The following is a 72,089-nucleotide window of genomic DNA, read 5'->3' as shown; positions in this document are numbered from 1 at the left end:
TTGCTGAGTATACTATTAGTACTTTTAATATTTTTAATTTAACACTTTTCTTTTAAATGTTTACTCTTCTGTTTCTGTTTGTTTAGTCTCTTTTATGTTTTTCCTACTTTAAAAACACCTATAATTCTCCTGTATACTTAACAGTTAAGATTTTTCCCATGTATGTTCCTTCTATTGAGCTATTTTCTTCCCCCTCCATTGCCATTTAACAATTTCAAGAACTTAAAGTATGATCTTGATTTATCTTCTTAATTTAATGCTATAAATAAAAGGTGTTATTACTACATGGACAATACCATTGTTTTTATTCAGTTGCTCAGTTGTGTCTGACTCTTTACAACCCCATGGACTGCAGCAGGCCAGGCTTCCCTGTCCTTTAACATTTTCCAGAGTCTGCTAAAACTCATGTTCATTGAGTTGGTGATGCCATACAACCATCTCATCCTCTGTTGCCCCCTTCTCTCAATATCATATCCTCCAAAAATTTGAAAATAAAGATTAAGCCTGAGCAAAAATGAATTTAGAATGAGAATAAATGTAAAATTAAACAAAACATACTGAATAGATTTGATTTATGACATAAATTTTATTTTATAAACCTTTGTAATATATGATATTGCTTTTCATCAAATTATATTAATGTATATTATTTTTAATATCTTATCAACAAATGTCTGTATATAGTCCAAGTCATGGTTTATCCAGTAGCACTTTTTCAGTAGGTACTAGTGTGAGAGTTTGACCATAAAGAAGGCTGAGCACCAAAGAACTGATGCTTTGACCTGTGGTGCTGGAGAAGTCTCTTGAGAGTCCCTTGGACAGCAAAGAGATCAAACCAGTCAATCTTCAAGAAAATTAACCCTGAATATTCATTGGAAGAACTGATGCTGAAGTTGAAGCTCCAATACTTTGGCTACTTGATGAGAAGAGCCAACTAATTGGAAAAGACCCTGATGCTGGGAAAGATTGAGGGCAGAAGCAGAAGGGAGTGACAGAGAATGAGATGGTTGGATGGTATCATGGACTCAATGGATATGCCTTTGAGCAAGCTCTGGGAGATAATGAAAAACAGGGAACCCTGGCATGCTTCAGTTCATGGGGTCACAAAAAGTTGGACATGACTGAGCAACTGACTACACAAATCTTATTGTTAGTATTTATTGAGAATATACACATGTAAGACAGCAATTTAAGTGCTTTGGGGTTATTTGTATTATAAATGTGAAAAGATTATGTATTATAACATATTAGAAATTTGAAGGAAAGGAAAATGTGTAGATACAGCTAAGTTAAGGGGAAGACTGTTCTAAGTTTTAACAATTATATAGACAAATAATAATAGAAATAAACTTTTGTGTTTGTGTGTACTTGTGCATATGTGTGTGATATTGCATATTTGTGAAAGCAAATGTTTAGATGATTAACTCAATTATAAGAATAATCTTATATTCTTGATGAAATAATGCCTGCCTTTATTATGTCACATAAAACCCTGTATTTTTATTGTAGGGTTTTAATTCAATCTCTTTTTGCTGTCTTTCTCTAGAGATTGAAAATTTTTTCTTATACCTAAACAAAAACTTTTGTATATTTTACAGGGAATCAATCAATCAGTAAGAAGTGAACAGTAGTAGATATTTATAGAACAATAAACAGTTATATTTATAAGCAATTTTAGTTATTTTTTAGTACTAATTCTATTATAAATAGTAAATTTGTTTAATTTTGAAAAATGTTCAGTATATAAATACTTTAGTTTCATTCTTATTCTGAAGAAACATGCATAAGATAAAGTACAATTGTTAGATTTAAGCTTTAAATGATTTTAGTAATGATTGTTTCATTTTATTTTACTAATTCAATTTGTTAGCTATACATTTAAAATGTAGACAAATTTCACTACACAAGGAATTTAATAACAAATCAGTTTGAAATTTTCATAGGGTAATATTTTTTAAATATGTGATTATGATTTCTCTTCCTTTTTTCTGAGATTTTCCCAGGAAGTGTTACATTTTTGGACATCTTAAGACATCTGTAATGTTGAGGATGTGAAAAGTGGAAAGATAGGTATAGCAGAAGTGGAATTAAGCATTTGTATTTTAAAGACTAATTTTAATTTTTACATTGAGATCAGAGTTTTAACCCATGTTTCCTGAGAAAGATAATTATTTCCTAAATTTTATATTTCCTTGAATGTCAGTGAAAATATAGTGGATAAGTCTGATGTACTTGATCATATCATTTTTAAAATAGCTTATACAATGCCTTTTTTCCTATAGAAAATGTCTTTTCTATAGAAAAATGTCTTTTTCTTCTATGGAAGAATCAACAATAGATATGACATTTAAAAACAGTGCAACTATACAGTTTTAAAGTTCTGATTTGTTAGTGTAACTGTCTTTGTGGCATAATGTTCTATTGCTTATGATGCCATTTTGTCCAATCACTAGAAAATCTTTGGCTTTAACATTAGTTCAGCAGAAATAGACAAAATCACCTAGTGAAAGTTCATATCATAGTCTCTGCCAAGTATCTATCATTTCTGATCCAGCCTATTATGAAATGCTTTAGGAAAACAGAAACAGATGGTACCATGTTCAGATATGGTTTGCAACCCTCTCATTCTATATACTTCCTGGAAAGAAGTGGTTAAAATGTTAAGAGTGATTCTAGGCAAAAAAGTATAAGATCTAAGGAAATGTATAAAAATAAATTTGGGATGAGAATAAATTCAGTAGAAGAGAATATTTATGGTCTGAATTTACCTCTAGCTGGCAACTCTTGGCTTCTGGTTTTGTATCATATACAGCATGGACTTTCCATTGTAGGAAGGAACTTTATTCTACAATTCTATGGCATGAGGCTGTCTTTCTTTATTCTTCTGTTTTCTAACACTGAGACAGGTACAGGGAGTGCCAGTATAATAATTAGCCTTCTTAACAGCCCACCATGTTCATATTATAAAGGAAATCAGAAATCTGGCTATGTCACCTTGTTGCTTAGAACTCATAAGTGGCTCTGCATTACTTTCAAGGATAGATTTCAACTCCCTTTTCCTGGATAGGAAACTCAGAATAGTGGTCTCTTTCCCTTCCCACCATGTCATGGCATCCATTTAATCATTCCAAACATTGAAGTTTGTGGCTCACATGCCTCTTCTAATTGTGCCTTTTATTTTTCAACTTCACTAGTTTTGTTCTGTTCTGGAAAACTTCTCCCCTCCTCTTCACTTGGCTAACTTCCTTTCAACTTTCAGAAAACTCAAGAACCACCTCTTCCAGGAAGCTTTACCTAAGTTCTCAAGTTGATTGCAGAAGGCTTCCCATCATTTTGCTTCCCAAATAAATTCACTTCTGAATAGAACCGAAATTGCTCTTGATGAAAATAGCTTCATTAGAGCCAAGCATATTGACATTTCTTAACATGAGAAGACAACAAGAAAGCTTGGGTTCATATAATAGACAATACTGATGCTACAAAATCCCAGAATAGCCAAATATGTTCTAGTTCACATATGAAAGGAGGGCACACATTTAATTTTTGTTGGTAACAGTCCAGTGGGGTATGTAGCAAACAATTGGAATCCAGAATTGCCATCTGCTTTCAAGGAGGTTATGTGACAGTTAGTTGCTGAGGACCTTTCCAGTGGGTATCAAAGTGGTGAAGTAGTCACAGAATTCAGGGCAAGCCAGAAAAATGAGTAGGAGTAGAAAAATGTGATTTATATTTCCAAGCTGTAGAAACTCCAACAATAGCTCAAGTGTAGTCTCAGGGAAAATCGTTTGACCCAACTGAGTTGAGAGAGAATAGAGCCAACATAAGACCAGCCATCCAGAACTTCTAAACCAGCAGTCCCCAAACATTTTGGCACCAGGGCCTGGGTTTGTGGAAGACAGTTTTTCCACAGACCAGGGGACAGGATGGTTTGGGGATGACTCAGATGTATTACATTTATTGTGTGCTTTATTTTATTATTATTACATTGTGATATATAATGAAATAATTACACAACTCACCACAGTGCAGAATTGGTGGGAGCCCTGAACTTGTTTTCTTGCAACTAGAGAGTCCCATCTGAGAGTGATGGGAGACACTGACACACAAAGTACATTGCTTGGGTCCAGTCTACTCCATAAGTTTGTTTAGGTTGCTGTCACTGCAGAAAACCCTGCTTTACAAAGATAGAATGTTGGAAATGGAAGCGGGCTCTTCAGTGTTTTTGTGACAGTCTCAGGATATTCAGCCTTTATTTTAATCCAGAATGTGTGGAGATTTGGAGCTGTCTCAAATATTCTTTTAAGGCCATCATCACTTGTCATCTCAAGGGATTGTTCCCATTCTATCACAGGTAAAAGTGGATTCACCTAGCTTATTCACAAATGTCTCAAAGATCCCTTGCTTCCCAGTTTGGGTGCCTTTTGTGGTTAGGAAGTTATGCTCAAACTCTTTTGAAAGCTGAGATAGAGATTGCATTGATTCTGTGATTGCTTTGGGGAGTACAGAGCTAGAACAAATAATTTCAAGATTTGTATGGAAATACTAAAAAACTCGAACAGTCAAAGCAATCTTGAGAAAGAAGAATGGAACTGGTGGAATCAACCTGCCTGACTTCAGGATCTACTACAAAGCCACAGTCATCAAGACAGTATGGCATTGGCACAAGGACAGAAATAAAGATCAATGGAATAAAATAGAAAGCCCAGAGATAAATCCACATACCTATGGACACCTTATCTTCGACAAAGGAGGAAAGAATATACAATGGAGAAAAGACAATCTCTTTAACAAGTGGTGCTGGGAAAACTGGTCAGCCACTTGTAAAAGAATGAAACTAGATCACTTCCTAACACCATACACAAAAATAAACTCAAAATGGATTAAAGATCTAAATGTAAGACCGGAAACTATAAAACTCCTAGAGGTGAATGTAGGCAAAACACTCTCCGACATAAATCACAGCAAGATCCTCTATGATCTACATCCCCGAATACTGGAAATAAAAGAAAAAATAAACAAATGGGATCTAATTAAAATTAAAAGCTTCTGCACAACAAAGGAAACTATATACAAGGTGAAATGACAGCCTTCTGAATGGGAGAAAATAATAGCAAATGAAGCAACTGACAAACAACTAATCTCAAAAATATATCAGCAAATTATGCAGCTCAATTCCAGAAAAATAAACGACCCAATCAAAAAATGGGCCAAAGAACTAAATAAACATTTCTCCAAAGAAGACATACAGATGGCTAACAAACACATGAAAAGATGCTCAACATCACTCATTATCAGAGAAATGCAAATCAAGACCATAATGAGATACCATTTCACACCAGTCAGAAGGGCTGTGATCCAAAAGTCTACAACCGATAAATCCTCAGAGGGTGTGGAGAAAAGGGAACCCTCTTACACTGTTGGTGGGAATGCAAACTAGTGCAGCCGCTATGGAGAACAGTGTGGAGATTCCTTAAAAAACTGAAAATTGAACTGCATTATGACCCAGCAATCCCACTTTTGGGCACACACACTGAAGAAATCAGAATTGAAAGAGACATGTGTACCCTAATATTCATCACAGCACTGTTTATAATAGTCAGGACATGGAAGCAACCTAGATGTCCATCAGCAGATGAATGGATAAGAAAGCTGTGGTACATATACACAATGGAGTATTACTCAGCCATTAAAAAGAATACATTTGAATCAGTTCTAATGAGGTGGATGAAACTGGAGCCAATTATACAGAGTGAAGTAAGCCAGAAAGAAAAACACCAATAGAGTATACTAACACATATATATGGAATTTAGAAAGATGGTAATGATAACCCTGTATGCGAGACAGCAAAAGAGACACAGATGTTTAGAATAGACTTTTGGACTCTGAGGGAGAGGGAGAGGGTAGGATGATTTGGGAGAATGGCATTGATACATGTATACTATCATGTAAGAAACAAATTGCCAGTCTAGGTTTGATACAGGATACAGGATGCCTGGGCCTGGTGCATTGGGATGACCCAGAGAGATGATATGGGAAGGGAGGTGGGAGGGGGGCTCAGGATTGGGAACTCATGTATATCCTTGGCAGATTCATGTCAATGTATGGCAAAACCAATACAGTATTGTAAAGTAAAATTTTAAAAAATAAATAATTAATTTAAAAATATTAAAAAAAAAATGAAAGCTGAGATAGATGATTATATATCAGCTAGGAGAAAGTAGGTTCTGGATCAGTCTCTTTCAAACCTCTGCTAATGTTAAAAACATGCCAAAAATCCAAGTGTTCACTCGTCATCCCCATAATTCCAATTTGACTGAAAGAAGGAACTTCATCTGCTGATTTGAACACAGTTGTTATTCTTTCTTGAAGTGACAGATTGAGTTTGTTGCAAGTAAGAAAGTTTTGCAACTCATTCTATGGGTCTGAAATGTGCTGCCAGTGGTGAGTTTTTTTTTTTTTTAAGAAATCTCTGGAGTGTCCTTGTAACTCAAAAGCTCTGTCCAGTGACCTGCATTTAGAAAACCATCTCATTTCCGTGTATAAGAGAACATATGTGTGCTCTGCATCTGTCTCCTCACAAAGCTGCATGAACAGACATAAGTTAAGGGTAGGTACTTTAATGTGGTTGATCATTTTGTTACCAAGTCCAAACTTGCTCTGCTTGCTGCATGACAGGCCAATAAATCTGAGGAATGAGCTGTTGAGGCAAGGAATATAACTTTATCCAGAAAGCCAGCTGACCGAGAAGATGGCAGACAAATGTCTCAAAATAATCATCTTACCTGAGTCTGGATGCCAGGTTCTTTTACAGAACAAAGATGAGGAGAGGTAAGGAAGTAAAGCAAAAATAATAATAATGATAAAATAATAAAATAAAATAGCAAACCTTGGGGAGGGGATGTGCTAATTTCTTCCTTCCAGCCATCCACAGGTGGATAGGGTTCTGAATAAAGGCACTTCAGTTTAATATTCTGACTGAGGGTCAGAGTTCCCTGAGGCAGGCCTTTATATATAAACAGTATTCTTCTAGTGAACAAAAGTAGTGGGAAAGGTTAAAGTTAAATGAACAGACCCAATATTGAGTCAGAACTGACTCTTCCCCTCAACAATTTTAAGCAGTTATATCCTTCAAAATACTGTTAAATTCAGGTGACATTTTTAGGCTAGCCAGCATTTCTCTATGGATGACAATGCATGGACTCACATTCAGAAGCTTCCTTCTTCTACCCAAGCAGTGACACCAGAAAGCCATCCAGTCATGGCAGCTGCTCTGTCTATACATATTCTGACATAAAATGACCAGTTTCATTTTCTTGGTATGTTATCATTCAAAGGCTTGGATGGTTCTGCAGCTGTGGTGTTGGTTAACAAGAGTGCACATAACATACCCTCAAGCACATCTTCCTGAAAAATATATCTTGCAAAAATAAGCATTGTTTCCTTGTTGTCAATATCCGCAGACTTCTCAACCTGGAATGCAAACCACAGTAACTCATTAATCCTCTCTAATAATTGTGGCTTAGTATCCTCTGCTATTTAATCAATTTGTTTAATTATGGTGCTAGTCAAAAGAGGGAATCATGTTACCTTTTCAACTGCAGCCTCTCCTAAAAGTTTATGATGAATGTCATTAGCAGAGTCAGCTATACATCACTGACAGTAAAGGGATTCTTAGCTTTCACACTGAGGTTAGCCACTAAGAATGATGCTCTTAGTACAGACACATCTGATAAATTTGGTTCCGTTCAGTTCAGTTCAGTCACTCAGTCGTGTCTGACTCATTGCTACCCCATAGACTGCAACATGCCAGGCTTCCTGTCCATCACCAACTCCAGGAGCTTACTCAAACTCATGTCCATTTAGTCGGTGATGCCATCCAGTCATCTCATCCTCTGTCATCCCATTCTCCTCCTGATTTCAGTCTTTCCCAATGACTCAGTTCTTAATATCAGGTGGCCAAAATATTGTAGTTTCAGCTTCGACATCAGTCCTTCCAATGAATATTCAGGACTGATTTCCTTTAGGACTGACTGGCCCAATCAATCCAAGGGACTCTCAGGAGTCTTCTCCAACACCACAGTTCAAAAGCATCAATTCTTTGGTGCTCAGCTTTCTATATGGTCCACACTCACACCCATAAATGACGACTAGAAAAAACATAGCTTTGACTAGACGGATCTTTGTCAGCAAAGTAATGTCTCTGCTTTTTAATATATTGCCTAGGTTGGTCATAACTTTTCTTCCAAGGAGCATGTGTCTTTTAATTTCATGGCTGTGGTCACCATCTGCAGTGATTTTGGAGACCCAAAATTTCTTCTGTTCTCCTTGTTCACATTCATTTTTCTGGAAAATTCCAAAGGCTTCTCTTTTAATGCAGGGTGCTTTGTCTTCATATGGCAAACAGTTTTGAAGCTTACATGGCTTTGTTGGATACCCAGTTGCCACATATTATACAAAGCAGGCTTGGAGAATGTGACTCACTTATTGCAATGAACCCATAATTTAGGAAGGACTTTGGTATTTTCTTTTAAATGCAACTTTTTTTTCCCCAATGTCTTATCCTTGAGTCTTTCCCCTTTTTCAAAGAAGCTCTCTAATGATATTTATTGTTTACTCACTTTAGCTAGGGTTAGCTTGAGGGCCTACCAAAACTGTGACTGCAATAAGTGCATAGTTTGGGAATGAGCCATGTATGAAAGTGGTAAATAAAATAATGTATGGGCCACTCACAGGCTAAATTAAGTGCTAGATTCTGATTTAAAACCTGCCAGCAGATGCAGCTTAATTGTCACGTGTCACTCACTGATAAAGTTTTAAGATGAGTATACAAGCAATTGATTCATTATGGTTTCTGTGCAGTCAAACCTCTTTGCTAATGATAATCTGTATTTGCAGAAGGGTCCTAGTGCTAACATCACCATCTCAGCTTCATCTAAGATCAGCAGGCATTAGATTCTCATAAGGACCAAGCAACCTAGATTCCTCGCATGTGCAGTTCATAGTAGGGTTCATGCTCCTCTGAAAATCTAACACCACATTGATCTGTCAGGAGAAGTTCAAGTGGTAATGAGAGCAATGGGGAGCAGCTGCAAATACAGATGAAGATTTGATCACTTGCCTGCCTCTAACCTCCTGCTGTGTAGCCTGGCTCTGAACAGGCATAGACCAGCGCCTGTCCATGGCCCAGCATTTGGCCCCTGTTCTAAACCATCAATTTCAAGAGAATGAGCAGTAGCAGGTGAAAATACTATTGCTACAGATACCATAGGAATTGAAAGACAATGCTAACATCCAATATAAATCTAAAATGATAGGTCACTTCTTTCCACCACCCTGCCTTGGAGGTTGTACAAGCTTTCCTTCCACATATATCATTGTTAGGAAGAAAGAGAAAGGGGAGGATGTCGGAAAGCCTGGAGATTTAAATAAATGAAGCTGTATTACTCAAGGAAAAGAGATTATTAAAACTGAAATGTGATAACTGGATTGATCTCAATTTAGCATTTTAGTTCAATACTATCAGATAAGATGAGAACCTCAAAAGGACTACAGTTGATTATGGAAAAAAAATATGTTACATTTTCTTTATATCTCTGGATGGAGAATCAGTGGATGTAGATTCTGGTGTATAGTAAACCTTTAATTGATGTGTGTGTATTTATCTTATGAATTTATATCACTTGGAAAGGATTGAACATTTCATATGTAGTGTGAATGTCTCTTGTTAGATTAAAATAACTAGAATTAAAAACCTATATATGTCTAAATTAAAAAACTGAAAACAGGAACAGTCTTAATTTGTATTTATATATTGAAAATCTCTTTAATTTTAGTGAAAACATGCTCACACTCCATCCCTCAAAATTATCAGCTCTGTTATTCTTAAATGATGCCATTATTAACAAAGTAATACATTTTATAATTTAAGACATAAATCACAATAACTTAGTTTTTAATAATGTATGATTATCTCACAAAAATCATGATTACTCTTTTTATTCTTCTCTACCTTTGAAGAAAATATTTAATATTATGCATAAAATAAACTGAAGACTATATAAATATAATGTTCCAGACAAAATCATTGCAGTATATTTTTAGGTTTTATATTACTTTGGGGCATAAATTATTTATATTACCCTTATTATTCATTATCTCTTGTAGCTTTCCATATTTTACTTAAGATAGTGTTTCAGAATTTGATATTTAGTGAAAACAAATAATTTTTGTGGTTTCTCCACTTTCTCTTTATTCTTATAAACTAAAAGGTAAAAATGTCTCATGTTACTATGAAATAATTAATCAATAATAAAAAGGCATTTTTAAAAGTTTCATTTTTTAGAATAAACTGTTCATATCTTATCTTAATAACCCTTTTTTTAAAATTATAGAGACAATAGGCATTGAAGTGTTAATTACCTATTAGATTATAATAGGAATTGAAAATTATTATTTTTATAATTAAACCTTATATTTGTATTTGCTATGTGAGAGTTTTAAATGATGATGCTTTAAAACTCTAAGATATAAAATGAAGAAATTTAATGAATTTATTAGAATATAATCCTAATTAATTATTTTTTAAATAGGGCATGGAAATTAATATCAACAGATTTTACTTTGAAGGAATGTATGAAATTACAAGAACTTCCAAAAATAGTAAGGCATATCTCATCTAAGAGTGAATTTAATTTAAGAAGTGCTCATTATATTTTAAGTGTAGAAATATAATATTTCCTTTATCAAAGGCAATGACACCTAGAGAGACCGAGGTGTTAGCAGGGTATGATACTATGATGGGCATCAATATGCAATAATATTGCCTTGTCTATCACTAATTCTTATCCTCAGATGACACAGACATGCTTGGAGAAATGCAATTCCTTGTACAAAGTCCCACATATAAAACCAGCGGGAACAAGAGGTAAAGCAGATGGTCTGGTTCCGAAAACTATACTCCTCACTTCTATACTGACAACTTCTCTTTGATGTATAAAACTTCCTCTTATGGAAATGAATGATAGGGATCTACAAGTCATAATTTCCTCAGGAAAGGAGGACCCAAACATTACAATAACTGATCAATGAGGAGATAGCCAATTAACCAAAGGCATTATTTCAGCAATAATTGGCATTACTGAGGTTGTAAAGACACAGTCTGACAAAGAGCTTCCAATTTTGTGGAGTATAAATTAGAAGCATAGAAGAATACATAGATCCAAACGTAAAGAATAGTATTCAACACATGCAAGTATACAGATTATCAACCCTGATGTAATAGGCTGTAAGGAAGTTACAGCCACCAAGACCTAGGGTCAGACAGAAGGAAAATAAAAGTTAAAAATCTGGAAAAGGTTCATGACAGAAATAAACCTTAAAATTGGATTTTATCTTTTCATAAAATGAAATCATTGGTCACTCTTATTATAAGTATTTTCATTTGCTTTTTTAAAAAGTTATTTTATGCCCATTGACCATTTCTTTCTAGAAAACAAGCTTGATTTGCTACTTGTTTTATTTGTATACATTTTATTTTTAAAATTTAATGAAAAACTAAGAAGAGAGTACACAAAGTTCCCATATGCCTCATCTCCAATTTTCACATCTTGTTTCCCCAATTATTAATATCTAGAAGTAATATAATTTGTTCTGGAGAAGGAAATGGCAACCCACTCCAGTTTTCTTGCCTGGAGAGTCGCATGGATGGAGGAGCCTGGTAGTCTACAGTCCATGGTGTTGCAAAGAGTCGGACGCGACTGAGCGACTTCACTCACTCACTTCACTCAATATAATACGTTACATTGAATTAATGAATGTTGGAAATTAAGAGTAACTAAAATATGTGATTTACATTGTTTCACTCTGTTTTATAAATCTCTATAGGTCTTGATCAGTGTGTAATGTTATATATACATCACTACAGTGTGATACAGAATAGTTTTACAATTCTGTATAATCTAAACATTTCCTCTTTATCTATTCTCTCTCCTTCCTCCTTCAACCCAACCCCTTAGTAATCACGAATATTTGCACTGTCTTCACAGTTTTGTCCTTTGCAGAATGTGATACATACAGCTGGAATCACACATTTGATGGCCTTGTCAGACTAGCTTGTTTCAGTTAGCAATGTGCACATGAGTGTTTGGGCTTCCCAGGTGGCGCTACTGGTAAAGAACCCGCCTGCCAATGCAGGAGACACAAGAGACATGGGTTCAACCCCTCGGTCAGGGAGATCCCCTGGAGAAGGAAATGACACCCTGCTCCAGCATTTTTGCCTGGAAAACTCCATGGACAGAAGAGCCTGGCAGACTACAATCAATGGGATTGGAAGAGTCGGGCGTGACTGTGGGACTGAGCATTTGAGTGTTTAATTCTGCTTTTCATGGCTTTTCATGGTTTATTTCTTTTTATTGCTGAATAATATTTCATTTTTCATATATACAAATATACCAGAGTTTATCTATTTACCTATTGGTGAGCAGCTTAGTTGCTTCTAGTTGGCAATTATAAATAAAACTGCTGTAAAGGTCTGTGTGTAAGTATTTGTATTACGTTGTATGTTGTGGTTGTTTAGTTGCTAAGTCATATCCTACTCTTTGTGACCCACCTATGTGTGAGATTTTCCAGGTGAGAATATTGTAGTGGGTTGTCAATTTCTTCTCCGGGGGTCTTCCTGACCCAGGAATTGAACCTGTATCTCTTGCATTGGCAAGTTGATTTTTTACTACTGAACCACCTAGTAAGCCTGAGACTTTTGTGTAGAAAAAAGTTATGAACACAATTGGGTAAATACCTAAGAGGAGATTTGCTAGATCATATGATAAGACTCTGTCTAGATTTTTAGAAACTGTTGAACACTTGCAAAACAACTGCATGTTGCTGCATGAATTTCTACCAGCATCAAAGGTATAATGGAATTCCATGATATACTCTCCAGCACTTGATATTGTCAGTTTTTCCTATATAAGATGTTCAAATAGGTGTACAATGTTATCTAATTTTTTGCAACTTCCTAATGCTATGGAGTCAACTGGGCCTTAGAAAGCATCACTACGAACAAAGCTAGTGGAGGTGATGGAATTCCAGTTGAGCTATTTCAAATCCTGAAAGATGATGCTGAGAAAGTGCTGCACTCAATATGCCAGCAAATTTGGAAAACTCAGCAGTGGCCACAGGACTGGAAAAGGTCAGTTTTCATTCTAATCTCAAAGAAAGGCAATGCCAAAGAATGCTCAAACTACCGCACATTTGCACTCATCTCATACGCTAGTAAAGTAATGCTCAAAATTCTAGGTTTCAGCAATATGTGAACCGTGAACTTCCTGACGTTCAAGCTGGTTTTAGAAAAGGCAGAGGAACCAGAGATCAAATTGCCAACATCCACTGGATCATGGAAAAAGCAAGAGAGTTCCAGAAAAAAAAAACAAACAAACATGTATTTCTGCTTTATTGACTATGCCAAAGCCTTTGACTATGTGGATCACAATAAACTGGAAAATTCTGAAAGAGATGGGAGTACCAGACCACCTAACCTGCCTCTTGAAAAACCTGTATGCAGGCTGGGAAGAAACAGTTAGAACTGGACATGGAACAACAGACTGGTTCCAAATAGGAAAAGGAGTACGTCAAGGCTGTATATTGTCACCCTGCTTATTTAACTTCTATGCAGAGTACATCATGAGAAACGCTGGACTGGAAGAAACACAAGCTGGAATCAAGATTGCCGGGAGAAATATCCATAACCTGAGATATGCAGATGACACCACCCTTATGGCAGAAAGTGAAGAGGAACTAAAAAGCCTCTTGATGAAAGTGAAAGAGGAGAGTGAAAAAGTTAATTTAAAGCTCAACATTCAGAAAATGAAAATCATGGCATCCGGTCCATCACTCCATGGGAAATAGATGGAGAAACAGTGGAAACAGTGTCAGATTTTATTTTGGGGGCTCCAAAATCACTGCAGATGGTGACTACAGCCATGAAATTAAAAGGTGCTTACTCCTTGGAAGAAAAGTTATGACCAACCTAGATAGTATATTCAAAAGCAGAGACATTACTTTGCCGAATAAGGTCTGTCTAGTCAAGGCTATGGTTTTTCCTGTGGTCATGTATGGATGTGCGAGTTGGACTGTGAAGAAGGCTCAACACCAAAGAATTGATGCTTTTGAACTGTGGTGTTGGAGAAGACTCTTGAGAGTCCCTTGGACTGCAAGGAGATCCAACCAGTCCATTCTGAAGGAGATCAACCCTGGGATTTCTTTGGAAGGAATGATGCTTAAGCTGAAACTCCAGTACTTTGGCCACCTCATGTGAAGAGTTGACTGATTGGAAAAGATTCTGATGCTGGGAGGGATTGGGGTCAGGAGAAGAAGGGGACAACAGAGGATGAGATGGCTGGATGGCATCACTGACTCGATGGACGCAACTCTGTGTAAACTCCGGGAGTTGGTGATGGACAGGGAGGCCTGGCATGCTGCGATTCATGGAGTAGCAAAGTCGGACACGATTTAGCGACTGAACTGAACTGAAATGAACTGAATGCTCTGAAGTCGTGCATCATTTTATATGTTATTTTTCACTAATTTATCTTCTTTGATATGAAGTCTCCTTATACATTTTGGTCATTTTTGATTAAATTCTTTTTTTATTTTTCTTTTTAAGGATTATTTGTATATTTTGGATACTAGTCTTTTATCACATCTTTGTTTCATATTTTCTCCCATTAAGTAGTTTATCACTTAATGCTCTTAACATCTTAGTCTTTCACAGAGGAGCTTTTAATTTTAATAAAGACAATATTTTTATTTCATGGGCATTATATATGTTTCCATTTTATCCCCTCTTAGCATGCTAATTTTACTTCCATTTTATTGTCTTTAGTAGTTACCCTAGATTTGCAATAGGCCTTTACAACTAATTTAAATCCACTTTCAAATAACACTCTAACACATTACATGGAGAGTAGAAATAATTTATGACAGTCTATTTCCAATTCCTCCCTTCTATCTCATATAACAAGCGACTTAGCACACACATACATCTTTTGTAACAGTGTTGCCATTTGTTTTATTTAGTATTTATTATTTCTTAATCACTCAGTACATTGTTGCTATTGTTACTTTGAACAATTATTTTTTTTATTAGGTTAATAAAAATGAGAAAAATAATGCTTCATTTCACCTTTGCTTATTCTTTGAGGTACTTCCTCTTTGTGTATAGATCCAATGTGTATGCTATGTAATTATGTTATGCAATTTTCCTTCTCTCTGAAGAATTTCTCTAAACATTTCTTGAAGTTAAGTCTACTGGCCATAAATTCCTTCAATATTTGTCTGTGAAAGTATTTCTCCTCTTTTGAAGTATTTGTTGTTGTTTAGTTGCTCAGTTGTGTCTGGCTCTGCAACCCCATGGACTGCAGCACGCCAAGCCTTCCTATCCGTCAACACCTGCCAGAGGTTATTCAAACTCATATCCATTGAATCGGTGATGCCATCCAACATTGCATCGTCTGTCATCCCCTTCTCCTCCTGCCCTCAATATTTCCCAGCATTAGGGTCTTTTCAAATAAGTCAGTTCTTCACATCAGGTGGTCAAAATATTGGAGTTACAGCTTCAGCATCAGTCTTTCCAATGGACACTCAGGACTGATCTCCTTTAGGATGGACTAGTTGGATCTCCTTGCAGTCCAAGGGCCTCTCAAGAGTCTTCTCCAGCACCACAGTTCAAAAGAATCAATTTTTCAGCACTCAGCTTTCTTCACAGTCCAACTCTCACATTCATACATGACTACTGGAAAAAAGATAGCTTCGACTAGATGGAAGTCACTTCAGTATTCTTGCCTTGAGAACCCCATGAACAGTATGATTACTATCCTAGTTTCTACCTAAAACACACATAAAAAGTTTTTAACTCTGGTTTCACTGAAGATATTTTCCTTTGTCTTTTTGGAGTTTGAATATTGTATGCCTAAGTGTTGGTTTCTTCATATTTTCTTGGTTAGTATTCTCTGAGCTATCTTGATTTATGGTTTGGTGACTGTTACTCATTTTGAAAAGATTTTAGATGTTGTAACTGCAAATGTTTCTGGTGCTTTTCTTTCTCTTCTTCATTTAGTATCCTTACTAAGTATATATTATACCACTTGCAATTGTCTGAAAGTGCTTGGATATCGTTGTTCAATTTTCCCATTATTTTTGTCTCTTTGAATCACAGTTTGGAAAGTCTATATTGCCCAATTTTCAAGCTCACTGATTCACTCCTTGGCTGTGCCCAGGTGACAGAGGAGTCCATCAAAGTCATTTTTAATTTCTGTAACAATGTTGTTGCTGATATTTAAATATCTGGATTTATTTTTGATTAGTTGTAAATACTCCTTTTTGATTTTTAATTTTATTTATTTTGATCCTCTCTTTTTCTTGATGAGTCTAGTTAATGGAATGTCAATTTTGTTTCTTTTTAGAAAACTAGTTCTTTGTCTTATTGATCTTTTGTAGTTTACAGGTCTATTTCATTTTGTCTACTTTGATATTTATCTTATCTTAACTTTTACTAGCTTAGGGCTTTTTATGTTTTTCTAGTTCTTTTCAATGAAAGCTTAGGTGGTTTATTTAAGATTTTTTATTTTTTTTTTAATTTTTTTTAATTTTTACTTTATTTTACTTTACAATACTGTATTGGTTTTGCCATACATTGACATGAATCTGCCAAGGGTGTACATGAGTTCCCAATCCTGAACCCTCCTCCCACCTCCCATCCCATATCATATCTCTGGATCATCCCAGTGCACCAGCCCCAGGCATCCTGTATCCTGTATTGAACATAGACTGGCGAGTCGTTTCTTACAAGATAGTATACATGTTTCAGTGCCATTCTCCCAAATCATCCCACCCTTTACCTCTCCCTCAGAGTCCAAAAGTCCATTCTATACATCTGCGTCTCTTTTGCTGTCTCGCATACAGGGTTATCATTACCATCTTTCTAAATTCCATATATATGTGTTAGTATACCATATTGGTGTTTTTCTTTCTGGCTTACTTCACTCTTTATAATCGGCTCCAGTTTCATCCACCTGATTTGAAATGATTCAAATGTATTCTTTTTAATGGCTGAGTAATACTCCATTGTGTATATGTACCACAGCTTTCTTATCCATTCATCTGCTGATGGACATCTAGATTGTTTCCATGTCCTGGCTATTATAAACAGTGCTGCAATGAACATTGGGGTACATGTGTCTGTTTCAATTCTGGTTTCCTCAGTGTGTATGCCCAGCGGTGGGATTGCTGGGCCATATGTTAGTTCTATTTGCAATTTTTTAAGGAATCTCCACACTGTTCTCCATAGTGGCTGTACTAGTTTGCATTTGCACCAACAGTGTAAGAGGGTTCCCTTTTCTCCACACCCTCTCCAGAATTAGTTGGTTGTAGACTTTTGGATAACAGCCATTCTGATTGGTGTGAAATGGTATCTCATTGTGGTCTTGATTTGCATTTCTCTGATAATTAGTGATGTTGAGCATCTTTTCATGTGTTTTTTAGCCATCCATATGTCTTCTTTGGAGACATGTCTGTTTAGTTCTTTGGCCCATTTTTTGATTGGGTCGTTTATTTTTCTGGAATTGAGCTGCATAAGTTGCTTGTATATTTTTGAGATAAGTTATTTGTCAGTTGCTTCATTTGCTATTATTTTCTCCCATTCTGAAGGCTGTCTTTGCACCTTGCTTATAGTTTCTTTTGTTGTGCAGAAGCTTTTAATTTTAATTAGATCCCATTTGTTTATTTTTTTCTTTTATTTCCAGTATTCTGCGAGGTGGATTATAGAGGATCCTGCTGTGATTTTATGTCAGAGAGTGTTTTGCCTATGTTCACCTCTAGGAGTTTTACAGTTTCTGGTCTTACGTTTAGTCTTTAATCCATTTTGAGTTTATTTTTGTGTGTGGTGTTAGAAAGTCATCTAGTTTCATTCTTTTACAAGTGGTTGACCAGTTTTCCCAGCACCACTTGTTAAAGAGCTTGTCTTTACTCCATTGTATATTCTTGCCTCCTTTGTCAAAGATAAGGTGTCCATAGGTATGTGGATTTATCTCTGGGCTTTCTATTTTATTCCATTGATCTATATTTCTGTCTTTGTGCCAGTACCATACTGTCTTGATGACTGTGGCTTTGTAGTAGAGCCTGAAGCCAGGCAAGTTGATTCCTCCAGTTCCATTCTTCTTTCTCAACATTGCTTTGGCTATTCGAGGTTTTTTTGCATTTCCATACAAATCTTGAAGTTATTTGTTCTAGTTTTGTGAAAAATACTGCTGGTAGCTTGATAGGGATTGCATTGAATCTGTAGATTGCTTTGGGTAGTAGACACATTTTCACTATATTGATTCTTCCAATCCATGAACATGCTATATTTCTCCATCTATTAGTGTCCTCTTTGATTTCTTTCATCAGTGTTTTATAGTTTTCTATATATAGGTCTTTAGTTTCTTTAGGTAGATGTATTTCTAAGTATTTTATTATTTTCATTGCAATGGTGAATGGAATTGTTTCCTTAATTTCTTTTTCTACTTTCTCATTATTAGTGTATAGGAATGCAAGGGATTTCTGTATGTTGATTTTATATTCTGCAACTTTACTATATTCATTGATAAGCTATAGTAATTTTCTGGTGGAGTCTTTAGGGTTTTCTATGTAGAGGATCATGTCATTTGCAAACAGTGAGAGATTTACTTCTTTTCCAATTTGGATTCCTTTTAATTCTTTTTCTGCTCTGACTGCTGTGGCCAAAACTTCCAGAACTATGTTGAATAGTAGTGGTGAAAATGGGCACCCTTGTCTTGTTCCTGACTTTAGGGGAAATGCTTTCAATTTTTCACCATTGAGGATAATGTTTGCTGTGGGTTTGTCATATATAGCTTTTATTATGTTGAGGTATGTTCCTTCTATTCCTGCTTTCTGGAGAGTTTTTATCATAAATGGATGTTGAATTTTGTCAAAGGCCTTCTCTGCATCTATTGAGATAATCATATGGCTTTTATTTTTCAATTTATTAATGTGGAGATTACATTGATTGATTTGCAGATATTGAAGAATCCTTGCATCCCTGGGATAAAGCCCACTTGGTCATGGTGTATGGTCTTTTAAATGTGTTGTTGGATTCTGATTGCTAGTATTTTGTTGAGGATTTTTGTATCTATATTCAGCAGTGATATTGGCCTGTAGTTTTCTTTTTTTGTGACATCTTTGTCAGGTTTTGGTATTAGGATGATGGTGGCTTCATAGAATGAGTTTGGAAGTTTACCTTCCTCTCCAATTTTCTGGAAGAGTTTCAGTAGGATAGGTGTTCTCGAAATTTTTGGTAGAATTCAGCTGTGAAGCCATCTGGACCTGGGCTTTTGTTTGCTGGAAGATTTCTGATTACAGTGTCAATTTCTGTGCTTGTGATAGGTCTGTTAAGATTTTCTGTTTCTTCCTGGTTCAGTTTTGGAAAGTTGTACTTTTCTAAGAATTTGTCCATTTCTTCCATGTTGTCCATTTTATTGGCATATAATTGCTGATAGTAGTCTCTTATGATCCTTTGTATTTCTGTGTTGCCTGTTGTGATCTCTCCATTTTCATTTCTAATTTTATTGATTTGATGCTTCTGTCTTTGTTTCTTGATGAGTCTGGCTAATTGTTTGTCAATTTTATTTATCTTTTCAAAGAACCTCTTCTTTATTGACGTTCACTTTATTGTGATCACCTATTAGAACTGCTTTTGCTATGACAGATTTTGGATCATTGTGTTTTCATTTTCATTTGCTTGTAATCATTTTTAAATTTCCTTTGTTTCCTTCACTACTGACCTATTTGTTTTTAGTATCATATTGTTTAGCCTCCACATTTTTGTGTATTGTTTTGCAGTGTTAAATATATACTTGATTATATATATATGTATATATTATATATATGTGTATATATATATATATATACATATGTATATATACACACTTGATTTCTAGTTTCACAGCTTTGTGGTAGAAAAATATGCTTGAAATGATTTCAAACTTCTTAAATTTACTGAAAGTTACTTTGCATTTTTTTTTCTAAGTGGAGAATGGCCCATAAGCCTTTGAATGTCATGCTATTCTGCTGCTTTTGGATGGAATGTTCTATGTATATCTATTAAACTTATCTAACCTAACATGTCATTTAAGTTCAGGGTTTTTTTTTTTTTTTTTTTTACTGATTTTCTATCTGGATGAACTGTCCATTGATGTAAGTGGGGTATTTGAGTCCCTACTATTATTGTGATACCTTGTGTTTTTTCATGTTTGTTAATATGTAGGTGCTCCTATGTTGGATGTATATATATATATATATATATATATATATATATATATATATATATATATATATATTTGCAACTGTTATATCTTCTTCTTGAATTAATCCTTTTATCATTATGTAATGTTTCTCTTGTCTTTTGTGTTATAGTCTTTGTTTCAAAGTCTACTTTGTATGATATAAATACTACTACTCCAGCTATCTGTTTGCATTTTCGTGAAATGTCTTTTTCCATCCCCTCACCTGCAGCTTATGTTAGTTTTGAGCTAAAGTTAGTTTCTTGCAGGCAGGATATATGTGGGTCCTCAATTTGTGTCCATTCCACCACTTTATGTCTTTTAATTGGAACATTTAAAGTCTATTTACTTTTTAAGCAATTATTTATAGGTATATACTTATTGTCATTTTGTTGATTATTTTCAGGTTGCTTTAGAATTTCTTTTTGTGTCCCTTTAGTTTCTTTTACTCCATTTGTTATTTGATGAAATTATTTAGTGTTCTGTTTGGATTTTTTTTTTTTTTTAAGCATATGTGTTTATTACAGGTTTTTAGTTTGTGGCTGCCACAGGGTTTATATACAGTATCTTATGTATGTATACACATACGTAGATATATACTGCTTTAATTTGTTGATTTCTTAAATTCTGGTAGATCATCTGGTAAAGAATCCACCTGCAATGTAAGAGAGCCCTGGTTTGATTCTTGGGTTTGGAAGATCCCCTGGAGAAAGGATGAGCTACCTACTGCAGTATTCTTGGGGTTCCTTGGCTCAGACTGTAAAGAATCCCCCTGCAGTGCTGGAGACCTGGGTTTGATCCCTGGGTTGGGACGATCCCCTGGAGGAGGGCATGGCAACCCACTCGAGTTTGGTTGCCTGGAGAAACTCCATGGACAGAGGAGCTTGGTGGGCTACAGTCCATGGTGTCACAAAGTGTTGGATACAATGAGCGACTAAGAATACACACTCAAGTTCTAAAATATGCTATCAATCCTGTATTTTTACTCCCCTTCACTATTTTTACTGTTTTATTTTACATTACATTTTACATATTTTTGTATTATTTTAGTCCATAACTACTTATTATGGATATACATTATTTTATTCCTTTTCTCTTTTAATCTTCCTACTGGTTTTATAAGTGATCTACATTTGCTGTGTATTTTCTTTATCAATAAAATTTTTCTTTTTTTTATTTTCATGTTTCCCATTGTTGTCTTTTCTGCTCAGAGAAATCCCTTGGATATTTCTTGCGGAGGCAATTTAGTAGTACTGAACACTTTTAGCTTTTGTTTGTCTGTAGAATTTATTTCTCTTTGAAATCTGAATGATAAGCTTGCTGGGTATTTTTTGTTTGTTCACTTGTTTGTTTTGATTGTAGCCTTTTTCCTTTCATCACTTTAAATACACTTTGCAACTCTCTTTTCATCTGTGAAGTATCTGCTGCAAATCAGCTGGTAATTTTAGGAGTTTCATTGAACATATCTAGTTGCTTCTATCTTTCTGCTTTTAGTGGCCTCTCTATTTTTATTTTATTTTATTATTAATATTACTGTTGTTATTTACTTTATTATGATTTACTTTTGTTTTATTTAATTTTTGCCAGTTTAATTCAAAGGGTCTTTGTTTGGGCCTCTTTGGATTAATCTTATTTGGGACTCTATGTGTATTCTAGGCCTTTCTGTTTTCTTTCCCAGGTTTAGAAAATTTTTGGCTTTTATTTATTTGCATGTTTTCTCTGTCACTTTCTCTCTTTTTGTACTGGGATCCTTATAAAGCAATAGTTTGTACATCTAATGTTGCCTCAGAGGACTCAAACTGTCCTTTTTTAATCCCGGTTTTATTTTGTTGTTGTTGTTGTTCAGCTTGAGTGATTTCTGTTTGTCTGTCTTCCAGTCACTGATCCGTTCTTCATAATGTTTAATCTAATTTTGAATACTTCTTGTGTATTTTTATTTCAGTTATTATTTTCTTCAGTTTTGTTTGAGTCTTCCTTATATTTTCTAATTCTGTTAATCTTTTTATTGTGCTCATCTATTCTTCTACTGAATTTGTTGAGCATCTTTATGATCATTACCTTGAACTCTTTATTGCAATAGATTGTTTACACCACTTCACTTTTTTTTTTCTTCTAGGGCTTTATCTTATTCCTTTGGAACATATTATTTCACCACATAATATTGCCTGATTCTCTTTCTTGTTTGTATGTATTAGATCAGTTGGTTACATTTCCCAGTTTGTAGAAGTAGACGCATATGAAAGGTGTCCTATAAGGCCTAGTAACATACTTCCCTCTGTTCACCAGACTTTATAATCTAAAACTGACCTTGTGTGGGCTGAGTTGGGCCTTCTGTTGTGGTAGTGCTGACTACTGTGGTGTGTTGGTAGCTGGGTCTAGTCCTTGGCCTGGTTGACTTTCATGTTCTACCTTGTGAAGAAACTACCAGTCTCTGGTGACCAAGACTTTACTAAGGAGAAGTTGGTCGCCTTGCCTGAGGAGTCCTGGGGCTGGTGGTAACCTGCTTTGGGGTAAGACCATTTCCAGTGTGGCTGGCTGTAGGGCCCAGGATTTCTGGAGTTAGTTTCTGCCAGTTGGTTGACAGTGTTGAATTCTGGCATGGCTGGGTGCAGGATCTGAGTGATTCTGGGGTTAATGCCAGCCCATCAGTGGCTGGGATGATGGTCTCGGTGGGTGGCTATGGGTCTGGGTTCCTGGGAATAGTGCTGGCTTATTGGTAGATGCAGCCATAGCCTTGAAAGTCCTGGGACTGTTATCCTGCTGGGAGTAGGGCCTATCATGGAAAAACAAAACAAAACAAAACAAAAAATACTGGTTAGGAGACCTGGAGGAAGGGCTGATGCCATTCTCACGGTGGGCAGGATGGGGTCTCCAGAAGACTGACTACTTGTGTCTTGGCGTCCTGGGATTAGCTGGTGTGCAAGGTTATGTCCTGGTGCTAGTAGTGAAGAGGAAAAGAGAAAGTGTTAGTCACTTAGTCTGTCTGACTCTTTGCCACCCTATGGACTGTAGCACACCAGGCTCCTCTGTCCATGGAATTCTCTAGAAAAGAATACTGGAGTGAGTTGCCTGCCATTCTGTCTCCAGGGGATCTTCTCAAGCCAGGAATCGAACCCATGGCTCCCACATTGGAGGCAGATTCTTTACCATCTGAACCACCAGGGAAGTCGGAGGGAGGAGTCCAAATGGCCCTTGCCATGAGCTGCCAGCACCCGCAGGGTAGAACAAGCTCCAAAAATGGTTAGCACCAGCAAGTATGTCCTAAGGGCTTGTCCCAGGGACCTCCTGCCTCTCTGAGACCAAGCAGGTCTTGTTCAGGACCTTTAAAATGGCTGTCTCCATGCTGGGTCTCAGAGTTTGTTAGCACTGCCCTGCCCCTTTTAAGAGTAGAATATCTTTTGTGCTCTGGGTTTTAAAGCAACCCCTGTTGGCCCTCAAAGTCAGGACATTCTGGCATTCTGAGGACTTATTTGATGCAAGACTCATTTGGGGAAGGACTCCAGAGCCACAAGTCAATGTGGGGCTCAAATTCTCATTTCTTGGGGACAACTTTTGCAATTCTGGTTGCCTTCTTGTTTGTGAGTTGCCTACTCTTGAATGTGGGTTTTGAGTACACTATATCTCTGCTGCTCCTACCCATTTTTCTCTGGTTCTTTCTTTATACTTTCAGTTATGGAAAATCTTTTGTGTTAGATATCAGAATAATAATTGCTCTATAACTTTTACTTTTAATGTGACTGAGGGAGAAGATGAGTTCAAGGTCTTCTAATTCTAGAATCTTGACCAAACTTCCTGAATTTTGATCAATCAGTTATTTTAAGTTCTCTGTTTACCAATTCAAAAATATGTGGTTTATTTGAGTCTGGTTTTAATGGTTGCTTTGCTTCTTCGCTCTGAATTTTCCTTTTTTTTTTTTTGTTTAATTTTCAGCATGTTTTGCAATTTTCTGTTGAATGATCAACAAGGTGTATCAGATATTAGGAACTGACATTATTTGACATTCAGTGTGGATTTGCATGTTAATTTGGCTAGGAATCTGGTCTTATTTCCTGTTTTCTATAGCTTTACATGTCAGGAATGTCCTTCTTTGTATGCTTTTGCCTGTTTATTTGTTTACTTGTTTATTTTGATTCTTGTTTTAGGTTTCTTTAAGAAACTCTGCTAGTGGCTGTGTCTTTTACTCTCTTAGTTGCAATTCACTGGAATTATGCTTAAGCTTACTGATGTGGTGATAAATTTTGAGAAAGAGAATAGAACTGTTCTATACTGATTAAATCTCAGTTTTTTAGTGGACTTTCACTATAATCTTTAAACTTGTTTCTTATCTTTTCTTCTCTCCTTAAGTTATATAGAAAGTCCAATTTGGAGTTTACTAATTATCCTTCTCTAGGTCAAAAAAAGTCTTTGGTAATGTTGATATACTTGGAAGTCAAGCTCCAGTTATTAAAAAAAAAAAGAAAAAGGAAAAAAGAATTCATTTGAATCAGTTCTGATGAGATGGATGAAACTGGAGCCGATTATACAGAGTGAAGTAAGCCAGAAAGAAAAACACCAATACAGTATACTAACACATATATATGGAATTTAGGAAGATGGCAATGACGACCCTGTATGCAAGACAGCAAAAAAGACACAGATGTGTATAATGGACTTTTGGACTCAAAGGGAGAGAGAGAGGGTGGGATGATTTGGGAGAATGGCATTCTAACATGTATACTATCATGTAAGAATTAAATCGCCAGTCTATGTCTGACGCAGGATACAGCATGCTTGGGGCTGGTGCATAGGGATGACCCAGAGAGATGTTATGGGGAGGGAGGTTGGAGGGGGGTTCATGTTTGGGAATGCATGTAAGAATTAAAGATTTTAAAATGTAAAAAATAAAAAACTTAAAAAAATAAAATAAAATACATGGATGCTGAAGTCCCTTGTATAAAATGACGTAGTATTTGCATATGACCTATGCATATCTTCCCATATATTTTAAGGTAGATTACTTATAATACCTAAGCAATATAATACCTAAAAAAAAAAGGAAAGAAAGAAAAGAAAAAAATAGTGTATTTCAAAGCGACTTTGTTGCTTTCACTGCTAAACAATAGAAGATTTTCTTGCAACCTATTGCTGGAGAATCTGGTGACCAAATCCAAAATGGTTTAGGGGTTTCTATAAGATTGGTTCTGGTAGTTGTTTTTTGTTTTGTTTTGCATTATATTGTTGTTAGGCATCCCAGGTGGCATTAGTGTTAAATAATCCACTAACTAGTGCAGGAGACAAGAGATACAGGTCCTGGGGCAGGAATATCCCCTGGAGGAGGGCAAGGCAACCCCGTCTGGCTTTCTTCCCTGGAGAATCTTATGGACAGAGGAGCCTAGCAGGCTATGGCCCATAAGGTTGCAAAGAGTCAGACAGGACTGAAAAGACTAGCACATACTCATGAATATTGTTATTAAGACTTTATTTTTTTGAAGCAGCTTTAGGTTAGTAGCAATTTGAAGGGCAGTACAGAGATTTCCTATGCAACCTTACCCCCGACCCCCATTATTAATATGTGCTATCAGTGTGGGACATTTGTTACAGCTGGAAAGCCTAAACAGACATATAATCATCCAATGTCCATATCTATATTACAGTTAACTCCTGTTGCTGTAATTCTAAGAATTTGAACAAAGACATCCAATTTTGTGACATTATACAGAATATTTTTACCCCTAAAAGTCTGTGTTCTGCCTGTTCATTTCTCCCCCAACCCAACCTCTGGCTGTTAGTACTTTTATTCTGTCTCCATACTTTTGTCTTTCCCAAGTTGTCATACCTTGGGGTCATATAGCAAATAGCCTTTTCAGATAAATTCTTTCACTTAGTAATATGCATTTGTTTCCTCCATGTCTTTTCAAGGCTTTTTAGTGCATTTTTCATACCAAATAATATCCAATTGTCCAGATATATCACAGTTTATACATGCATTTACCTACTAATAGACACTTTGATTGTTTCCAAGTTTTAACAATTATAAATTAATTTGTTATAAATACCCTCATACAGAATTTTGTGTGGAAATATTTCAAAGTTTGTATAAATACTAAATAGCATAATTGATGGATGTTATGGAAAGAGTTTGCTCAGTTTTGTAAAAGCCCACCTGTCCCAAAACTGCCTTCCAAAACTGTTTGCACTCTCAGCATAAGTGAATAAGAGTTTCTATTGCCTCATATACTTACCAGCATTTGATATTATCAGTGTTTGGATTTTGTCCATTTCAACGACACTTAGTATTATCTCATTATTATACTAATTTACATTTTCTTCATGATATATAAAATTAAACAATTTTTAATGTGTTTATTTTCTATCTGTAAATATTCCCTGGTGAGATGTCTGTAATGTCTTCAGTCTTTTAAAAAATAAGGTTGTTTGCTTTCTTATTGTTCAATTCTAAGAATTCTTTGCATATTTTGGGTTACATTCCTTTATTAGATATGTCTTTTGCAAATATTTTCTCCCAGTATGTGACTCTCTTCTCAGTTTCTTGAGCATAATTTTTCAATTTTAATAAAAAACAATCTACAAAATATTTATTTCCTAGATCATATCTTTTCTTTTGCATCTAAAAAGCTATTGCCATATCCAGTCTTCTATTATCTTGAAATAGATTTATAGACTTTCATTTTACTTTAGGTCTGTTATCTATTTTGAGTTAAAGCTTGTGAAAGATAAGGTTTGTGTTTAGATTATCATTATTGTTATTATTTGTAGTGTGGATGTCCACTTGCTCTGATACCATTTTGAGAAGACTACTAACTATTGTATTGCCTTTGCTTCTTTTTCAAAAATTATTTGACTATATTTTTGTGGTCTTTTTTTCAAGGCTCTCTGCTCTACTATGTTGATCTCTTTGTCTCTTCTTTTATACACTACACTTTCTTGCTCACAGTAGCTTAGTAGTAAGTCTAGAAATCATTATTGGTCGGGGCATAGACTTGGATAACCATTATATTGAATGGTTTGCCTTGGAAACAGAGATCATTCTGTCATTTTGAGATCGCATCCAAGTACTGCATTTCAGATTCTTCTGTTGACTATGATGGCTATTCCATTTTTCCTAAAGGATTTTTGCCCACAGTAGTAGATATAATGGCCATCTGAGTTAAATTCACCCATTCTAGTCCATTTTAGTTCACTGATTCCTAAAATGTCGATGTTCACTCTTGCCATCTCCTGGTTGACCACCCTCAATTTAACTTGATTCATGGACCTAACATTCCATATTCCTATGCAATATTGCTTTTTTTTTTTTTTCAGGGACTCCAGGGAAAGATTTATTTTTAGATTTGTAATATGAAGGCATATATGTATACAAAGAGGAAATGTAAAATAGTTTATAATCTTATGATTTCACTTCTGTTTGGTGTCTTTCACTTCTGTTTTGGTCATGAGAACTGAATGAATTTCACCTGTGGCAATATTGCTCTTTATAGTATCAGATTTAAGTTCCATCACTAGTCACAGCCACAAATGAGTGCTGTTTGTGTTTTGACTCTGCCTCTTCATTATTTCTGGAGTTGTTTCTCCTTTGATCTCCAGTAGCATATTGGGCACCTATTGACCTGGGGAGTTAATCTTTCAGTGTCCTGTCTTTTTGCTTTTCATACTGTTCATGGAGTTCTCAACGCAAAAATACTAAAGTGGTTTGCCATTCCCTTCTCTAGAGGACCACGTTTTTTCAGAACTCTCTACCATGACCCATCCATCTTGGGTGGCCCTACTCGGCATGGCTCATAGTTTCATTGTGTTAGACAAGACTGTGGTCCGTGTGATCAGATTGGTTAGTTTTCTGTGATTGTGATTTTCAATCTGTCTGCCCTCTGATGGAGAAAGATAAGAGGTTATGAAAGATTCCTGATGGGAGAAACTGACTGACAGGGAAACTGGGTCTGTTCTGATGGGCGGCGCCATGTTCAGTAATTCTTTATTCCAATTTTCTGTTGATGAGCTGGGCTGTGTTCCCTCCCTGTTATTTGACCTGAGGCAAATCTATGGTGGAGGTAACAAAGATACTGCTGGCCTCCTTCAAAGGTCCCACACACACAGTGGTATACTCAGTGCCCTCAAACGTGCAGCAGGCATGACCAACCCACTTTTACCAGAGACTACTAGAAACTCATGGGAAAGTCTAGGTCAGTCTCTTTTGGGGTCACTGTTCCTTTTCCTGGGTCCTGGTATGCACAAGGTTCTGTTTGTGCCCTCCAAGGGTCTGTTTCCCAGTCCCGTGTAAGTTCTGGCACCTCTATGGTGGGGATAATGGTGACCTCCTCCAAGAGAGCTTATGCCATAACCAGGTCTACTGCATCGAGAGCCCCCGCCCCTTTAGTAGTCCACTGCTGACCTGCACCTCCTCAGGAGACACTCAAATGCAATCTATCTCAGTCTCTGTGGGGTCGCTGGGTCCTGGAGCACACAAGGTATGTTTGAGTGCACTGAGCATGTCTGGAAGGTATCAAGTTTGATTCAAAATGTGATTTTATCCCTTCTACAACCCTGCTGGGGCTTCTACTTTGCTTTAGGATGTGGGGTATCTCCTCACAGTCATTCCAGAGCCGTGCAACCACCACTTAAGCACCATGCAGCCACCACTTACATAGGTTCTATGAAAACTTACAAGACCTTCTAGAACTAATACTCAAAAAAAGATGTTCTTTTTATTATACAGGACCAGAATGAAGTAGGAAGTCAAGAGATACCTAGAATAACAGGCAAATTTGGCCTTGGAGTACAGAATGATTTAGAGCAAAGACTAATAGAGTTTTGTCAAGAAAACACACTGGTCATAGCAAACACCCTCTTACAACACAAGAGATGACTCTACACTTGGACATCACCAGATGGTCAATACCGAAATCGTGCTGATTATATCCTTTGCAACCAAAGATGGAGAAAAGTGAAGTCGCTCAGTCGTGTTTGACTCTTTGCGACCCCATGGACTGTAGCCTATCAGGGTCCTCCATCCATGGGATTTTCCAGGCAAGAGTGCTGGAAAATTGCTGGAAATTGCCATTTCCTTCTCCAGGGGACCTTCCCAACCCAGGAATTGAACCCAGGTCTCCCATATTGCAGGAAGACGCTTTACCATGGGAGCCGTCAGGGAAGCCCAGCTAAAGATGGAGAAGCTGCATACAATCAGCAAAAACAAGACAGGGAGCTGATTTTGGCTCAGACCATGAACTCCTTACTACCAAATTCAGTCTTAAATTGAGGAAAGTAGGGAAAACCACTAGACCATTCAGGTATGACCTAAATCAAATCCCTTATGAATATAGAGTGGAAATGATGAATAGATTCAAGCAATTAGATTTGATGGACAGAGTGCATGAAGAACTATGAACAGAGGCCCATGATGTTGTACAGGAAACAGTGATCAAGGACATCCTTAAGGTAAAGAAAGCAAAAGGTAAAATGGTTGTCTGAGGAGGCCATAAAAATATCTCTGTAAAGAAAAGAAGTGAAAGACAAAAGAGAAAAGGAAAGATATACCCATTTGAATGCAGAGTTCCAAAGAATAGCAAGGAGAGATAAGAAAGTCTTCCTCAGTGATCAATGCAAAGAAAGTGAAAAAAAAAAAAAAAAAAAAAAAAAACAATAGAATGGGAAAGACTAGAGATCTCGTCAAGAAAATTAGAGATACCAAGGGAAATTTCATGCAAAGTTGGGCACAATAAGGGACAGAAATAGTATGGAGTAACAGAAACAGACGATATTAAGATGTGGCTAGAATACACAGAGTGAAGTGAATGAAGTTGCTCAATCGTGTCCGACTCTCTGAGACCCCATGTACTGTAGCCTACCTACCAGGCACCTCCCTTCGTGGGATTCTCCAGGCAAGAGTACTGGAGTGGGTTGCCATTTCCTTCTCCAGGGGATCTTCCCTACCCAGGGAACAAACCTGGGTCTCCCACATTCCAGGCAGATGCTTTAACCTTTGACCCACCAGGGAAGCCCTAGAATACACAGAAGCCCTCTATAAAAAAGATCTTCAAAACCCAGATAATCACAATGGTGTGATCACTTGTCTAGAGCTAGACATCCTGGAATGTGAAGTCAGGTGGGCCTTATTTAGGAAGCATCACTATGAACAAAGCTAGTGGAGGTGATGGAATTCCAGTTGTGCTATTTCAAACGCTAAATGATGATGCTGTGAAAGTGCTGCACTCTATACGCCAGCAAATTTGGAAAACTCAGCAGTGGCCACAGTAATGGAAAACGTCAGTTTTCATCCCAATCTCAAAGAAAAGCAATGCCAAAGAAAGCTCAGATTACCACACAATTGCACTTATCTCACACACTAGCAAAGTGATGCTCAAAATTCTTCATACTAGGCTTCAACAGTACATGAACCGTGAACTTCCAGATGTTCAAGCTGGATATAGAAAAGGAAGAGGAACCAGAAATCACATTGCCAACATCCGCTGGATCATCAAAAAAGCAAGAGAGTTCCAGAAAAAAATCTACTTCTGCTTTATTGACTATGACAAAGCCTTTGACTGTATGGATCACAACCAACTGTGGAAAATTCTACAAGAGATGGGGATACCAGACCACCTGACCTGCCTCCTAAGAAATATGTATGCAGCTCAGGAAGCAACAGTTAGAGCCGGACAAGAAACACAGACTGGTTCTTTATTTTTTTTTTTTAATTTTTTTTAATTTTTTAATTTTTTTTTATTTTTTAAATTTTAAAATCGTTAATTCTTACATGCATTCCCAAACATGAACCCCGCTCCCACCTCCCTCCCCATAACATCTTTCTGGGTCATCCCCATGCACCAGCCCCAAGCATGCTGCATCCTGCGTCAGACATAGACTGGCGATTCAATTCACTTGATAGTATACATGTTAGAATGTCATTCTCCCAAATCATCCCACCCTCTCCCTCTCCCTCTGAGTCCAAAAGTCCGTTATACACATCTGTGTCTCTTTCCCTGTCTTGCATACAGGGTCGTCATTGCCATCTTCCTAAATTCCATATATATGTGTTAGTATACTGTATTGGTGTTTTTCTTTCTGGCTTACTTCACTCTGTATAATCGGCTCCAGTTTCATCCATCTCATCAGAACTGATTCAAATGAATTCTTTTTAACTGCTGAGTAATACTCCATTGTGTATATGTACCAAAGCTTTCTTATCCATTCATCTGCTGATGGACATCTAGGTTGTTTCCATGTCCTGGCTATTATAAACAGTGCTGCGATGAACATTGGGGTACATGTGTCTCTTTCAATTCTGGTTTCCTCGGTGTGTATGCCCAGAAGTGGGATTGCTGGGTCATAAGGTAGTTCTATTTGCAATTTTTAAGGAATCTCCACACTGTTCTCCATAGTGGCTGTACTAGTTTGCATTCCCACCAACAGTGTAGGAGGGTTCCCTTTTCTCCACACCCTCTCCAGCATTTATTGCTTGCAGATTTTTGGATCGCAGCCATTCTGACTGGTGTGAAGTGGTACCTCATTGTGGTTTTGATTTGCATTTCTCTAATAATGAGTGATGTTGAGCATCTTTTCATGTGTTTGTTAGCCATCCGTATGTCTTCTTTGGAGAAATGTCTATTTAGTTCTTTGGCCCATTTTTTGATTGGGTCGTTTATTTTTCTGGAGTTGAGCTGCAGAAGTTGCTTGTATATTTTTGAGATTAGTTGTTTGTCAGTTGCTTCATTTGCTATTATTTTCTCCCATTCAGAAGGCTGTCTTTTCACCTTGCTTATATTTTCCTTTGTTGTGCAGAAGCTTTTAATTTTAATTAGATCCCATTTGTTTATTTTTGCTTTTATTTCCAGCATTCTGGGAGGTGGATCATAGAGGATCCTGCTGTGATTTATGTCTGAGAGTGTTTTGCCTATGTTCTCCTCTAGAAGTTTTATAGTTTCTGATCTTACATTTAGATCTTTAATCCATTTTGAGTTTATTTTTGTGTGCGGTGTTAGAAAGTGATCTAGTTTCATTCTTTTACAAGTGGTCGACCAGTTTTCCCAGCACCACTTGTTAAAGAGATTGTCTTTACTCCATTGTATATTCTTGCCTCCTTTGTCAAAGATAAGGTGTCCATATGTGTGTGGATTTATCTCTGGGCTTTCTATTTTGTTCCATTGATCTATATGTCTGTCTTTGTGCCAGTACCATACTGTCTTGATGACTGTGGCTTTGTAGTAGAGCCTGAAGTCAGGCAAGTTGATTCCTCTAGTTCCATTCTTCTTTCTCAAGATTGCTTTGGCTCTTCGAGGTTTTTTGTATTTCCATACAAATCTTGAAATTATTTGCTCTAGTTCTGTGAAAAATATGGCTGGTAGCTTGATAGGGATTGCATTGAATTTGTAAATTGCTTTGGGTAGTATACTCATTTTCACTATATTGATTCTTCCAATCCATGAACATGGTATATTTCTCCATCTATTAGTGTCCTCTTTGATTTCTTTCATCAGTGTTTTATAGTTTTCTATATATAGGTCTTTAGTTTCTTTAGGTAGATATATTCCTAAGTATTTTATTCTTTTCGTTGCAATGGTGAATGGAATTGTTTCCTTAATTTCTTTTCTACTTTCTCATTATTCGTGTATAGGAATGCAAGGGATTTCTGTGTGTTGATTTTATATCCTGCAACTTTACTATATTCATTGATTAGTTCCAGTAATTTTCTGGTGGAGTCTTTAGGGTTTTCCATGTAGAGGATCATGTCATCTGCAAACAGTGAGAGTTTTACTTCTTCTTTTCCAATTTGGATTCCTTTTATTTCTTTTTCTGCTCTGATTGCTGTGGCCAAAACTTCCAGAACTATGTTGAATAGTAGCGGTGAAAGTGGACACCCTTGTCTTGTTCCTGACTTTAGGGGAAATGCTTTCAATTTTTCACCATTGAGGATAATGTTTGCTGTGGGTTTGTCATAGATAGCTTTTATTATGTTGAGATATGTTCCTTCTATTCCTGCTTTCTGGAGAGTTTTTATCATAAATGGATGTTGAATTTTGTCAAAGGCCTTCTCTGCATCTATTGAGATAATCATATGGTTTTTATTTTTCAATTTGTTAATGTGGTGAATTACATTGATTGATTTGCGGATATTGAAGAATCCTTGCATCCCTGGGATAAAGCCCACTTGGTCATGGTGTATGATCTTTTTAATGTGTTGTTGGATTCTGATTGCTAGAATTTTGTTGAGGATTTTTGCATCTATGTTCATCAGAGATATTGGCCTGTAGTTTTCTTTTTTTGTGACATCTTTGTCAGGTTTTGGTATTAGGGTGATGGTGGCCTCATAGAATGAGTTTGGAAGTTTACCTTCCTCTGCAATTTTCTGGAAGAGTTTGAGGAGGATAGGTGTTAGCTCTTCTCGAAATTTTTGGTAGAATTCAGCTGTGAAGCCATCTGGACCTGGGCTTTTGTTTGCTGGAAGATTTCTGATACAGCATCAATTTCCGTGCTTGTGATGTTAAGATCTGTTAAGATTTTCGATTTCTTCCTGGTTCAGTTTTGGAAAATTGTACTTTTCTAAGAATTTGTCCATTTCTTCCACGTTGTCCATTTTATTGGCATACAACTGCTGATAGTAGTCTCTTATGATCCTTTGTATTTCTGTGTTGTCTGTTGTGATCTCTCCATTTTCATTTCTAATTTTATTGATTTGATTTTTCTCTCTTTGCTTCTTGATGAGTCTGGCTAATGGTTTGTCAATTTTATTTATCCTTTCAAAGAACCAGCTTTTGGCTTTGTTGATTTTTGCTATGGTCTCTTTTGTTTCTTTTGCATTTATTTCTGCCCTAATTTTTAAGATTTCTTTCCTTCTACTCACTCTGGGGTTCTCCAACTCTTCCTTTTCTAGTTGCTTTAGTTGTAGAGTTAGGTTATTTATTTGACTTTTTTCTTGTTTCTTGAGGTATGCCTGTATTGTTATGAACTTTCCTCTTAGCACTGCTTTTATAGTGTCCCACAGGTTTTGGGTTGTTGTGTTTTCATTTTCATTCGTTTCTATGCATATTTTGATTTCTTTTTGATTTCTTCTGTGATGTGTTGGTTATTCAGAAGTGTGTTGTTCAACCTCCATATGTTGGAATTTTTAATAGTTTTTCTCCTGTAATTGAGATCTAATCTTAATGCATTATGGTCAGAAAAGATGCTTGGAATGATTTCGATTTTTTGAATTTATCAAGTTTAGATTTATGGCCCAGGATGTGATCTATCCTGGAGAAGGTTCCATGAGCACTTGAAAAAAGGTGAAATTCGTTGTTTTGGGGTGAAATGTCCTATAGATATCAATTAGGTCTAACTGATCTAATGTATCATTTAAAGTTTGCGTTTCTTTGTTAATTTTCTGTTTAGTTGATCTGTCCATAGGTGTGAGTGGGGTATTAAAGTCTCCCACTATTATTGTGTTATTGTTGATTTCCCCTTTCATACTTGTTAGCATTTGTCTTACATATTGTGGTGCTCCTATATTGGGTGCATATATATTTATAATTGTTATATCTTCTTCTTGGATTGTTCCTTTGATCATTATGTAGTGGCCTTCTTTGTCTCTTTTCACAGCCTTTGTTTTAAAGTCTATTTTATCGGATATGAGTATTGCCACTCCTGCTTTCTTTTGGTCTCTATTTGCGTGGTATATCTTTTCCAGCCCTTCACTTTCAGTCTGTATGTGTCCCCTGTTTTGAGGTGGGTCTCTTGTAAGCAGCAGATAGAGGGTCTTGTTTTGTATCCATTCGGCCAGTCTTTGTCTTTTTGGTTGGGGCGTTCAACCCATTTACGTTTATGGTAATTATTGATAAGTATGATCCCGTTACCATTTACTTTATTGTTTTGGGTTCGGTTTTATACACCCTTTCGTGTTTCCTGTCTAGAGGATATCCTTTAGAATTTGTTGGAGAGCTGGTTTGGTGGTGCTGAATTCTCTCAGCTTTTGCTTGTCTGTAAAGCTTTTGATTTCTCCTTCGTATTTGAATGAGATCCTTGCTGGGTACAGTAATCTGGGCTGTAGGTTATTGTCTTTCATCACTTTAAGTATGTCTTGCCATTCCCTCCTGGCCTGAAGAGTTTCTATTGACAGATCAGCTGTTATCCTTATGGGAATCCCCTTGTGTGTTATTTGTTGTTTTTCCCTTGCTGCTTTTAATATTTGTTCTTTGTGTTTGATCTTTGTTAATTTGATTAATATGTGTCTTGGGGTGTTTCGCCTTGGGTTTATCCTATTTGGGACTCTCTGTGTTTCTTGGACTTGGGTGATTATTTCCTTCCCCATTTTAGGGAAGTTTTCAACTATTATCTCCTCAAGGATTTTCTCATGATCTTTCTTTCTGTCTTCTTCTTCTGGGACTCCTATAATTCGAATGTTGGAGCGTTTCATATTGTCCTGGAGGTCTCTGAGATTGTCCTCGTTTCTTTTAATTCGTTTTTCTTGTTTCCTCTCTGATTCATTTATTTCTACCATTCTATCTTCTATTTCACTAATCCTATCTTCTGCCTCCGTTATTCTACTATTTGTTGCCTCCAGAGTGTTTCTGATCTCATTTATTGTGTTATTCGTTATATTTTGACTCTTTTTTATTTCTTCTAGGTCCTTGTTAAACCTTTCTTGCATCTTCTCAATCCTTGTCTCTAGGCTGTTTATCTGTGTTTCCATTTTGATTTCAAGATTTTGGATCATTTTCACTATCAATATTTGGAATTCCTTCTCCGGTAGATTCCCTACTTCTTCCTCTTTTGTTTGGTTTGGTGGGTAACTCTCCTGTTCCTTTACCTGCTGAGTATTCCTCTGTCTCTTCATCTTGGTTATATTGCTGCGTTTGGGGTGGCCTTTTTATATTCTGATAATTTGTGGAGTTCTCTTTATTATGGAGCTTCCTCACTTTGGGTGGGGTTCTATCAGTGGCTTGTCAAGGTTTCCTGGTTAGGGAGGCTTGTGTTGGAGTTTTGGTGGGTGGAGCTGGGTTTCTTCTCTCTGGAGTGCAGTGGAGTGACCCGTAATGGGTTATGAGACATCAAAGGTTTTGGGATAATTTTGAGCTGCCTGTATATTGAGGCTCAGGGGAGTGTTCCTGTGTTGCTGGAGAATTTGCGTGGTATGTCTTGTTTTGGAACTTGTTGGCCCTTGGGTGGAGCTTGGTTTCAGTGTAGGTATGAAGGCTTTTGATGAGCTCCTATTGCTTAATGTTCCCTGAATTCAAGAGTTCTCTAATGTTTTCAGGCTTTGGGTTTAAGCTTCCTGCTTCTGGTTTTCAGTTTTATTTTCACAGTAGCCTCTAGACTTCTCCATCTATACAGCACCGATGATAAAACATCTAGGTTAAAGATGAAAAGTTTCTCCACCTTGAGGGACACTCAGAGAGGTTCACTAAGTTACAAGGAGAAGAGAAGATGGAGGGGTAGTTAGAGGTAACTGGAATGAGATGCGGTGAGATCAAGAGAGGAGAGAGCAAGCTAGCCAGTAGTCACTTCCTTATGTGCGCTCTATAGTCTGGACCGCTCAGAGGTATTTACAGAGTTATACGGGGAAGAGGAGAGGGAGGAAGTAGACAGAGGTGACCAGGAGGATAAGAGAGAGGAATGAGTAGGAGAGAGACAAATCCTGCCAGTAACCAGTTCCTTAGGTGTTCTCTACCGTCTGGAACACACAGAGATTCACAGAGTTGGATAGAGAAGAGATGGGGGAGAAAAGAGACAGAGGCCACCTGGTGGAGAAAAAGGAGAGGCCAGAGGAGGAGAGAGTGGACAAGCCAATAATCTCGCTCTCAGGTAAACTTGGGTAGTGAAGTTTGGGTTTTTAAATGTACAAAATTAACAACAAAGATTAAAAATCTGGAGTAGAGGTTGGATTTTCAAAGATACAATATTAAAGAAAAGCAGAAGGAAAAAGGAAGAAAGAAAAAAAAGAGTTATTAAAAAACAAACAAACAAAAAAAAATACAAAACAAAACACCAACAACCATCCAAAGAGTATATATGGTGTTTGCCTTAAAAAAAAAAAAAAAAAGTCTTTTTTTTTTTTAAAATAGTAATACTAGGTTATAGAAATAAAAATTAGAGGAGAAATAGAAGACTTAACAATTAAAAAAAAGCTCGGAAAAAAAAAGAAAAAAAAAGCAAAAGGCAAAAAAAAAAAAGAATGATTTTAAAAATATTAAAAAATTAAAAATATATCTTGCTTTTCTCTGATGTTATGGGCCGTGTGGGCTCACTTCCAAGGTGGTTCCCTCTGTTTAACTTCTTCTGTTTGCTGGTTTTTAGGCTCACTAGTTCAGTCGCGCTGTGGGGAGGGGGGATGCTGCAAACAAATAGCACTGTCGTGTGCACACAGTATCTCTGCCCCGCTTGACCTGTCCTTCCTCGCGGCGCACAAACCGCTCCAGCTCTACGATGCTCAGCCGGGAACTGTCTGGGGCCGGCCCTAGGCTGCGTGCACTTCCCCGGTCCAAGCCGCTCAGGTTCGGCCCTCAGGCAGCCCTCAGAGGCACAAATGCGGCTAGGACTGCGCTTTGTGCCCTTCCCAGGTCCGAGTAGCTCAGGAGTTTGGCGAGCGCAACCGCCGTGGCTTGTCACCTTTTCCGCCGCTGCCGCTCAGCTCTCTGGGTGGACCGCTGGCGCACCCCGTGAGGCAGACTGTGACTGTCCAGCACCCCCAGAAGTCTTAGCAAAGGAGCCTGCTTGCAGTTAGGTAAGTAAAGTCTCTCCGGGTCTGCAATTGCCCCTTTCCAGACCTTACGGCTCTGGCTGCCTGTCCCCGGCGGGCAATGGTCTGCAGCCGGCTTTTCCGTTCCGTCCTTTGTTCTGTGCTGGGTCCTGGCGGTGTCTTATGTTCGAGCTTTTCGCGTGGTAGCTATCCCACAGTCTGGTTTGCTAGCCCAAGTTAGATCATTCTGGTGGAGCGTGGGGCGTTCCTGCCCGATTCTTACAAAGCTCTGCAGCCTGCGCCTCCCGCGCGTCCCTGCCCTGCCCCCACTTCCCAATGGCGGATGCAGGCGTCTGTGCTGCTTTTCCGCTGGGGGAGTTACTGGTGGGCTTGTAATCTCTTGGTTTTAATTATTTATCTATTTTTCCTTCCTGTTATGTTGCCTCTGTGTTTCCAAGGCTCGCCACAGACTCGGCAGGGAGAGTGTTTCCTGGTGTTTGGAAACCTCTCTTCTTAAAATTCCCTTCCCGGGACGGGCTTCCCTTCCCGGGACGGAGCTCCCTCCCCACCTCCTTTGTCTCCTTTTCCGTCTTTTATATTTTTTCCTACCTGTTTTTGAAGACAATGGTCTGCTTTTTTGGTTGCCTGATGTCCTCTGCCAGCCTACAGAAGTTGTTTCGTGGATTTTGCTCGGCATTGAAATGTTCTTTTGAGGAATTTGTGAGGGAGAACGTGATCTTCCCGTCCTATTCCTCCGCCATCTTTCCCTCCCTCCCCTGGTTCTTTATTTTTTGAGGGCTCCAAAATCACTGAAGATGGTGACTGCAGCCATGAAATTAAAAGACCTTTGCTCCTTGGAAGAAAAGTCATGACCAACCTAGACAGCATATTAAAAAGCAGAGACATTACTTTGCCAACAAAGGTCCATCTAGTCAAAGCTATGCTTTTTCCAGTAGTTATGTAAGGATGTGAGAGTTGGACTATAATGAAAGCTGAGTGCCAAAGAGTTGATGCTTTTGAACTGTGGTGTTGGAGAATCCCTTGTGTTGCTTGAGAGTCCCTTGGGCTGCAAGGAGATCCAACCAGTCCATCCTGAAGAAAATCAATCCTGAATGTTACTGGAAGGACTGATACTAAAGCTGCAACTCCAATACTTTGGCCACATGATGTGAAGAACTGACTCATTTGAAAAGATCCTGATGCTGGGAAAGATTGAAGGAGGGAGGAAAAATGGATGCCATAAAATGAGATGGTTAGATGGCATCACCGACTCAATGGATATGAGTTTGAGTAAACTCCAGGAGTTGGTGATGGACAGGGAGGCCTGGTGTGCTGAAGTCCATAGGTGACAAAGTTTCAGGCATGACTGAGAGACTGAACTGAACTGAAGTCTATACATCAGGAAGTATCAGTCCTTCAACTTTCTTCGTCTTCAATATTTTTATTGGTATTCTGCATCTTTCTCCTTATCATATGTAAATTTAGGGTCCCTTTGTCAATATTCATATAACAGCATGCTACATTACTGTGAATTTCCACATTTGCAAGCTGAATTTAGAAAATGCAGAGGAACCAAGGATCAAATTGGCAACATCTGTTAGATCACAGAAAAAGCAAGATAATTCAAGAAAAATAAAAATATGCTTCATTGACTATGGTATATCCTTTCACTGTGTAAATCACAACAAACTGTGGAAAATACTTAAAGAGAAGGGAATACCAAACCATCTTACCTGCCTCCTGAGAAACCTGTACGTAGGTCAAGAAGCAAGAGTTAGAACCAGATATGGAACAACGGACTGATTCTAGCTTTGGAAACTAATTTGTCATGCTGCTTGTTTTTCACCCTGCTTATTTAACTTATATGCATAGTACATCAGGCAAAATGCTGGGCTGGATGAAGCACAAGCTGGAATCAACATTAGTAGGGGAAACATCAACAGTCTCAGATATACAGATGATACCACCTTTATGGCAAAAAGTGAAGAGGAATTAGTGAGCCTCTTGTTGAAGGTGAAAGAGGAGAGTGAAAAAAACTGGCTTAAAACTCAATATGCAAAAACTGAAGGTCATGGCATCCTGTCCCAGTGTATCATGGCAAATAGATGGGGAAACAATGGAAACAGTAACAGACTTTATTTTATCGGGCTCCCAAATCACTGTGGAAGGTGAATGCAGTCATGAAATTAAAAGGCACTACTCCTTGAAAGAAAACCTATGGTAAATATAGACAGTATATTAAAAAGCAGAGACACTGCTCTGCCAACAAAGATTCGTCTAGTCAAAGCTATGGTTTATCCAGTAGTCATGTACAGATGTGAGATTTGGACCATAAAGAAAACTGAGCATTGACAAATTGGTGCTTTCAAAATGTGGTATTTGAGAAGACTCTTGATAGTCCCTTGGACTGCAAAGAGATCACATAGTCAACTCTTAAGGAAATCAACCCTGAATATTTATTGAAAGACTGATGCTGAGGCTGAAGCTCCAATATTTTGATGTGAAGAGACAACTCATTAGAAAAGACTCTGATGCTGTGAAAGATTGAGAGCAGGAGGAGAAGGTGATGACAGAGGATGAAATGGTTGATATGCATCACTGACTCAGTGGACATGAATTTGAACAAACTCCAGGAGATGGTGAAGGGAGCCTGGCATGCTGCAGTCCATGGGGTCGCACATAGTCAGACATGACAGCAACTGGACAACAACAATGACTGCTGGGATTAGAGTGAAGTGCAATTGAATCTATACAAAAAATGGAAGTACTGCCACTTTGAGAATATTTAATTTTTATTCATGAACATGGAATATATTTTCATTAATTTAGTTTTTTTTATTTATTGATATTCAGTAATTTTTTCACATGTATTGTGTGCCTATTTTGTACCTATATTCATGCCTGAGTATTTTTAGATGGTGTTAATGCAAACAGCATTGTACTTTTTGTTTTAAAATTATTTGCTCATTTTTTTAAGCATTTTTATCCAATACTCTTTTTATAAGCATTTATCAGTTCCAGGACTTGATTGTTGTTTTTATATATTCTACATTGATGATCTTGTTGTCTGTGAACAAGAAAAGTCTATTTTTTTCACCAATTTGTATACTCTTGATTTCCCTCCCTTTACTTATTGTATTATCTAGAAATTCTATTGAAATTCTGAAAAAAAAATTATGAGAAAGTACATCCTTTTCTTGCATCTGGTTCTAGTGGGAAAGATTTGATGTCTTACCAGTAAGTTTGATGTTAGCTGTACTTTTTTTTCTTTTTTATATCTATTCTTTATCAAGTTGAGGAAGCTCCCCTCTATTTCTACATTATTAAGAGTTTTTATCAGGAATGAATGATGTGTTTCTGTCAACTGCTTTTGCTATATATTTGTGCGTGTGTGTGTGCTCAATTATGTCTGGTTCTTTGGGACCCTGTGGACTCTAGCACTCCAGGCTTCTGTATCCATGGGGTTTTCCAGGTAAGAATACTGGAGTGGGATATACATTAATATGCATATGTTTGTTTTTATTTTTTAAGCTTCTTTATGTGTTGGATTACAGGAGTTGATCTTCAAATATTGAAATAACCTTGTATTCCTGGAATAATCTACTTGGTTTTGGATGTTTTCTTTTCACATTATTGAATTTTAACTACTAGTATTTTCTGAAGGAGTTTTGCATCTATGTTGATGAGATATATTGGTCTGTAGTTTTCTTATAATATATTTGGGCAATTTGGGTGTTTCTCCATTTTTAATAATTTCGCAGAGTACAGAATTCCAGGTTGGTAGTGGGTTTTATTTATTTATTTTTTTCCTCTCAACACTTCAATTATTTCACTCCACTCTCCTATTGTTTGCAAGGATTCTGAGAAATTTGATGTGATTCTTATCATTGTTCTCATCTTGTTGAAATGAGCACCCTACCACCACTCTATGGCTGCTAACTGGATTATTTTATTTTTGATATTCTGTAATTTGATAAAGATATTCCTAGGTGTGGGGTTTTAAGATTTTGTTTGGCATGGTGTTCTTCCCTGGTTCTGTGGTTTGGAATCTGACAGAAAAGTGAGGATATTCTCAACCATTGCTATTCACGCATTTCTTGTTTTCTGTTCACTCTTCTCTTTGTAGTAGTCCTAGTTATGAGTAAGTTACACTTTATTTATTTATTTTTTCACTGCCACAATGCTGCTCCTTTTATATTCTGTTCTATCAGTCTTTGTTCTTTTAGGTTTTTGGTTTAAAAGATTCTGTTGACATGTGTTCTAGCTCAGATATTCTTTCCTTAGCTGTGTCCAGCTTTCTAGTAAGCCCATCAAAGGCATTCTTCAATTCTGTTTTTAATCTCTAACATTTTTTGTTTGTTTGCTTTTAATCTCTCTGCTTACACTGATCGGCTATTCTTCTATGCTATTTGTTTTATCAATTAAAGACTGTGGTAATATCACAGCAGGTTAGGCTCTGGTAGCTAATTTTACCAGAGGGCAGGCTTTATTGAGAACTGTTTCCTGATTTATATATATATTTAAATGCTTTCTTTCCTCCTCTCTCTGATAGAGTCAAAAGGGATTTTTCTGTGATATTGAATTTAAGAAAATGTTCAAGGTCTTAGTGAAAATTTTCATAATATTCCGGGGGTCTCCCTCTTTGACAAGGTCCCTCTGGAGTTTTTAATTCTCAGTATTGTCTACACTGAGCTTCCAGCAACTTTTCAACTTCAGTTCAAGTTTTCCTTTCCTGGTATTGGTTCCTGTGGGTTTTGAGTTCTGTATCCACCTGTCTTTCTCTCCAGTATTGCAGGCAGCAGTTTGACCTCCATTCTTCCCTCTCTTACAGATTTAAGAAGTCTGCTTAGCTTTTTCACTTGTTATTAGGTGGAGTGGCAACTTATAAGTACCTTAAATGTGGAACTGGAAGCCTCCCTGGCAGTTTTTAAATCAAGATCGCCCACACTAAGTCTTCAACAGTTCTTCAAAGCTTTACTTTAAGTATTCCTACTGGCTCTAGTGTCATCTGTTTCAGTTAATGTGATCTTGGCTGTAATTTCCTTTATTCATCTATCTCTCAAGATTTTGAGGTGGCAGTTTGTCCTGCTATCTCAGTTCTCTGATGAATCTGAGAATAGATAAGTGCCTGGGTATGTAACGTAAATAAGCATTGCTTAAGTTGTTCTTTGACTCTGTTGATGAAGAGCCACTTAGGGAGCTCTTAAAAATTACTCAAGGTGCATGCCAGACCAATTCAACCAGCATTTCTGAGAGTGAGACCCAGGAATTCATATATGTATAACCTTACTGGTGATTCCTGTGCCAAGTCAGGATTGAGATCCTGGCAGGTGGCTGAGTTGGAATCATGCCTCTTGAGCTTACTATCAATATGCAGCTAGACAAACGAGTGAATCTCTTCTCTGGAATAAAGGAATCATATGTGTCTCATAGTTTTGTTCTTAGAGTGTAGTAAGTGTTATATACGTGTTCACTATTTTTTTTGTTTTTAATATTATTCCAGCTGTGGACAGTAAATTGAACCTTAGCAGTGATCCAGGAATTTTTTGTGTTCCACCCTAGTGATACACAGTTCTTCCCCATTTCTAAAAGGGATAATTAGCTTGAATATTTTATTTACTATTGGGTTTTTTTAAGTTTTAGAATCTTCTAAATCTTCAAAATCTACTTTTCTCAAAAGATGGCGGAGGAATAGGACGGGAAGACCACTTTCTCTCTCACAAATTCCTCAAAAGAACATTTCAACGCTGAGCAAACTTCACAAAACAACTTCTGTAGGCTGGCAGAGGACATCAGGCAACCAGAAAAGCAGACCATTGTCTTCAAAAACAGGTAGGAAAAAATATCAAAGACGAAAAAGCAGACAAAGGAGGTGGGGAGGGAGCTCCATCCTGGGAAGGGAAGCCCGTCCCGGGAAGGGAATTTTAAGAAGAGAGGTTTCCAAACACCAGGAAACACTCTCCCTGCCGAGTCTGTGGCGAGCCTTGGAAACACAGAGGGCAACATAACAGGAAGGAAAAATAGATAAATAATTAAAACCAAGAGATTACAAGCCCACCAGTAACTCCCCCAGCGGAAAAGCAGCACAGACGCCTGCATCCGCCATTGGGAAGTGGGGGCAGGGCAGGGACGCGCGGGAGGCGCAGGCTGCAGAGCTTTGTAAGAATCAGGCAGGAACGCCCTACGCGCAACCAGAACGATCTAACTTGGGCTAGCAAACCAGACTGTGGGATAGCTACCACGCGAAAAGCTCAAACATAAGACACCGCCAGGACCCAGCACAGAACAAAGGACGGAACGGAAAAAGCCGACTGCAGACCATCCCCCGCCGGGGACAGGCAGCCAGAGCCGTAAGGTCTGGAAAGGGGCAATTGCAGACCTGGAGAGACTTCACTTACCTAACTGCAAGCAGGCTCCTTTGCTAAGACTTCTGGGGGAGCTGGACAGTCACAATCTGCCTCACGGGGTGCGCCAGCGGTCCACCCAGAAAGCTGAGCAGCAGCGGCAGAAAAGGTGACAAACCACGGCGATCGCGCTCGCCAAACTCCTGAGATACTCGGACCTGGGAAGGGCACAAAGCGCAGTCCCAGCCGAATCTGTGCCTCTGAGGGCTGCCTGAGCGCCGAACCTGAGCGGCTTGGACCGGGGAAGTGCACGCAGCCTAGGGCCGGCCCCAGACGGTTCCTGGCTGAGCATCCTAGAACCGGAGCGGTTTGTGCGCCGCGAGAAAGGACAGGCCAAGCAGGGCAGAGATACTGTGTGCACACGACAGTGCTATTTGTTTGCAGCATCCCCACTCCCCACAGCGCGACTGAACTAGTGAGCCTAAAAAACCAGCAAACAGAAGAAGTTAAACACAGGGAACCACCTTGGAAGTGATCCCACACGGCCCATAACACCAGAAAGGGACAGATATATATTTTTAATATTTTTAAAATCATTCCTTTTTTTTTTTTTTGCTTTTTTTTCTAACTTTTTTTTTAATTGTTAAGTCTTCTATTTCTCCTCTAATTTTTATTTCTATAACCTATTATTACTATTTTTTTTAAGACTTTTTTTTTTTTTTAAGGCAAACACCATATATAGTCTTTGGATGGTTGCTGATGGTTTTTTTTTATTGTTTGTCTGTCTGTTTGTTTGTTTTTTTAATAATTATTTTTCTTTCTTTTTTTTTCTTTCTTCCTTTTTCCTTCTGCTTCTCTTTAATATTGTATCTTTGAAAATCCAACCTCTACTCTAGATTTTTAATCTTTGCTCTTAGGTGTTTATTGCCAATTTTGTACATTTAAAAACCCAAACTTCACTACCCCAGTTTACCTGAGAGCGAGATTACTGGCTTGACCACTCTCTCCTCCTCTGGACTCTCCTTTTTCTCCACCAGGTGGCCTCTGTCTCTTTTCTCCCCCATCTCTCCTCTATCCAACTCTGTGAATCTCTGTGTGTTCCAGACGGTGGGGAACACCTAAGGAACAGGTTACTGGCAGGATTTGTCTCTCTCCTACTCATTTCTCTCTCTGATCCTCCTGGTCAGCTCTGTCTACTTCCTCCCTCTCCTCTTCCCCGTATAAATCTGTAAATACCTCTGAGCGGTCCAGACTATAGAGCGCACATAAGGAAGTGACTACTGGCTAGCTTGCTCTCTTCTCTTTTGATCTCACCGCGTCTCATTCCAGTTACCTCTAACTACCTCCTCCATCTTCTCTTCTCCTTATAACCCAGTGAACCTCTCTGAGTGTCCCTCAATGTGGAGAAACTTTTCATCTTTAACCTAGATATTTTATCATTGGTGCTGTATAGATGGAGAAGTCTAGAGGCTACTGTAAAAATAAAACTGAAAACCAGAAGCAGGAGGCTTAAATACAAAGCCTGAAAACATTAGAGAACTCTTGAATTCAGGGAACATTAAGCAATAGGAGCCCATCTAATGCCTTCATACCTACACCGAAACCAAGCTCCACCCAAGGGCCAACAAGTTCCAAAACAAGACATACCACGCAAATTCTCCAGCAACACAGGAACACTCCCCTGAGCTTCAATATACAGGCAGCTCAAAATTATCCCAAAACCTTTGATGTCTCGTAACCCATTACGGGTCACTCCACTGCACTCCAGAGAGAAGAAACCCAGCTCCACCCACCAAAACTCCAACACAAGCCTCCCTAACCAGGAAACCTTGACAAGCCACTGATAGAACCCCACCCAAAGTGAGGAAGCTCCATAATAAAGAGAACTCCACAAATTACCAGAATATAAAACGGCCACCCCAAACGCAGCAATATAACCAAGATGAAGAGACAGAGGAATACTCAGCAGGCAAAGGAACAGGAGAGTTGCCCACCAAACCAAACAAAAGAGGAAGAAGTAGGGAATCTACCGGAGAAGGAATTCCAAATATTGATAGTGAAAATGATCCAAAATCTTGAAATCAAAATGGAATCACAGATAAATAGGCTAGAGACAAAGATTGAGAAGATGCAAGAAAGGTTTAACAAGGACCTAGAAGAAATAAAAAAGAGTCAAAATATAATGAATAACACAATAAATGAGATCAGAAACACTCTGGAGGCAACAATTAGTAGAATAACGGAGGCAGAAGATAGGATTAGTGAAATAGAAGATACAATGGTAGAAATAAATGAATCAGAGAGGAAACAAGAAAAACGAATTAAAAGAAATGAGGACAATCTCAGAGACCTCCAGGACAATATGAAACACTCCGCCATTCGAATTATAGGAGTCCCAGAAGAAGAAGACAGAAAGAAAGATCATGAGAAAATCCTTGAGGAGATAATAGTTGAAAACTTCCCTAAAATGGGGAAGGAAATAATCACCCAAGTCCAAGAAACACAGAGAGTTCCAAATAGGATAAACCCAAGGCGAAACACCCCAAGACACATATTAATCAAATTAACAAAGATCAAACACAAAGAACAAATATTAAAAGCAGCAAGGGGAAAACAACAAATAACACACAAGGGCATTCCCATAAGGATAATAGCTGATCTTTCAATAGAAACTCTTCAGGCCAGGAGGGAATGGCAAGACATACTTAAAGTGATGAAAGACAATAACCTACAGCCCAGATTACTGTACCCAGCAAGGATCTCATTCAAATACGAAGGAGAAATCAAAAGCTTTACAGACAAGCAAAAGCAGAGAGAATTCAGCACCACCAAACTAGCTCTCCAACAAATTCTAAAGGATATTCTTTAGACAGGAAACACGAAAAGGGTGTATAAACCCGAACCCAAAACAATAAAGTAAATGGTAACGGGATCATACTTATCAATAATTACCTTAAATGTAAATGGGTTGAATGCCCCAACCAAAAGACAAAGACTGACCGAATGGATACAAAAACAAGACCCCTCTATCTGCTGCTTACAAGAGACCCACCTCAAAACAAGGGACACATACAGACTGAAAGTGAAGGGCTGGAAAAAGATATACCACGCAAATCGAGAGCAAAAGAAAGCAGGAGTGGCAATACTCATATCCGATAAAATAGACTTTAAAACAAAGGCTGTGAAAAGAGACAAAGAAGGCCACTACATAATGATCAAAGGAACAATCCAAGAAGAAGATATAACAATTATAAATATATATGCACCCAATATAGGAGCACCACAATATGTAAGACAAATGCTAACAAGTATGAAAGGGGAAATCAACAATAACACAATAATAGTGGGAGACTTTAATACCCCACTCACACCTATGGACAGATCAACTAAACAGAAAATTAACAAAGAAACGCAAACTTTAAATGATACATTAGATCAGTTAGACCTAATTGATATCTACAGGACATTTCACCCCAAAACAATGAATTTCACCTTTTTTCAAGTGCTCATGGAACCTTCTCCAGGATAGATCACATCCTGGGCCATAAATCTAAACTTGATAAATTCAAAAAAATCAAAATCATTCCAAGCATCTTTTCTGACCATAATGCATTAAGATTAGATCTCAATTACAGGAGAAAAACTATTAAAAATTCCAACATATGTAGGTTGAACAACACACTTCTGAATAACCAACACATCACAGAAGAAATCAAAAAAGAAATCAAAATATGCATAGAAACGAATGAAAATGAAAACACAACAACCCAAAACCTGTGGGACACTATAAAAGCAGTGCTAAGAGGAAAGTTCATAGCAATACAGGCATACCTCAAGAAACAAGAAAAAAGTCAAATAAATAACCAACTCTGCAACTAAAGCAACTAGAAAAGGAAGAGTTGGAGAACCCCAGAGTTAGTAGAAGGAAAGAAATCTTAAAAATTAGGGCAGAAATAAATGCAAAAGAAACAAAAGAGACCATAGCAAAAATCAACAAAGCCAAAAGCTGGTTCTTTGAAAGGATAAATAAAATTGACAAACCATTAGCCAGACTCATCAAGAAGCAAAGAGAGAAAAATCAAATCAATAAAATTAGAAATGAAAATGGAGCGATCACAACAGACAACACAGAAATACAAAGGATCATAAGAGACTACTATCAGCAGTTGTATGCCAATAAAATGGACAACGTGGAAGAAATGGACAAATTCTTAGAAAAGTACAATTTTCCAAAACTGAACCAGGAAGAAATAGAAAATCTTAACAGACCAATCACAAGCACGGAAATTGAAACGGTAATCAGAAATCTTCCAGCAAACAAAAGCCCAGGTCCAGACGGCTTCACAGCTGAATTCTACCAAAAATTTCAAGAAGAGCTAACACCTATCCTCCTCAAACTCTTCCAGAAATTGCAGAGGAAGGTAAACTTCCAAACTCATTCTATGAGGCCACCATCACCCTAATACCAAAACCTGACAAAGATGTCACAAAAAAAGAAAACTACAGGCCAATATCACTGATGAACATAGATGCAAAAATCCTCAACAAAATTCTAACAATCAGAATCCAACAACACATTAAAAAGATCATACACCATGACCAAGTGGGCTTTATCCCAGGGATGCAAGGATTCTTCAATATCTGCAAATCAATCAATGTAATTCACCATATTAACAAATTGAAAAATAAAAACCATATGATTATCGCAATAGATGCAGAGAAGGCCTTTGACAAAATTCAACATCCATTTATGATAAAAACTCTCCAGAAAGCAGGAATAGAAGGAACATACCTCAACATATTAAAAGCTATATATGACAAACACACAGCAAACATTATCCTCAATGGTGAAAAATTGAAAGCATTTCCCTAAAGTCAGGAACAAGACAAGGGTGTACACTTTCACCGCTACTATTCAACATAGTTCTGGAAGTTTTGGCCACAGCAATCAGAACAGAAAAAGAAATAAAAGGAATCCAGATTGGAAAAGAAGAAGTAAACTCTCACTGTTTGCAGATGACATGATCCTCTACATAGAAAACCCTAAAGACTCCACCAGAAAATTACTAGAGCTAATCAATGAATATAGTAAAGTTGCAGGATATAAAATCAACACACAGAAATCCCTTGCATTCCTATACACGAATAATGAGAAAGTAGAAAAAGAAATTAAGGAAACAATTCCATTCACCATTGCAACGAAAATAATAAAATACTTAGGAATATATCTACCTAAAGAAACTAAAGACCTATATATAGAAAACTATAAAACACTGATGAAAGAAATCAAAGAGGACACTAATAGATGGAGAAATATGCCATGTTCATGGATCGGAAGAATCAATATAGTGAAAACGAGTATACTACCCAAAGCAATTTACAAATTCAATGCAATCCCTATCAAGCTACCAGCCACATTTTTCACAGAACTAGAACAAATCATTTCAAGATTTGTATGGAAATACAAAAAACCTCGAATAGCCAAAGCAATCTTGAGAAAGAAGAATGGAACTGGAGGAATCAACTTGCCTGACTTCAGGCTCTACTACAAAGCCACAGTCATCAAGACAGTATGGTACTGGCACAAAGACAGACACATAGATCAATGGAACAAAATAGAAAGCCCAGAGGTAAATCCACACACATATGGACACCTTATCTTTGACAAAGGAGGCAAGAATATACAATGGAGTAAAGACAATCTCTTTAACAAGTGGTGCTGGGAAAACTGGTCGACCACTTGTAAAAGAATGAAACTAGATCACTTTCTAACACCGCACACAAAAATAAACTCAAAATGGATTAAAGATCTAAATGCAAGACCAGAAACTATAAAACTCCTAGAGGAGAATATAGGCAAAACACTCTCAGAAATAAATCACAGCAGGATCCTCTATGATCCACCTCCCAGAATGCTGGAAATAAAAGCAAAAATAAACAAGTGGGATCTAATTAAAATTAAAAGCTTCTGCACAACAAAGGAAAATATAAGCAAGGTGAAAAGACAGCCTTCTGAATGGGAGAAAATAATAGCAAATGAAGCAACTGACAAACAACTAATCTCAAAAGTATACAAGCAACTTATGCAGCTCAATTCCAGAAAAATAAACGACCCAATCAAAAAATGGGCCAAAGAACTAAATAGACATTTCTCCAAAGAAGACATACGGATGGCTAACAAACACATGAAAAGATGCTCAACATCACTCATTATTAGAGAAATGCAAATCAAAACCACAATGAGGTACCACTTCACACCAGTCAGAATGGCTGAGATCCAAAAATCTGCAAGCAATAAATGCTGGCGAGGGTGTGGAGAAAAGGGAACCCTCCTACACTGTTGGTGGGAATGCAAACTAGTACAGCCAGTATGGAGAACAGTGTGGAGATTCCTTAAAAAATTGCAAATAGAACTACTTTATGACCCAGCAATCCCACTGCTGGGCATACACACCGAGGAAACCAGAATTGAAAGAGACACATGTACCCCAATGTTCATCGCAGCACTGTTTATAATAGCCAGGACATGGAAACAACCTAGATGTCCATCAGCAGATGAATGGATAAGAAAGCTGTGGTACATATACACAATGGAGTATTACTCAGCCATTGAAAAGAATTCATTTGAATCAGTTCTGATGAGATGGATGAAACTGGAGCCAATTATACAGAGCGAAGTAAGCCAGAAAGAAAAATACCAATACAGTATACTAACACATATATATGGAATTTAGGAAGATGGCAATGACGACCCTGTATGCAAGACAGGAAAAAAGACACATATGTGTATAACGGACTTTTGGACTCAGAGGGAGAGGGAGAGGGTGGGATGATTTGGGAGAATGGGAATTCTAACATGTATACTATCATGTAAGAGTTGAATCGCCAGTCCATGTCTGACGTAGGGTGCAGCATGCTTGGGGCTGGTGCATTGGGATGACCCACAGAGATGTTGTGGGGAGGGAGGTGGGAGGGGGGGTCATGTTTGGGAACGCATGTAAGAATTAAAGATTTTAAAATTAAAAAAAATAATAATAAATGAATTAAAAAAAATCTACTTTTCTTTATAGTAGCATTATATTTGCATACCTAAGCAATAAATTGCATTGTTTTCATGTCTAAAAATTTCTGAAGATACAATCATACTATAGTATAATCATACTATAATCTTTTGTAGTATATTTGTTTAATCTGCTTGTATTTTTTCTATTGACTAATGCATCACTGATTCGATGTATGTGAGTTTGAGTGAACTCCAGGAGATGGTGATGGACAGGGAGGCCTGGCGTGCTGCGATTCATGGAGTCGCAAAGAGTCAGACACGACTGAGCGACTGAACTGAACTGAACCACAAGTACCTGAAGTTCATTTATTTATTTAAAGCATTCAATAGTGGTACATTTTATGAACATGTTACAATTAGTGTATCCATTTTATTATTATTGAGCATTTATTTTCTTTCTAGTTATTTTGTTGTTGTTATTGAAAACAATCATCTTAAAATGTTTTGAACATATAATAATACATGTTCAAAGGAAATTTCTTTAGAGGACATACCTAAGAGTGAAATTCTTGAGTTATAAATTGTGCATAGAGTTGAGCTTCAATCCTTGGTGTGGGAAGGTCCCATGGAGAAGGGAATGGGTACCCACTCCATTATTCCTGCCTGGAGAATTCCATGGACAGAGGGGCCTGGCGAGCTATAGTTCCTGGGGTTTGCAAAGAGTTGAACATGACTGAGAGACTAGTACAAACAATACAAAATTGTTTAGCATATTGATTTTACAAATTTGCTATTCAGTGTGGATGAATGTAAACATTCCTCCACATTCATATTGTCATTTGACACAATTTAAAAATGTGTGTCACACTGATGGATATGAATTATTATATTCATTCTTTTTAAAGTACCTATTGAAGTCATTTGACCTTTTACTATTGAAGGATTCTTCTTTATCTTTACTTTAGAAGGTCTTTTGAAATAAATATTGAATATCGTCTCTCCCAGTTATATCCATAGTAAGTAACTTCTAGTTTATGGATTGCTGTTTCATTTTCTACAGGGTCTATTTGTTAAAAAAGAAGTTCTTTATTTCCTTAGATCAGTCTCCAAATGCAAAAGAACAAAAATAAACAAATGAGATCTAATGGAACTTAAGAGCTTTTGCAAAACAACAGAGGGAAAGTTGCTCAGTCATGTCCAACTTTTTGAGGTCCCTTGGACATATCTTTGAGGTCCTTGGTCGTGGAATCCTCCAGGCCAGAATACTGGAGTAAGTAGCCTTTCCCTCTACCAAGTGATCTTCCCAACCAAGGGATTGAACCCAGGTCTTCTGCAATGCAGGAAGACACTACCATCTGAGCCACAAGATAAGGCCAAGAATACTGGAGTGTATAGCCTATCCCTTCCCCAAGGGATCTTCCTGACCCAGGAATCAAACCAAGGTCTCCTGGATTACAGGTGGATTCTTTACTAACTGAACTATCAGAGAAGCTACAGAAACCATCAACAAAACAAAAATACAGCCTACAGAATGGGAGAAAATACTTGCAAACAATAAGATTGACTAGGGGTTAATTTCCAAGATATGCAAACAGTTCATACAACTCAATATCAAAAAAGGAAACAACCTCATCAAAAGATGAGCAGAAGATTTAAGTAGATGTTTTTCCTAAGAAGATATACAAATGGCGGACAAGCACAGAAAAAGATTCTCAACGTCTCTGATAGAGATATACAAATCCAAATGTCCATGAGATATCATCTTACACTGGTCAGAATGACCATCATTTAAAAGTCTATAAATAAATGCTGGAGAGCATGTGGAGAAAAGAAAAATTTCCTCCACTGTTCAAGGAGATATAAATTGGTGTGGCTGTTATGGAAAAACAGAATGGAGATTTCTTTAAAAACTAAAAATGGAACTATCATATGATCTAGCAATCCCACTCCTGGGATTCTAATCCCATATCTGGAAAAGATGAAAACTGTATTTCAGAAAGATATGTGTATCCCAATATTCGCAGCAGCACCATTTAAATAGCCAAGACCTTGAAGTAACCTAATTATTCATGAACAGCTGCTTAAGGAAGAGGTAGAATATATATAAGTATAAATATTAAAAATATATAATGGAATACTACTCTGCCATATAAAAGAATGAGATATGGACATTTGTAGCAAAATGAGTGGACATAGAGAATATCATACTAAGTTTAGTAAGTCAGACAGAGAATGATAAATTGTACATAATACCTCTTATTTGTGAAACCTAAAAGACAATGTAAATGAGATTATATACAAAAAAGTGATAGACTCACAGGCATAGGAAACAAACATATAGTTACCAAAGGGAAAAGAAAAGGAGGGATATATTAAGAGAATGTGATTAACAGATGCATACTGCTATGTATGAAATAGATAAGCAAGAAGAATTTCCTGCATAACACAGGAAACAATATTCAAAATCTTGTAGTAACATATAATGGAATATAATCTGAAAAGTTGCATATATGTGTGCATATATATATACATACATATATATATATCTGACTCATTTTGCTGTACGCCTGAAACTAACACAATGTTGTAAACCAAATATACTTCAATAAAAATGTTCCTAAATCTTAATTTAATACAATTTGTCAAACCTTTCTCCATATTTTATATTTCCTGAATACATCTTATTCAAAAATTAAGACATTTTTAAAACAAAGCCTGACGTTATTCCCTTAAAACTACACTGTGAAGTTTTTCCTCTGTAATGCTTTTTAAAATATTTGGTAAGTTTTCTTTTTTACATTTCAATCTTTAAGTTACCTTAAATGATTATTTTTTTGTATTTGGTATAAAATAGGAGTCCAATTACATGTATTGTTTATATAACTAAATACTGTATTATTTTAATAGCTCATCAATTTTTTTACCAATCTGTATACTCAGTTTGAGATAAATCAAGTTTTCTTATATGTATTTCCTCTAGTGAATATTGTGTTTCATTGATCTATGCTTGCACCAACACCAGTTGCCTTTACTACTAACATTTTATGTCTTGATATCTAGTGAAGATATATCCCCCACCTCCTGCTTGCTTTTTGTTTAAACTGTACTTTGGTGAAGTGTGGTACATCTTTTCAAAGAGGTGTTCACATTAATGAAGGTCCTTACATATTTTTTCATATGGAAAGGAGAAACAGTCTTCTAGAATTTTTATGATCATTCTAAAATAACAGGAAACTTGTTCCATATTTATTCCTGTCTCAAAATTTGCCTCTAGCTTTGCTTCCTCAGGGTAAATTTAAATTAGTTTCCTAACTTGTTCACTCTTGTCTGATGCTTAGTTTGTCAGTATAGTTTACTTCTGCTTTTTCACATCTTTGCTATTCTAGAAATAATGTACATATATCCTCAAGGTTCTTCCTGTCATTTATATAAAAAAGAAGTTTAAATTGACTGAGTAATATATATTTAGTTACACTTCCTGAAGCAGTATTTAGATGACTGCAGCTTACTTTGCACATTAAAAGGTGCATTTTGTAATTTGTCACTAGAGTAGACACATTTTAAAATAAGGATGCAGTCAACATTTTTCTTAAAATAATGCATATTTGTTTGAGAGGGATGAATATACTGCCTGAGTAAAAAACAATGGCTATGTTACGTTTTGCTGTATTCTGTTATTTAATTTGTTCTGTGTGTGCTCAGTCATGTCCAACTATTTGCAATCCCATGGACTGTAGCCCACCAGGCTCCTCTGCCCATGGGATTATCCAGGCAAAAATACTGGAGCAGGTTGTCATTTCCTTCCCCAGGGAATCTTCCTGAGCCAGGGATTGAACCCTCATCTCCTGTATCTCTTGCATTGGCAGACAGGCTCTTTACCAGTTGAGCCACCAGATAATTTGAGTAATATATAATTTATTTAACATTAAATTAAAACTAATTTTGTAAATTAAAAACAAATTTATAAACTATAGACAGAAAAACAGTGAGTAAACATTTTATATTTCTAATACCTATGTTTATAGAACTATAACAATAGACATGACTTCATGTCATGTCTATATATTAGTGTTGGGCACAACACTAATATAGATTAAGTGTATGTATGTGATGTGATATCTATAATGTATGACAGTAAAAACCTCATTCAACATGTATTTGCTGAACATGTAATATGTACCAAGACATGAGTTTGCCTTCATTTAGTGTAAAATATGTACCTGACAAACTTAGATATTCCCAAGTTGTTGTTATTTAGTTGCTAAGCCATGTCTGACTCTTGTGATGTCATGGACTATAGCCCACCAGGCTCCACTGTCCATGCGATTTCCTAGGCAACAATACTGAAGCAGTTTGCCATTTCTTTCTCCAGCGGACCTTCCAACCCAGGGATCATTGGCAGGCAGATTCTTTACTACTGAGCCACCTGGGAAGCTCACCACCAAGTTAATGAAGGATAATAGATCCAATATAATGAACATCCCGTAGACTGATCCATGGTGAAGTAAAGGTAAAAGCAAAATATTATATGAGTATAAAGAACAGAGTAATAATACATAAATTCAGAAGATTCTTCCCCAAATTTGTGCAGTTTATGTCAAAAAACTCTTTTTGCAATAGCTAAAAATTTAGGAATTTTTCAGCTAGTGACAGATAACTGTTTATGTACATTGAATATTCCACTCTCATATGCTCCAGAATGCTTGTGCAGTTTTAGTTCTAGTCAGGAATAAAAATGGAAATTTCATACATGTTACTCAGAAATTTTAATTTAAAATTTAAGCTCAGAATAGGTTTTGTGGATTTCCAATTTTTCTGCATTGAACACATTTGTTCTGAATATCATATTATAAATACATTCCTTTGTAGTTCAGTTAGCGTAGGAAATTTGTTTTATAAAACACACATATATACACATATATATATATTTTTAATATCATATACATATATAATATACACATATACATGCAATTATACATAATATCCTTATATCTTTTCTGCACCATGCATGATTATGAAATATTCCTTAAGAGAATACAGGGGTCTAGAGATGGTTTGAAAGTACTCAACTTGAAAAATATGCTTAAATAATAATATATTTGCTAATCTAGGAACTGTGATGGATATAAACATAGGCTTACTTACTAGAACTATAAAATTATGATTGTGTATGTGTTATCTGTGGATGTGAACAGAAAGCAGTTAATACTAGAGAAAATATGTAAATGATAACAGCAAAAAATCATAAGAGGTTACTGGATACCAGGCATTTTGTATAAATTATTTCATCTGAGTTTCATAATAATGCTATTATTATCATTCACGTTTTATAAAGAATTTTGAAAAACAGACCAATTAGTATGTCCAAAATAAAGTCCTGTGGCTAGCAAATGCCTGAATCTAAGCTCAAACACAGACAATGTGACTCCAAAGTCAGTGTGCTTAACTAAAAAGAGAGATAAAAAGAAGGAAAGACACACACACACACACACTCACACACAGAATATAATATATTCTCAGGCTGAGTATGTATAGAACTTTATGGCTGATATTGTAACAAAAAATCAGCGGAAAATGGATAAGGTTTGTCAATTTGTCTTAAGGTTTCAAGGTGGATGACAAATAATGATGATATTAACAGAAATTGAATTATTCGAAAACAAAGTTTCTGGACAGAAGGTTTGATTATGCATCATCTTGGCATGGAAATAAGTAAAATTAGAAATATAAAAGGAAAATTGAGGTCATTGTACCAGTCTGGAAGTTTCATCAGATACACATTTCTAGTTTTGTGTGCTGACACTTCAGTTCTGTACTACTCTTTGCGAGCCCATGGACTGTAGTACACCAGGCTCCTCTGTCCATGGAATTTTCCAGGCAAGAATACTGGAGTGGGTTAAGACAATAAATAACATGAATAGTGCTGCATTCAGTCCCAGAAAGTTGACTAAAGCTATTATGTTCAAAAGCAAAAGGATAATAGCTTCCTCCAATACAAAAGTACCATCCACTATTATTCTGTGTGCTTTGATGACTCTTAGTTATTGCCTTCCATGTTCCTTTCAGAATTCTCATGCCAGCATTACTCGGTTCATCATATATCTTAATAGACAAGCAATAATATACTTTGGTTTTAACTTGAATACCTGCTCTTTATACCTTAGGTAGTATATATCACAACTTTTAGAAGCTTCGTTCATCAACATAAACACTTTTTCTCTTACATGCTCATATTGCCTATTAACAGAGATATTTAACACCTTGGATGTCGTGCAACGATAAAGGGATAATAGTTCTGATTTTTATCCATCCACCACCATGAAATAGCTTCCCAGGAGGCTCTAGTGGTAAAGAATCTGCCTGCCAATGCAGGAGATGCAGGTTTCATCCCTGGGTTGGGAAGGTCCCCTGGAGAGGGCATGGCAACCCACTCCAGTGGAGCATGGTGGGCTACAATTTATAGGGTTTCGCAAAGTTTAACACAGCTGAAGTGACTTAGCACACATGCATCATCAAATATTCTTAACAACACCCAGATTTTCTCATTCAATAAATAAATGGCATTTGGTGCCTCTGTAGTTGGAAAGATATTTGTTTTTCAGTCACTCAGTCATGTCTGACTCTTTGTGACCCCATGGACTGCAGCACACCAGGCTTTCCTGTCCCTCACTATCTCCCAGAGTTTGCTCAAACTCATGCCCTTTGAGTTGGTGATGACATATAACTATCTTATCCTCTGTCATCTACTTCTCCTCCTGCCCTCAATCTTTCCCAGAATCAGTGTTCTTTCCAACGAGTCAGCTCTTAGCATGTGGTGGCCAAAGTATTTGGCCAAAGTATTGGCCAAAGTATCAGTCCTTCCAGTGAATATTCAGGATTGGTTTTCTTTAAAATTTATTGGTTTGATCTCCTTGATACCCAAAGGACTCTCAAGAGTTCTTCAGCACCACAGTTCAAAGGCATCATTTTTTCACTGCTCAATCTTTTTATTGTCCAGATCTCACATCATACATGACTACTGGAAAAATCATAGCATTAACTATACAGACATTTGTAGGCAAAGTAATGTCTCTGCTTTTTAATATGCTGTCTACTTTTGTCATTGCTTTTCTTCCAAGGAGCAAGCATCTTTTAATTTCATGGCTGCATTCACCATTCACAGTGATTTTGGAGCCCCAAAAAATAAAAAAGTCTTGTTGTTTCCATTGTTTCCCCATATATTTGCCACAAAATGATGGTACCAGATGTCATGATCTTAGCTTTCTGAATGTTGAGTTTTAAGCCAGCTCTTTCATGCTCCTCTTTCACCTTCAACAAGAGGCTTTTTAATTCTTTTTTGCTTTCTGTCATAATGGTGGTGTCATCTGCATATCTGAGATTATTGATCTTTCTCCTGGTAATCTTGATTCCAGCTGTGTTTCAATCAGCCTGGCATTTCACATATAAGTCACATATAAGTCTACATATAAGTCAAATAAGCAGGGTGAAAATATATAACCTTGATGTACTCCTTTCCAAATTTTGGACCAGTCTGTTGTTTCACTTCTGGTTCTAACTGTTGCTCCTTGACCTGCATACAGGTTTCTCAGGATGCAGGTAAGGTGGTCTGGTATTCCCATCACTTTAAGCATTTTCCACAGTTTGTTGTGAAACCCACTGTCAAAGGCTTTAGCATAGTCAATGGAGCAGAAGTAGATGGAAAAATATAGCTGATTATAAATGATACTTGGGTGTTTGGATAGAATTTTGTTTAATATCCTTTATTAGTTTTGAAAGCAAATACAGTTTACACAATATGGGTTTACTAAGGGGAGAATTGAATTTTCTCTGAATACTCAAGCTGGGACACTAACAGTTTAAGACAAGTATAGATTCTTGTAAACTGTATATTTAATACAATAAATCCAAGCTGATACACATTATGGCATAATTTTTAATCATATAGCAGTAGTCCCCAACCTTTTTGGCACCAAGAATTAGTTTTGTGGAAGACGACTTTTTGCATGAATGGTGTGGTGGGGGATTGTTGGGGCTGATTCAAGTGCACTACATTTATCGCCTATGCTTCACTTCGTGCTGCATGGCCTGGTTCCTGGCTGTGGCTCAGAAGCTGGTGAGCACTGTCATACAGGATGAGGAAGAGAACTTTTTCTGAATGTTAAGAATTTAGCGAAGCTATCCCATGGCATTGCATCCATTTTGTAGTGACCTTAAACTGGCACTAATCCATGCAGGTGAATGGCTGAGATGGCAGCCCACAGAATCATAAGAAAATTTAAATTTCTGCTATTACTTCCCCAATTGCCCTTGTGATCAACAGTCTCTCCTGCCTCCCAACAATCACATGACTAATGCATTTTTTAGATAAGAACCCAATGGGGGTTAGCAAACCTCAATCTTTGGTTTAAATAGCCCAATCTGTCCTTATTCTGGAAACCTAAAAACACTCCACTAATGAACCCTAATAAACTTTTTCTGCACTCTGCCTGGAATACCTCCTGTGGCCCCTCAAAATATGCCAGTCACTTCCTCTGGGACCTGTGAGTAATAGAATTCTCTATTTTAGTTTCTCTTGTGGTCTGTTGTTGAACGAAAGACCCTCACCAGGCAACCTGGGTTCTAGTTGATGTGCTAATTTAACAGATTGATAACACTGAGTCTCAGGGGTAAGTCAGTAAAAGAAGAAAACTACAGATTAGGACTGATTGCTCTTGATGATTTGCTCATGTTAAAAGTTCAGAAGTCCAGTGAGAAGAAAGTAGAAATACTCACCTTAGCTTGGAAGACTCTGACCACATTGTTTGTGATACTTTCTTCCACCACGAACACTAAGGATGCTATCAACCTCTGTAATCAGTGCATTGGCCAGGGAGCAACAAGAGAGAAGCAAGTGAAAGTTTTTGAACTTGAAAAAAGGTGTGAGTGATGAGATGAATTTAAAGGGTTTTGTGTAGATAAATTTATAAACTTTATGATGTAAATAATAAGAATCAGTTGAAATCCACATGCCTAGTCATCTTTTGATCTGTTTTACTTTTTATACAAACCTTTCAAGCTGCTATAAAAATAAACTATGTTGAGGTAAGAATGGAGATTGAGAGGCAAATGAGAGACTCGTTACTAGTCCATAGTAATGGTTCATTTTAGTGATGAGGGTGGATTTGACCATGGTTGAAAAATAAAATATAAATATTAAGAAACATGAACTATATGAGAGAAAAAATTGAAAAGACAATGCAAAGGTTGTGGGCTATAAACAGAAGGGTGATCAACAAGTCAAAGTTTTAAGTCAAAGGATGTGAGTGTGTGGTGTTGAAATGTGTTGAGATGAATTCATAAATCTGCCAGACTTTATGCTACTAAATATCTAACTCCAATAACTAAATTCCTTTACTGTTTTATTTTTATGCCCATTCAGTTTCTTCCCATGTAAGTTGTCTATAGGGAAAACCAATTAGTGCTTAAGCAAACACAAAAGCCTGACCTACCTTCTGTAATATATCTTGCTGTAAATTAATTAATTGCCTCTCTGGGTTATAGACTTTGTGTTTTGTGAGTTTCAATCAGTGGAAGTCATCCTTTAAATTTCCAGTCAACAATGAACTGACAAGTCTTATATTTTGGTGGCCTTAGGTAGCATCACACATTCAGTAAAGTAAAAGGTACCTTGCAGAAACAACTATTTGGAGTAACCACTGTTCTATTTCCATTCATATTTCTATATGTATCTGCCTGTGCTACCCTATGCAAAAAACATGAAATGCATATTCTGGTCAAGAACAACCTCTAACATCCTTCCGTGGAAACTAATGCAGCGTGCAGTCAACTGCCGCAACAAATAAAGCATTTGCAAACTAATATCACAGTCAATTTGAATCCTCCTAACTACCCTAAATTCCTGAGGCATTATTTCAGTATCTATTTCAGAAAATTGATTGTCTTACATCTCAATCACAGTGGCTTCCTCTCTCTCTCACTATCCTCCACTGTGCTGTGTTGCTGGAACAATTTTGGAATAAGCCACTTTGCCAGCAAGTTGTCTTCTTTTAATCCCTGAAGGCACTGAAGTTCTTCTGGAGATGATTGTTAGTTCAAACATATAAAAATGTTGGCTTTTCAAAAGATTCCCATTATTTATTAGTTTGAAAAATCTATGAAAGCCCCACTGCTCCAGTAAAGCAGAAAACATTTGTCAGCCATCCATGGCAATCCCTTATCTGCAGTTCCCTGTCTAGAGTTAAAAAAAAGAAAAAAAACTAGGTTCAAACCTAATCCAGTGAAACAACTCTTTAAGCAACCTTACTGAGCCTACCTCAATTTTTGACAGTAAACTCAATGTAAAGAGAGGAAAAAGCATTTTCCCTTTAAGGTATGCTATCCTCAAGGAAATATATTAGAGACTGAAAAGGGTATTACAATTTATTTAAAATCGCTTTGTCCTGCCCATTGTTATATATATATATATATATATATATATATATGGTGTTTGTTTGTGTTTTTTTGCTTTGGTTTTAATACACTGTGTCTACACTCAAGTTATAATTTGAGGTACTCTAATTAGCATCACTTATCTCAGAAATGGTTTTCTTGATATTTGAGAGACTAATCAGGAATGTATGTCCCCAGGCTGCATAAAATAGCTATAGAATGCTACAAATGTTGATCACTGGCAATCCTAGTAGGTGTTAATGTACAGAGATTGACTAGCAATACTGTAACATGTGTAGAGATGTATGAATGTTATGTAAGAATATGACACCCCTGCAGTTTTACACATTGCAATGGCCCCTGAGGCCAAGAACCGCATCCAATCCAGTATCCCACAACTAAGATGAAGGAGCTATACATTTATTCAACTAGAAATGTAGTAAATAATGCAACAAAAATGGCAAGGTTTTTCTTTGATTGCTGATAAAGTTTACTTATGTGGTAAAAATTGGTCTTAAAATTTCTTTTATTGTATCAAATAATCAAGTCACATGGGTAGCTCAGCTGATAAAGAATCTGCCTGCCATTCAGGAGACCTCAGTTAGATCCCTGGGTCAGGATCCCTGACCTACTCCAGTATTCGAAGGCTTCCCTGGTAGCTCAAATGGTAAAGAATCTGCCCACAATGTGGAGACCTGGGTTTGATCCCTGGGTTGGGAAGCTCCCCCGGAGCGGGCATGACAACCCACTTCAGTGTTCTTGCCTGAAGAATCCCCATGAACAGAGGAGACTGTTGGGCTATAGTTCACAGGGTCACACAGAGTTGGACATGACTGAGCAACTAAGCAAAGGCACAGCACATGACTATGAAAGTGGGGGACAAAAATTATTTTCTTCCTCTAAAACTTAAGGCTACAAAGGCTGAGTAAGGACATGATAAGGAAAAGAAGTTAAAATAACATTTGTTTGGTAAAAACTATTATGACCAACCTACATAGCATATTGAAAAGCAGAAATATTACTTTGCCAACAAAGGTCAGTCTGGTCAAGGCTATGGTTCTCCCAATGGTCATGTATGGATGTAAGAGTTGGACTGTGAAGAAAGCTGAGCGCAGAAGAATTGATGCTTTTGAACTGTGGTGTTGGAGAAAACTCTTGAGAGTCCCTTGAACTGCAAGGAGATCCACTCAGTCCATCCTAAAGGAGATCAGTCCTGAGTGTTCATTGGAAGGACTGATGCTGAAGCTGAAACTCCAGTACTTTGGCCACCTCATGACAAGAGTTGACTCATTGGAAAAGACTCTGATGCTGGGAGGGATGGAGGCTAGAGAAGAAGGGGACGACAGAGGACGAGATGGCTTGATGGCATCACTGACTCGTTGGACGTGAGTTTGTGTGAACTCCGGGAGTTGGTGATGGACAGGGAGGCCTGGCATGCTGCAATTCATGGGGTTGCAAAGAGTCGGACACGATTGAGCTACTGAACTGAACTGAACTGAAAGCTTCAGTTCTGCATTCTCAGCTACTCAGTCATGTCTGACTCGTTGCCACCCTTTGGATTATAGCCCACCAGGCATCTCTATTCATGGAAGTTTTCAGGCAAGAATACTGGAGTGGGTTGCCATTTCCTCCTCCAGTAGATCTTCCAAACCCAGGGATAGAACTTGCATTTACAGTATCTCTTTCATTACAGGTGGACTCTACCCACTGAGTCATTGGAGAAGCTCAAAAACTAAGCTTCAGACTTTATATTAAATAAGTGCTTCTTCCAATTATGATTCATATAAATCACCTGGGGATCATGTTTAAATGTAGAGCTTCATTCATATCTGGGGACTGACCTTATAATCTCTTAACTGGAGGACTGCTATTACTCACTGTCTAACAATAAGAAGTAGGGATATAAAATAAATATCTATATATTGTTTCAAATTGTAATACTGTAAGAAAATTTTAATTAATGTAGGAAAATAATTAAGAAAGAAAAAAGTTTTCTTTTTTAAAAAAGTTCAGTAAGTCTAAAGGAACGGGGAAATTTAGAGATTTCCTATTTAGTTATGTGGTAGATGTGCCTTTGAACATTCTAATGATAATTTTGAATTGATTCCTAAATTATTTTCATGTTGATTCAATTCTGATGCCTCCAGATACAAAACTAAACTTTCTATTTTCTAAGTTGACACTAGCTCTTACATACAAAGTCAACAGTTATTCTGAAAATTCTGAAATTTGATTTATGACTTCTACAACAGGAGATTAATTTTCTTTTTATATAAATGTGAGAAAGAGGTTTATGAAAAAGAACTTTAGTGCATACTTGCTTGTCTTGAAGCAGCAAAATTCTATAATTTATCAAATGAAATTATTAATTTTACAGGAGTAAGGATAAATATCTCCTCACAGCTGCCCCTCCTGACCTTGAATGTGGTGTAGCTCCTCTCAGGCCTCCTGCTCCCATCGTCGCCCTGCTTATTTAATTTATATGCAGAATACATCATGAGAAACACTGGCCTGGAAGAAGCACATGCTGGAATCAAGATTGCTGGGAGAAATATTAATAACTTAGATATGCAGATGACACCACCCTTATGGCAGAAAGTGAAGAAGAGCTAAAAGCCTCTTGATGAAAGTGAAAGAGGAGAGTGAAAAAGTTGGCTTAAAGCTCAACATTCAGAAAACGAAGATCATGGCATCCAGTCCCATCACTTCATGGGAAATAGATGGGGAAACAGTGGAAACAGTGTCAGACTTGTTTTTTGGGAGCTCCAAAATCACTGCAGATGGTGATTGCAGCCATAAAATTAAAAGACGCTTACTCCTTGGAAGGAAAGTATGACCAACCTAGATAACATATTCAATAGAAGAGCCATTCCTTTGCCAACAAAGGTCCATCTAGTCAAGGCTATTGTTTTTCCAGTGGTCAAGTATGGATGTGAGAGTTGGACTGTGAAGACAGCTGAGTGCTGCCAAGAGCTGTAGCTTTTGAACTGTGGTGTTGGAGAAGACTCTTGAGAGTCTCTTGGACTGCAAGGAGATCCAGCTAGTCCATTCTAAAGGAGAACAATCCTGGGTGTTCTTTGGCAGGACTGATGCTAAAGTTGAAACTCCAATACTTTGGCCACCTCACATGAAAAGTCCCTGATGCTGGGAGGTATTGAGTACAGGAGGAGAAGGGAATGACAGAGGATGAGATGGCTGGATGGCATCACCAACTCGATGGACATGAGTTTGGGTGAACTCCGGGAGTTGGTAATGGAGAGGGAGGTCTGGCATGCTGCAATTCATGGATCACAGAGTCGGACACGACTGAAAGACTGAACTGAACTGAACTGAACTGAAGGATAAATATATCATTTCTTATTACTAAACAGATACATTAAATATTTTCTGGCATCACACACTACACTAGAAATTGTTGATAACTTTAACATTTTAACAGGTCTTCAAGTAGTGCTTTGGATAGGATGGTAGAGCACTCAGGAAAATAAACAACAAATATAATAAGAGATATTAGACATATTTAGATATAAAAAATATTTGATCAAATAAAAATGTAACAGTAGCCCACTCAATATTAAATGCATGCATAAATTGAGTGATTTTCTGTAGACAGATATAAGGAAGAAAATTTCTCTTTCAGCATTTAAAAAATGTGATCTTGAGTTATAACTTTGAGTTCAAAGAGTGTGTGGAATTTTCTTCTAGTAGTTGAAAGACTATAGTAAACTGGGAGAAAAGAAATACCTGACTAAAGGGAAGGGACAAGGAGTGAAGAAAAGGTTCAGAAAAGCTCAAGAAGCTTTTGTTAATGTTTTTGGCCTATAGTTAGGCATGTTAATGGTCATCTGAGTTAAATTCACCCATTCCAGTCCATCTTAGTTCGCTGATTCCTAGAATATCAATGTTCACTCTTGCCATCTCCTGTTTGACCACTTCCAATTTGCCTTGATTCATGGACCTAACATTCTAGGTTCTTATGCAATATTGCTCTTTACAGCATCAAACCTTGCTTCTATCACCAGTCCCATCTACAAATGGGTTTTATTTTTGCTTTGGCTCCATCCCTTCATTCTTTCTGGAATTATTTCGCCACTGATCTCCAGTAGCATATTGGGCACCTACCTACCTAGGGAGTTCATCTTTCAGTGTCCTATCTTTTTGCCTTTTCATGCTGTTCATTGGTTCTCAAGGCAGGAATACTGAAGTGATTTGCCATTCCCTTCTACAGTGGACCACATTCTGTAAGCCCTCTTTACCATGATCCATCCATTTTGGGGGCCCCACATGGCTTGGCTTAGTTTCAAGAGTTAGACAAGGCTGTGGTTTGTGATCAGATTTGCTAGTTGTCAGTGACTGTTTTTAGCCTGTCTTCCCCCTGATGCCTTCTCTCAGTGCCTACAGTATTACTTGGGTTTCTCTTACCTTGGACATGGGGTATCTCTTCCCAGCTGCTCCAGCAAAGAGCAGCCGCTGCTCCTTACCTTGGACATGGGGTAGCTCCTCTTGGCTGCCACCCCTGACCTTGGACATGGGGTAGCTTTCTTTCCACAAATACTGTGAAAAGAAGAGAAGCAAAAAGCAAAGGAGAAAAGGAAAGATATACCCGTTTGAATGCAGAGTTCCAAAGAATAGCAAGGTGAGATAAGAAAGCTGTCCTCAGTGGTGAATGCAAAGAAATAGAGGAAACCAATAGAATGGGGAAGACTCGAGATCTCCTCAAGAAAATTAGAGATACCAAGGGAACATTTCATGAAAAGATGGGCTCAATAAAGGACAGAAATGGTAGGGACCTAACAGAAGTAGAAGATATTAAAAAGAGATGGCAAGAATACACAGAAGAACTGTACCAAAAAGATCTTCAAAAAAGACAATCACAATAATGTGATCACTCACCTAGAGCCAGACATTCTGGAAAGTGAGGTCACGTGGTACTTAGGAAGCATCACCATGAACAAAGCTAGTGAAGGCAATGAAATTTCAGTTGAGCTGAAATTTCAAATTCTGAAAGATGATGCTGTGAAAGTGCTGCACTCAATATGCCAGCAAATTTGTTAAACTCAGCAGTGGCCACAGAATTGGAGAGTCAGTTTTCATTTCAATCCCAAAGTAAGGCAAAGCCAAAGAATGCTCAAACTACCGCACAATTGCACTCATCTCACACGCTAATAAAGTAATGCTCAAAATTCTCCAAGCCAGGCTTCAGCAATATGTGAACCGTGAACTTCCAGATGTTCAAGCTGGTTTTAGAAAAGGCAGAGGAACCAGAGATCAAATTGCCAACATCCACTGGATCATCGAAAAAACAAGAGAGTTCCAGAAAAACATCATTCTGCTTTATTGACTATGCCAAAGCCTTTGACTCTGTAGATCACAAAGAACTGTGGAAAATTCTTGAAGAAATGGGAATACCAGACCACCTGACCAGCTTCTTGAGAAACCTGTATGCAGGTTAGGAAGCAACAATTAGAACTGGACATGGAACAATAGACTGGTTTCAAATAGGAAAAAGAGTACACCAAGGCTGTTTACTGCCACCCTGCTTATTTAACTTTTATGCAGGGTACATCATGAGAAACACTGGACTGGAGGAAGCACAAGCTGGAATCAAGATTGCCAGGAGAAATAGCAATAACCTCAGGTATGCAGATGATACCACCCTTATGGCAGAAAGTGAAGAAGAACTAAAGAGCCTCTTGATGAAAGTGAAAGAGGAGAGTAAAAAAGTTGGCTTAAAACTCAACATTTAGAAAACGAAGATCATGGCATCTGGTCCCATCACTTCATGGGAAATAGATGGGGAAACAGTGGAAACAGTGGCTGACTTTATTTTTCTGGGCTCCCAAGTCACTGCAGATGGTGATTGCTTCCATGAAAGGAAAGTTATGACCAACCTAGACAGCATATTAAAAAGCAGAGACATTACTTTGTTAAAAAAGGTCCGTCTAGTCATGGCAATGGTTTTTCCAATAGTCATGTATGGATGTGAGAGTTGGACTATAAAGAAAGCTGTGTGCCAAAGAATTGATGCTTTTGAACTGTGGTGTTGGAAAATACTCTTTAGAGTCCCTTGGACTGCAAGGAGATCCAACCAGTTCATCCTAAAGAGATCAGTGTTGGGTGTTCATTAGAAGGACTGACATTGAAGATGAAACACAAATACTTTGCCCACCTGATGTAAAGAGCTTATTCATTTGTAAAGACCCTGATTCTGGGAAAGATTGAGGGCAGGAGGAGAAGGGGATGACAGAGGATGAGATGGTTTGATGGCATCACCAACTCAATGGACATGGGTTTGCGTGGACTCCCGGAGTTGGTGATGGACAGGGAGGCCTGGCGTGCTGTGGTTCATAGGGTCACAAAGAGCTGGACACGACTGAGTTACTGAACTGAACTGAACTAGGCATCTTAATAGAGTAGTGGGAGAGATAACTTTTAGAGACTATCCAGATGCTACTGTGAAAGCTAGTAAATACAAAGTATAATAAATAAGAGAGAAACACCTTAATTATTTTTACTACATCAATGATATCTTTATTAGAATACATTAGATGGTTCTTATTAGCAAATATTGCTTCCTTGCTTTGCTTAATAAGCAACTAATAGACATAAAATAAATATTATTTTGATTTTCATTTTCCCATAGCTAAAGGCACTGTTTAACTACTGAGAGCATATTATCTTTGGTTTCTAATACAATTATTCATGTAAACTTAGTTATTATAGATATATTCATTAAAATTAACACAAAACTGGAATATGATTAAGCAACACATATCATTTGGATTTTATAAAAATACTGAATAATAATAATGAACATTAAACATCAACATGCATATTTAAGAGGAATAAATGTCTTAAAAGGAAACATTTTTGTTTTAAATATTGAGAATTCTTAATAGTGAATGCCATTACTATTATTACTAATTTGTTAGAAAACCCTTTGCATGCGTGCTAAGTTACTTCAGTCATGTTCAACTCTGTGCAACCCTATGGACCTTAGCCTGACAGGCTCGTCTGTCCATGGGATTCTCCAGGCAAGAATACTGGAATGGGTTGCTGTGCCCTCCTCCAGGGGATCTTCCCTACTTAAGGATCAAACCCATGTCTCTTATGTTTCTAGCATCAGCAAGCAGCTTCTTTACCATTAGCACAACATGGGAAGCCCAAGATAACCCTGTATATATATGTAATTTGTTGTTTAATTTTTGTATATTTTTATTAAAATATTTTGCTTATACTTAGATTTGTTTCAAAAAGTCAGTTTTCATTACCTCATTAGAGAATGAGAAAATAAAAATAACAGTGGTGAAAAGAAAAACCATATATAAGACTTAAATTATTAAACATAATGATTTCATGTATACTAAATTTGAGTTCACAGATTTGTCCTTTAAAGGGAAAATAAAAAAAGCTAAGTTTATTCATTTAATTCAAAATGATATGAGATTAAAAGCAATAATTACAGCAACAAAAAATAAAGTTTTTCAGGAGAAATGTATTATTTTGGGTAACAATATATGATTATATTTTTCTCAGAGTTTTCTGTAAATAAGTGCTGACTATCTCACTTATATCAACCTGCAAATTAAACCATTTGCATTTTATAAAATAAATTATGTTAGTGGTCCATAAATTATGATCTAAATATTCAATTATTTCCTGAACTGGTGAGAAAGCAGAATGAATTATATGTCTTTTGTGCATACTTCCATAAAAATTATTACTCTAGGTTGAGATTTTGATAAATAATAACTGGTCATAAGATTGATTCTTTTTTAAAAATTGAAGATCTTAGCTGATATCTTTCTATTCATTAATTTTTATGTTTTTAATTTTTATTGAAGAATAGTTGGTTTACTGTATTATGTTAGTTTTAGGAGTATAACATAGTGATTCAAGATTTTTATGGATTATATTTCATATAGATTTATAAAATACTGGCTACATTCCCTGTGTATGCATTACATCTTTTAACTTATTGATTTTATAAATATTAGTTTGTGCTTCCTAATCCCCTTTGCCTATCTTGTCCCTCACCTTTCTATTAATTAATTTTGAGTTCTATATCTGTGATTCTGTTTCTGTTATTTGTTCACTATTTTAACTCCACATATAAGTGAAAACATATGGTATTTTTCTTTCACTGTCAAACTTATTTTACTGAATATAATACTCTCCTGATCAATCCATGTTGTCACAAATGGCAAAATTTCATTCTATTTTTATGGCTGAGTAATACCCCAAAGTATATATTTACCACATCTTCTTTATCCATTCATCTTTTGATGGATGATTAGCTTGTTTCCATATCTTGGCTGTTGTAATTAATGATGCTATAAACATTGGGGTGAATATATCTTTTCAAATTAGTGTTTCTATTTTTTTGGATGTATACCCAGAACTAGAATTGCTGGGTTGTATGGAGTTTCTATTTTTAATTTTTTGAGAAGCCTCCATACTGTTTTCCATAAAGGCTGTAGCAATTTATAGGCCCACCAACATTGTACCAGGGTTCCTGTTTCTCCACATCCTTGCCAACACTTTTTATTTCATTTCTTGTTAGAATGATAACTATTCTGACACTTGGGAGGTTATATCTTATTGTTGTTTAAACTTGCAGGTCCTTGATGATTAATGATGTTGAGCATCTTTTCAGGTGTCTAATGGTCATCTGTATTATATCAGTGTAACTTTCCTTTTTCACTTCTAATTTTCTTTATTCAGACCCTCTCCTTTTTAATTAATTTGACTTATGATGGCTTATTAATTTTATTTATCTTTTTTTTTTATTTTTTATTTTTTATTTTTTTTTTAAATTTTAGTTTTTTATTTTTTAAATTTTAAAATCTTTAATTCTTACATGCATTCCCAAACATGAACCCCCCTCCCACCTCCCTCCCCATAACAACTTTCTGGGTCATCCCCATGCACCAGCCCCAAGCATGCTGCATCCTGCGTCAGACATAGACTAGCGATTCAATTCACATGATAGTATACGGGATAAGAAAGCTGTGGTACATATACACAATGGAGTATTACTCAGCCGTTAAAAGAATTCATTTGAATCAGTTCTGATGAGATGGATGAAACTGGAGCCGATTATACAGAGTGAAGTCAGCCAGAAAGAAAAACACCAATACAGTATACTAACACATATATATGGAATTTAGGAAGAGGGCAATGACGACCCTGTATGCAAGACAGGGAAAGAGACACAGATGTGTATAACGGACTTTTGGACTCAGAGGGAGAGGGAGAGGGTGGGATGATTAGGGAGAATGACATTCTAACATGTATACTATCATGTCAATTTTATTTATCTTTAAAAAATTGTCTTATTCATCTTTTTATTGACTTTGTTTTGAAAAATAGTTGCAAATTTTTCTCAAGGACATGGCAAACTAATTTACATTCCCATAATGTCATATGTGTCAGACTTTATTTTTGGGGGCTCCAAAATCACTGCAGATGGTTACTGCAGCCATGAAATTAAAAGAAGCTTACTACTTGGAAGAAAAGTTATGACCAACCTAGATAGCATATTCAAAAGCAGAGACATCACTTTGCCAACTAAGGTCCATCTAGTCAAGGCTATGGTTTTTCCAGTAGTCATGTATGGATGTGAGAGTTGGACTCTGAAGAAAGCTGAGCACCAAAGAATTGATGCTTTTGAACTCTGGTGTTGGAGAAGACTCTTGAGAGTCCCTCGGACTGCAAGGAGATCCAACCAGTCCATTCTGAAGATCAGCCCTGGGATTTTTTTTGGAAGGAATGATGCTAAAGCTGAAACTCCACTACTTTGGCCACCTCATGTGAAGAGTTGACACATTGGAAAAGACTTTGATGCTGGGAGGGGTTGGGGGCAGGAGGAGAAGGGGACGGCAGAGGATGAGATGACTGGATGGCATCACTGACTCGATGGATGTGAATCTGAGTGAACTCCGGGAGTTGGTGATAGACGGGGGGGCCTGGCGTGCTGTGATTCATGGGGTCTCAAGGAGTTGGACATGACTGAGCAACTGAACTGAACTGAATGTCATATGAGAATTACCTCACCAGTTCTCTGCATTAAAATTTTGCAACTTTGCATCTCAATAGAGGGAAAGAATGAATCATTATCATTTAATTTTGGGTTTATTTAAATGATGTCATAATGTTATCAGCCATTATAAGATAGTCATATATTTCCTGTAGATAACTTATTACTGTCATATATATTTTTTCTTTTTTAAAATTTTTACTTCATTGGAGGCTAATTACTTTACAATATTCTGGTGCTTTTTGCCATACATTGACATGAATCAGCCACAGGTGTGCATATGTCCCCGAGTCCTGAAAT

The sequence above is a fragment of the Ovis aries genome, chromosome 10 (genome assembly GCF_016772045.2).
Source record: "Ovis aries strain OAR_USU_Benz2616 breed Rambouillet chromosome 10, ARS-UI_Ramb_v3.0, whole genome shotgun sequence".
NCBI lineage: Eukaryota > Metazoa > Chordata > Mammalia > Artiodactyla > Bovidae > Ovis > Ovis aries.
This window is presented reverse-complemented; position numbering follows the sequence as displayed.